General features: G+C 45.6%; 2 protein-coding genes across 4 annotated transcripts; both read left to right on the forward strand.

The window, feature by feature from the left end:
• Window positions 1-991: 991 nt before the first annotated feature.
• Window positions 992-25,975, forward strand: PXT1 (peroxisomal testis enriched protein 1). The gene is made up of 3 exons (XM_028120738.2): window positions 992-1,160; window positions 19,015-19,145; window positions 25,392-25,975. Exons 1-3 carry the CDS (start codon window positions 992-994, stop codon window positions 25,494-25,496), a joined length of 405 nt encoding a protein of 134 aa, XP_027976539.1. The 3' UTR covers window positions 25,497-25,975.
• A 2,543-nt stretch (window positions 25,976-28,518) lies between these two features.
• ETV7 (ETS variant transcription factor 7) lies at window positions 28,519-49,291 on the forward strand. Of its 3 annotated transcripts, XM_028120651.2 has the most exons (8): window positions 28,526-28,796; window positions 30,505-30,634; window positions 41,818-41,982; window positions 42,361-42,486; window positions 44,594-44,809; window positions 46,062-46,204; window positions 48,448-48,548; window positions 48,652-49,291. In XM_028120651.2, the coding sequence occupies exons 1-8, from the start codon at window positions 28,791-28,793 to the stop codon at window positions 48,767-48,769; spliced, it is 1,005 nt and encodes a 334-aa protein (XP_027976452.1). In that variant the 5' UTR covers window positions 28,526-28,790; the 3' UTR covers window positions 48,770-49,291. The 3 variants fall into 3 exon arrangements, with proteins under 3 accessions (XP_027976453.1, XP_027976452.1, XP_027976454.1); XM_028120652.2 differs by lacking the exon at window positions 44,594-44,809 and having other exon boundaries at window positions 28,519-28,796; XM_028120653.2 differs by lacking the exons at window positions 28,526-28,796; window positions 30,505-30,634 and adding an exon at window positions 32,365-32,784.
• The last annotated feature ends 21,920 nt before the right edge of the window (window positions 49,292-71,211 follow it).

The following is a 71,211-nucleotide window of genomic DNA, read 5'->3' on the forward strand; positions in this document are numbered from 1 at the left end:
GGCTAGTCCAAACTGAGATGTATTGTTAAGTGTAAAATACATACTGGATTTTGAAGACGTACATTAACAAGAATGTAAGATATTTCATTAATAATTTTTTATATTGATTACCTGTTGGAATATTTGGATTTCTTTTGGGATATGTTTGGGTAAATAAAACATCATTAAAATTAATTTTACATGTTTCTTTTTACTTGTTTAGTGTAGCTGCTAGAAACCTTAAAATTACATATGTGATTCACATATTTTTATTGGATAGCATTGATCTAAGGCTCCTGAAGTCCTCTCCTGTTACTTTCTTTAGTTGTTCTTTATTGTCTCTGACTTCTAACCATTCCTTCCCTTTCCATTAACTGCTTAGATTTAGAAGGTAAACTAGAAAGTGAAACTGTGGCCAACCTTTAAGTCAAGAGAATTAAGTGCATGGGTAAACAACGAAAGTCTTAGTTCAATTCTTCAATGTATTGGTTTGGTGCTGCAGTATTAGAAAAAAGGGGTGGGGGTGGGAGAATAGTCTTCATTAGAGTCTGTAGAGATGGACTATATGTATATGGAGAATTAAAGAGAGAATACAAAATCATATACACGCAAGGAAGTAGGACAAAAATTATTTCATACTCAACCGTCCCCATCTCTAGGTTTTTAATCCATTTTCTTTTGGCTATGCTAATTCTTTTGTGTTTTTCTATGCATACTTATTTAGACTGCTCTCTTAGTAGAATGCGGCTATTGAAAAGATGAAGAAAAACTGCCTGGAGATGAGGATGTGGGGTGGTGTTGCAGATCTAAAGACCAACAATATGGAAAGATGTTTATCTAAGTTGAAAAAGAACTTAATTACCCTGTTCCATTTTCCACTCAAAACCATAACCTTTAGATATATAGAATAAAGGCTTGCTTGTATTGTTAGAACACCAATATTCATCAAACATACTGAATATATACTGATGGGGAAATTCTCTGAAGATATATTTTTCAACAGGGAAAAAACATGAAGAAAAAACATGATACCATTGTTTGTGAACCTAAAGAACTTCTGAATCCCTCTCCCAAAGTAACAAATTGTTGCAAATCCCTGTGGGTGAAATACAGTTTTCAGAGGGAGTACATGACCCGACTTGTCAGCTCCCAGCCAGTTTCAGCCATGTCAAGGAACCCAGGTAAGATATTATTTGTGTTAAGCTAGGATAAATATTCTACTTAGCATGTATTTTTCTTGGTATCGAGGACATAAAATTGGGCCTTAAATAGATTATTTAAACATTAACTGTAGGAAGATAGTGGTAAATCTATTCATCAATGTTCTGAGGTGGTAAAAATCTAAAACTGACTTTGCCTCATAAATCTCTTAGTGTCTGTTAGCTCATGAAGATGGTCTCAGATTAACTAAAATAGATCAAATTTGTCTTTTAATACAGATTTGTCTTTGACTTGACCTGACAATGTCTACATTGTTAAGTAGAGAAAATTCAGTTTAGGTTCCTCTTTGATTTTGCCAATATGGGAAAGAACAAGAAGGAAATACAAACTTGAATTTTTGTTTTGCAAAAATTGCATGATTCCTAAATGCCCCTGAATGTTGGGGGAAAGTTTTTTTTTTTAAGATTTTATTTATTTATTTATTTGAGAGAGAGAATGAGAGAGAGAGAGCATGAAGGGGGGAGGGTCAGAGCGAGAAGCAGACTCCCTGCCGAGCAGGGAGCCCGACATGGGACTCGATCCCGGGACTCCAGGATCATGACCTGACCTTGCTTAACCAACAGAGCCACCCAGGCGTCCTGGAATGTTGGAAAATTAAAGCCTCGTGTTTTGAAGGGCATTAGGGTATTGGGGTTAAAGGAGTTAAATTTATGGGGGTTTAGACTTTTAGGTTAAGAATATGCTAGATACCTGAAAGGAATAATTAAAGCTAATCTCAGACTGTTCTCCAGTTTTAAAAGAATTACATGCCACTGAGAAAGTGGAAATTTCAGGCATCCTGACAGTCTCTCTTGCCACATATCAAATAAGATATCTGTTTTCCAGAAATAACTGAATTGACTAAAATACTGAATTTTGATCTGTGCAGGTGTCAACAATGATTTCTCAAAGCCTGAGACTTTTGTCACCTATGAATACCTCCTAGCACATATATTTTGTTTTTTAAGGAGTTTATTTATTTGAGAGAGAGAATGAGAGAGAGAGAGCACATGAGAGGAGGGAGGGTCCGAGGGAGCAGCAGACTCCCTGCCGAGCAGGTAGCCCGATGCGGGACCTGATCCTGGGACTCCAGGACCATGACCTGAGCTGAGATGTGATCCGTACACCATAAAGTTCAACCTTTTAAAGGGCAAAATCCAAAGGTTTTTAGCGTATTCATAAAGTCGTGCGATCGTTATCACTATTCTGGAACTTCTGTTTTATTGTAAACTTTTTCCAGTTTGTTTCCACACTCAGCTATTACCATTTGAGCCTCACAGAGTCCTCCTCAAGCACCTTCTGAGGTGCCCTGTGGGCGGTTGCCACATTTAAACCAAATTACAGTTTCACTTCAAAAGCAGAAGCAGGGTGAAGAATAAAGCTCCTACGTTTGAGTTATAGAGTAACAGCCAACAACCTAATTTACGCTTGTTTTCCCGCCTAGAACTCTGGTTTTACTCTGTCTGTAAAATCTTATTTGTGACGGGTATTTCAGTCTGGTGGGCCACCGGCGTGCGTTCAGGGACCGCCAAACAATTAGAAACAAGGGATCCGTCAGCGTGAGGTGGTAGCAGACACCGGCCTCCTACCGCCCTCCCATTCTTTCCCCGGCGCAGGAGGGAGCGGCGCGTTTCTCCCCTCATATTTTAGGGCATTTACAGGTGTGCAGACTGAAGGGGGCCGTGCGAGAGGGCCCTGGAGGTGTCAGGACGGCGTCCAGAACGCCAAGCCGCAGGGGTAACGGGAGGCGCCGAGCAGTGGATTGGGGTGCCGGGTCCCCCGAGCTAGGAGCGAGCCAGGCGCGTCACCGCCCGCGCGGGAGACCGCTTCGGGCCGCCGGGAGCGCCGGGCGCGCCCCTCCCGGGCCACAGCGGGCCCACGTGACCTCTGCCGCCAAAACCGCGGGGCGGAGCGCGCGCCTTCCCGCCGGAGGGCCGGCGGCTGCGGCACAGCGGCGTGCAGGGCCCGCGAAGGTCGCGGGAGGTCGCTCGGAGGACCTGCGGATGCTCTCTGGCTGGGAACCTTAAAGAAAAAAAGGAAGGGGGGCGGAAAAAAAGGTACGCCTGGGTGGCTCAGTCGATGAAGCGTCTGCTTTCAGCTCAGGTCATGCTCCCAGGGTCCTGGAATCGAGTCCCACATGGGGCTCCCCGCTCAGTGGGGAGCCTGCTTCTCCCTCTGCCCCTTCCCCTGCCTGTGTGTGCATGCTCTCTCTCTCTCTCTCTGACAAATAAATAAAATATTTTTAAAAAGAAGCCTTAAGTACTGCTCTACGTAAAACTCCTACTGAGGAAGCTGATTACTGAGAGGTCCCCTTGTTCCCTCTTTGGCTTTTGGACACAGATTGAAAATGGAAATCACCAGTCATTATTCAGTGACTCGCTGAAGCCAAAATGTGTCTCGGTTCCTTTGGGGAAATAGACACGTTTGAACGTATAACTCTGGAGAAAGAAAACAATTTTTGTAAGGGGAACTTGAAGCCGCCTTTTCTTAGAAAAGTTGAGGGGATGCGTAGGATTTTGGGAAGTCCAGAGAAACCATCCTGATACGTTGTTTAAGGGAAATTAGAAACTCCTGGGAAAACAAAACTTAGTAAGAGCAAAAAGAGGGCTTTTCCACTTCTAGAAATGTAATAATTACTGGTAGGAAAGGGCAGAATTCTGTATATGTGTGTGTGTGTATATGTATGCTTGTAGGTGTATATGTATGCTTGTAGGTGTATAAGTAGTTTAAATGGGGTATATTGATTGTAGAAGTAGAGAGTCCAGTTATTCAGCCTCTTTCTCCCTTTGAGAGTGCTTGGATGCTCATTTTTGCCTCTCTCTCTTTTCTTCTAAGTCTCATCAACTCTCCCCCTCTTCCTCTAGATGGACATATTTTTTACTCATTCAAAAAACAAAACAAAACAAAAACACAAGGGCCTACTAAATTCCAAACACTGTGCAAGATACTGGGGTGACAGTGGTGAGCAAAAACATTAACAGTCCCTTCTGACTGAAGCATACAGTCTGGTAAAGGAGGCAGATAGTAGTTGATTAAACATACTAATGTTAAACATAATGTGATAAGTGCTAAGAAGAGGTCCAGGTGCTATAATGGGGCTTTGACCTAGCAGGGAGGTTAGAGAAGACTTCCCTCAAGGTGTAACCCTGGACTGAGACCTGAAGGAGTTAATGACAGTGGGAGTTGCAGGCAGAGGGAGCCGATTTTTCAAGGGAGAGCTGATAGCCTCTCCTCTTCCAGTGACTGTCCATCTCACTCATTTCCACTATATATAAATTAATCTTGCCTCTAGTTATCAAAGACACTTCTTTTTTCTTTCAATTGTTAAGTTCTTAGGGAGTAACTCATAACTAATAATTATTGTTATCGACAATGTATGTACAATAGGTAAGTATGCAATACACACATCTAATATACATTATCATCTCTTGTTTTATATAATAAAAGCATGCAAAGATTTTTTTTTAAAGATTCCATTTATTTGAGAGAGAAAGCGAGAGACAGAGCACAAGCAGAGGGGGAGGAGCAGAGGGAGAGGAAGAAGCAGACTCCCGGATGAGCAGGGAGCCCACCATGGGGCTCAATTCCAGGACCCCGGGATCATGACCTGAGATGAAGGCAGGCGCTCAACTGACTGAGCCACCCAGGCGTCCCAAAACATTCAATGATTATAACAAAATTTAGAGTATGATGTATCTCAATAGAACTAAAAGCACTATAGGTATTCACAGTAGTGAGCGATCACATTATTTTGGAAGATTCAAAAAAGCCATATTGAGAAAGTAATTTTTGAGATGTGATTCAAAGGTAAAATTTGGTCAAACAGAGTAAGAAGGCTGGACAGAGAAGTCGAGATATATTCTAAGAGCCTTGAAAAGCACTCCAAAGAATTTATAGAAACTAAATAGAGATGTTTTATTTCACTTTTAAGGACTTTCCTGAGGTATTTTTTTCTTTTCCAACGTTTACTTTGGAAAATTTAAAATCTACAAAAAAGTTGCACAAATAAGACTATGGTTAGTTATATACCCTTTGCACGAATTTACCATTTTTTGGTGGGGGGGCACATTTGCTTTATCTTTTTATCTCTCTCTCTACATTCATATACACACATACTCACGAATGCAAGTACAGATGTTTTTCTTTGCTACAAAAGAAGTAAGATAAAGCTGTAGATCTACTAACTTCATCTCTAAATAATTCCATCTCTAAATAATTTGTCTCCTAAGAACAAAGATTTTTCTGTATAACCACAATACAATATGACACTCATGAGATATATTTTTTTTATTTTTATTTTTTAAAGATTTTATTTATTTATTTGACAGAGAAAGACACAGCGAAGGAGGGAACACAAGCAGGGGGAGTGGGAGAGGGAGAAGCAGGCTTCTCACGGAGCAGGGAGACCGATGCGGAGCCTGATGCGGGGCCCGATGCGGGGCCCGATGCGGGGCCCGATGCGGGGCCCGATGCGGGGCCCGATCCCAGGACCCTGGGATCATGACCTGAGCTGAAGGCAGACGCTTAACGACTGAGCCACCCAGGCGCCCCTCAAAACTTAACTTAAAAAGTATCTCATGAGTGGGGCGCCTGGGATCCAGCCCCGCATCGGGCTCCCTGCTCCGCGGGAAGCCTGCTTCTCCCTCTCCCACTCCCCCTGCTTGTGTTCCCTCTCTCGCTGTGTCTCTCTGTCAAATAAATAAATGAAATCTAAAAAAAAAAAATTAAATTTTGAGTATTTATGTTAATACATTAATAATAAATGAATTACTGATTTTAAATGGCTTGCAACAGTGACTGAGACATTAAGTGCTGTGTGTTTGCTTATAAAAACACATTTTCATGGGTAAACTAAAGAATATGAAAATTTTGGCATATGGTGAAAAGTCTTACATTTTTGTTCCCTGTCTCTTCAGTTCCCACTCTGAAGACTCATTATAGGCAACCATTGTTCTTGATTTTGGGGCATTCTTTATGTAAATAAGAACAATCGTGAATATAGATTTTTATACCCCCTCCCGTTTTAGAGAAAATGTAGCATACAAAGCACACTGTCCTTGTTTTTTCAGTTAACAATATGATTTGTAGATCTTTCTGCATTAATACTTGCAGAGTGTCATTCTTATTTACAATGGCATAATATTCCATTGTGTGATTATAACAATTTATTTAGATAGTTTACTCTTGATATACATTTAGGTTGTTTCCAATCATTTAATATTGAAACCAATGCTACAGCAAATGATCTTGTACATATTTGCATTTGTAAAATTTGATAGATACACTGCCCCCCACAGAGGTTGTACCAATGTCGCTCCCACCACTAACTGTGGGAGTTATCTTTAGGCTTTTGATAAGGTTCTATACCAAGAGGTAAAATATGTGAATGTGAATTATTGTTGATATTTTACAAGTTTAAATGAAAGATCTCTCTTCAAGAGAAACTAAAAGGGCTTTTCTTAGGTAAACTTATAGAATAGCCAACGTTTTTCATCGAACCCTAACCTTATTTTCTGTCCCATTCTCTCCACCCCCTTATGCAACTACATCTTTAAAATCATAACAATATCTGTTGGGGACCTTCTATGTGCAGGGCACTGAGCTAGGTCTCAGAGTTATGAAATAGATACAGTCCTCAAGGAATTCACCACTCAGTTGGTCAGACATGCACAAAATATAAATAGTTACTATGTTGAGTTCCAGAATGCAAAACACATCTCTCTCTGGCACACTTAATCCTTTGTTGCATCCTATCTCCATGTCCTTCCTTTTCTGCCCCTTTGCCTACACAATTGAGCTACCCAAGTCTTGTTGGCTTCTATATAGCTCCTCTTTTCTCCCATTGTGCATTACTGAAATGTATCCAATTTGTATTCCATCTTCCTAATGCAGATACTGGATTTTGTATTTCCCAGGTGACAGTTAATTGATCAAACTAATAGATGCAAATCATCATGCTTTTGATCGGCACAGGCAGGGGTGGCCCTAAAGCCATTTTGAAGTACATGACCTCCATTTGGAGAGTCTCCCTACTTGGTTGCCCTTTCTTCTCTCTGGGCACCTTGTCTCCTGGGTGAGCTCTCAGACCTCACTGGTACCCTCAAATAATCCTTGGTTAAGTGTCAACTAATCATTAGGGTGTTATTTCAAAATGGCCTGAGATGAGAATGTCATTAATGTGTGTAGGTTTCATGATACTCTTGAAAACAACAATAGAAACTGAAATGACAGGCAGAATGGTTGCAATTTTTATCAAAGGCCCATATATTTCACCTACTACGTAAGCCACCTTCTTAGGGGCTTACTCTTGGCTGAGGGGAGTTAATGCACCGAGACCCTGGCCCTGCCTGCCGCCTATCTTCTCCCTCCCCCTCTCTACCCTGTTGTAGGGTTTGGGAACTCTGGGGGCCGTTGCCCTCAGAACACTTTTTTTTTTTTTAAGATTTTATTTTATTGTAGAGAAAGAGAGAGGAGCACGAGTAGAGAGAGGGGAAGTGGGAGAAGGAGTAGGAGAGGGAGAGAATCAGACTCCTCGCTGAGCATGGAGCCCACCGTGGGGCTCCACCCCAGGACCCTGAGATCATGACCTGAGCTGAAATCGAGAGTTGGAGGCTCAACCGACTGAGCCACCCAGGCGCCCTCAGAGCTCTTTACTTTTGAACCCAGCCAGGCAGCCATGGCTCAGTGGCATCTGGCAGTAGGAAAGGGGGCCTGTGAAGTAGGGTGGGTACTCTCCAGTGCCCTTAGACACTCTTCCCTTTGTCTTTTCCCAGTCAGCTCACAGCTTGGCTGTCCCCTTGTGAAAGATTTTTTTTTTTCCCCAGCTGTATCACCCTGCATAGGTGATGCACTTTGTACTCAAGCAGAAGTGGGTCTCACTGGCTGCCCAAAGTATTTAAATGTGTGGCTTCAGGTAATGATGCTGTGTTTTCGTTGCATTAAAATTTTTTTTCCAAGCACTCATGTCCATGAGAAAAAAATCAACTAGTACTAGAGATGTTGTGGTCAAAAGGGCCTGAAGCAGTGCCTGGCACATAGAAGGCCTTCTACATTATTTGTTGAATGAATGAATGAATGAATGAATGAATGAATGAATGAATGAATAAACGAAGGCTAAATTAGTATCCAGCCTCTCCTTTCACCTCCATCCCCATACCACTGTCCCATTTCCAGAAGGGAAACTCTTTAACTGGCTATGGTTTCCAGTTGTGCCGTTTAGTGAGTCTCAATGCTGTATGCTAGGATCACCTGGGGAGTTTTAAAAAAACACCAATGTATAGTTTTATTCCCAGACCAACAAATTTTTTTGTTTTGTTTTAAAGTCTCTAAGTTGATCGTCATGTGCAGCCAGAGTTGAGAACCACTGTTCTGAATAATGTGTGTTTATTCTTCTATCTCTTGGTTTATCAAATTGGTGCCATCCATTGATTCTTTTTTTTCCCCCATTGATTCTTTAACATGGCAGATGAGGTTTAGCTCATTACTATACCCTCTCTTCTCACGGTTGATAGTTAAATTATTATTGTAAAACTTCTATTTGCTGTCTTTGGAAACTTCAGTAATTTAAACTCCTCTTTCTCATTTCATATATTTTCAGCACTATCACATGACTCCCCATTTTATAAGACGCAGACACTAACTTCCCTGTCCTTTGCTCACTCGGCCTTCCACACCCTGCTATTTGTCCCTTACACTTTTTTTTTTTTTTAATTTTTATATAGCCGGAGTTGTTAGCATTTACATTCTGGCCACCAGCCACAAGCAACTCTTCCATGCTTTGTCTATCAGCTGAGTCTAAAAGTTGGAAACCAGTAACCTCGGTTTACATTTTTATACCTATGTAAATATTGCCTAATACCAAGTTCAGTGGTAATAGCTAAGGTATATAATATAAGGCTTACTGTATACCTGGCACTTTATGAACATCAGTTTTTAATATTCATAATAATCTTAGAATCTTTTTTAACAAATGGGGAAACTGAGGCCCAGAGAAGCTAAGTATCTTGTCTAAGAACAGGACATTAGAAAATAACTGGGCCAAGCCCTGAAGCTTCCCCTATGGGAGGATAGGATAAAAATTTCTTTCTTTTTTTTTTTTTAAATATTTTATTTATTTATTTGAGAGAGAGAATGAGATAGAGAGAGTACATGAGAAGGGGGAGGGTCAGAGGGAGAAGCAGACTCCCTGCTCAGCAGGGAGCCCGATGCGGGACTCAATCCCGGGACTCCAGGATCATGACCTGAGCCGAAGGCAGTCGCTTAACCAACTGAGCCACCCAGGCGCCCCTAGGATAAAAATTTCTTTTCTTTAGGTTCAAGGTTAGGACACCTACCAGCTGGAAAGAGAATGCCCATCAAGGATATATACACATGTTTTCTTTCTCTTTTTTTGGGAGGGAGGGGTGATGGTTGTCTTTAGCTCCTATTATTATGCAACTCTGGTCAGCTTTCTTTTTTCCATTTCTGTTAGTGACTAATTTCAGCCACTTCAGGATCCCCCTCTTTCTCAGCAGATGGTGTAGTTTCCTGCTTCATGTACAAAATTGATGTCGTTGGGGTAAACACCCGAATCTCCTTCTCCCTTGCCTCAGACTTCTTTATCTGAACGTCACATCTTATGTCCTATTCTATCTCAAAGGAAGGGTACACCCCCACCCCTCACCTTTGATTCAAAGTTAATCTTTCCATGTGTTTTCGTTCTCATTGCTCCTAAACCTCTGGGACTTTGCCTCAACAATTTGCTCTTCTCTGTCTTCTATTTCCATTATTCCTGCTCTAATTCCTCTCCTCAACCTACAAAACCTGCTCAAGACTCTCAACCTAGAAAATTCCTTCGACACACCCCTTCCTCTTGCGACTGCCTGTTCTCTCTCCTTCCTTCATCAGGGCACCCCTTGGAAGAGTCGTCTATACTTCTTGAAGCTTCATCTAGTCTGGTGGCTCAAATTCACACTTCGCTGTCGTGCGAACTTCCTTTGAGCCTTCCTGCGTGACCAATTCTCTTTTGCTATACTTCAATCCTGGGTGATACCAGCAGTCCTTTTTAAAAAGGGCAGTTTGTCCTTGGTGAGAGACTTTGAGCCTTCCTGAGATTGATCAGTAGTCCTGCTAAATTGAGGCAAACTGTTTTGAAATTATTATTCAGCTCAGGTATTGTTAGCCATTGAACATTCAACTATAATATGTTTACTTGATGAAGAAAAGATGTCCTGTGAAATGACGCAATGACTGTTGATTTTGCACATGACAGATTTAAATGTTCAAAGTGGTTGAACTTAAAGCACTAGCTAATGGCTTCAAGCTCTCCTAAAAGAAGCTCCTTTCCTCAGCTAAAAGAAAAGGTCCCACTGAGTTTGAGGTGAGGCCTTGCTTTCTGGCAAAGGTGGTTTGTCTCTGCAAAGGGGAGGTATGTGTTTTCCAGTCTGGAAGCAGATGTGTCGGCAAGTCTTCACACTCATTTCTGTCCACCCCGTTGTGTCAACATCCAAAGGTAAAAGGTTGTGCAAGACTCTGGGATTTAGGGGTGGTGGCTCCCAGCAATAAAATCCGTATGTACTGGAATGATTTTTTTCCTCAAAGTGATAACCCATGAAACAAGGGACGAAAGCTGCAATTGCTTAAAATTTTGCCTAGTCATACAGGTAGAGTACCATGAAGGTGAACACAGAGAAAAACCCTGTTGAAAGGAACTAAAAAACAATTCCTTCATTTTCAACTTAAGCCACATTAAAATTTGCTGCACATTCAGACCATAAACTTCCTGTATGACCTTTTATTGTTTTCTGGACTTTCTCACTGCCTTTCCTTCTCTTCTGCCACATGATTTATAGTTTCCATTTCTTTGAGTTTCCCCCAATTTTCAGCCATACCAGCTCTTCTACTAAATCTCCCTTGCTCGGGGGACTGCCCTTCTAGAGCTGCTCTCTGGCTCCATCTAGTCTCTCTCTGGGCCTCTTGTCCCACTGTCATCCTGGAACTTTCCTTCCATGGGTTGGATTCGCCTTCTGCTAAATCTTACGTCTTTCTCTTTCTTGGTTTAGTCATACTCGGTGTTACTGGAATACTCCCTCGGGAGACCTCCTAAGGAATTCTGCATGGGAGAAAACTTCCCGAGCCCTTGCAGATCTGCAAATGTCTTCATTTGTCTGCCTCTCACGTATGAGTGAGAGTTCAGCTAGACGTAGAATTCTAGGTTGAAAATATCTTTCATAAAATTCTTGAGGGCAAAAATGGTTCCTTTATATTCTAGTATTCATTGTTGTTGGGAAGTCAGCGGCCAAACTAATCTGTGTTTCTCTTTGGAGATTTTTAGCATCTCTTACGCCTAGTGTTTTGAAATTTTAATATGTTCTGGAGGTGAGGTTTTTACTTCCCTATTTGTTGTTCTGAGAACTTGGTGGGGCTTTTGTGTGTGTGTGTGTGTGTGTGTGTGCGCGTGCGTGTGTGTGTGTGTGTGTGTGTGTTGGGGGGGTACTTTCTAATCTGAAGTTTGGTGTCCTTCAGCTTTGGGAAGCTCTCTTACACTGTTTGCTTTCAAATTTCCTCCCTCTTTCTCTTTTTCTGGCACTCCGATAAGTCAGATGCTCATCTTTCCATATTCGCCCTCTACATCACCTATCTCTTCTCTCATATATTTTTCACTTTCTGATTTTTTTTCTCCCGAGTGATTTCCTTTGACTTTATTTTTTCAGAACATCCATTGTATTTTGAATTTTGGCAATCATATTTTTAAAATCGGAAAGATTTTGTTCTAGGATTGTTCTTTCTTCATAGCGTTCTCTTTTGTTTCTTGAATGTGATATTTTCTTAAATCTCTCAAAATATATGCATTAAAATTGGCAAATATTCTCTTCCATTCCCTGAATTACATGTATTCTTCAGGATTAGTGTTTTGTTTTTTTTCTGGTATTTCTCTTGCATTCTCTTCTCAATTGCCTAGTGATCCTTTATTTTAAAGAAATATGGACTGGGTAGCTGGTGTGGGTTTTTTCTGCTGTTGTGTGAGTAGGACTGTTTTCTTAGGTGGTAAGAGTAACTAACACTTTTGTAGTGTCTATCCATGTTCGGGGCACTTGTGCAGGGTAAATATATGAACTCATTCAGTCATCTCAACAACCTCTCTATGAAGTAGTTACTATGATATTTCATTAGGCTTAATAATTACATCAACTGTAAAATACAACATAATTTTCTTACACTAAGAAGGTAAATGTTGAAATATGACATGCCATAGGTTATAAAATACATTCTGATTTTGGAGGCATTAAAAAATCTTAGGGTTGATGAAATAATACATTACTATTCTCATCTTATAATTGGAGAAACTGAGGCACAGAGAGATTAAATAACTTGTTCCAGGTTACATAGTGTTATCTGTAGTGGATTTTACATTTGAACCCAAGTTCTGGCTTCAGAATTTTACCACTATGCCTAACTGACTCCCCACTGAGTGGGGACTCAAATGGGGGCATAGGAGGGCTCTGAGTTGGGAGGACTTTAGGGAGATGAGCTAGGGAGCTCACTTTCTAGCCCCAGGTCCCCCAAATGCTACAACAAGGAGACCTTTAATTTGTGGCACCAACATTCATAAAGAAGCTTTAGCATTCTCCACAAGATTTGTTCTCTTCCATTAAAGAAGAGCGGTCTGAGGTTTTTTGCCTGAAGTTTGTGTGAGGTGTAGTGGCCTGGGGGTGTCAAGGGTACCATGTGGTGCAGTTGATCCCCATCAGACTTCCGGTCAGCGTGGGGTCTCCCTCTCCCAGCCCTGGGGTTTTAGTGGAGTAAATGGGCCTCCAAACCTCAGGAGCTCCTGTGGCGAGGTCTTGGCGCTTTCTCTGCCTGGCTCATTTGTCCATGTCTTGTCTCATCCGCCTTCTGCCTTCCAGGGACACCTATAGACCTCTCATCTGCTGTTGACCCAGTCTCCCATTCTTTTCCCTGTTGTGGTTTTATTCTTTTTTTATACATTCATTTTGGTGGTGTCTTGGGAGGGATTAGGGCCAATGGGAAGCCAACGCTTGTGTCCAGGCTTGAGCCAGAAGTCCCTAAATCTCAATTTTTAGTGAACAAAATCAAGATTATGAAAGCATGATCACCATAGGAGAAATTAAAATATTCACAGCAGAGAAACACTTATAAAACCTTAGAAGCATGTTTGCTGGAAAGTTTTCCTAAACGCAACTGAAGGGACAGGTGGTCAAAGTTTCTTATGTAAGATTCTCAACACACAGCAATATTTTTTAAAGTTCCAGTACATTGAAGCTTATTATATGCTTTGTGAAGGAATTATTCTTGCAAAAAGATTAACCACGTGATTGTCCCAAATTTCCCAGTAGGCCATTTAGACTATGATTTTATTTTCAGAACTCTGTGTGGATATACACATATAGACAGTCACACAACTTTTCAGCATAGAGCAAGATACTTTTTCCCTCTGGATATTAAAAATTCGATAGTTGGAAAATACAGAGTTTTACTTTTATGTTTAATTCATTTTGGTTATCTTGTCACAAGACTTTTTACTTCTCTAATATATGACTATTTTAGAGCTTTGATTTAATGATTTCTTTCCTGTAATCTTATAATATTTCTTATAATATGGTGGCATAGCTATTTTGCTGTGTAAATGTGTATAGGACAGGGATACCGATCTCTCTCTAGTCAGCAAATAATGCTGACTAAACAGGTTGAGTACAGAGAGCCTTGAAGCCATTTTGCATTCAACTTTAAAAAAAAAATATTTTATTTATTTATTTGAGAGAGAGAGAGAGTACACTCAGGAGTGTGTGAGCACAAGAGGGGGTGGTGGAGGGGGTGGAGAGGAGGGAGCAGCAGAGGGAGAGGGAGAAGCAGGCTTCCCGCTGAGCAGGGAGCCAGACAAGGGGCTCAGTCCCAGGACCCCGGATCATGACCTGAGCCGAAGGCAGATGCTTAACTGACTGAGCCACCCAGGTGTCTCTGCATTCAACTTTTAAGAGGAATAGGTAAATGACGAGAACCAAAACACAAGCCAGTAGTACCAGGAACCTAATTTTTATTTTATTTTATCATTTAAAAAATATTTTTATTTATTTATTTTTTTAAAAGATTTTATGTTTAAGTAATCTCTATACCCCGCATGGGGCTCCAACTCACAAACCCTGAGATCAAGAGTCACATGCCCCACCGACTGAGCCAGCCAGGTGCCCCAGGAACATAATTTTTTTTTTTTTAAGATTTTATTTATTTGACAGAGAGACAGACAGAGAGAGAGGGAACACAAGCAGGGGGAGTGGGAGAGGGAGAAGCAGGTTTCCCGTGGAGCAGGGAGCCCGATGTAGGGCTCAATCCCAGGGCCCTCGGATCATGACCTGAGCTGAAGGCAGACACTTAGAAACTGAGCCACCCAGGCGCCCCCCACTCCCCAGAAACCTAATTTTAAAATTTCACTTTCAAAGTCTGTCCTGAAGCCGGTTTATAGCCAACACAATTTCCTAAGCAGTTGTTCCTACATTTGACAGCTCTGGACAATGATAATTGATACGGACATTGATGATTATTCGTTTGGTTGCAGAGAAGAGAAACCTACTCCAGTCACCTCCAAAAACCTGTGGTTGCTAGTGAGGATGCTTATGAAACAGAACTGAACTTGGAGGGGTCAGGTTCTGAGGCAATTCTGGGGCCAGTCTTTTTTTTTTTTTTTTTTTTTTGAGTTTTGCTTTCCTAATAAGTGTCTGTTCGCTTAGTTCTTCTCTGTCAACCAGCTTCCTCCATCTCTCCTTTCAATGTTTCCTTCCCCTTCATAATTTTTGCTTGCAAATGGATTTGACTTACCCTAGGCCCATCATAATCATGTAGCATTCCTGGTCCCGCTGCCGATTTTTCTCTTAGTCTCCCGAACGTTGAACAGAGAGGAAGGGACCCTGTTCTTTTTCAGGGCGAGGTTCTGACTACCTGGCCAGCCAGTGGATTATATGTTCTTGGGTCAGTTACCCATCTCTGATCCAAACAGCTGTGGCCTGTGGTTGGGGTGGGGACATGGAAGAAGGAGCTTGATTTCTCAGGCAACATGGCAGATTCTTTTGGAAGGGGGTGTGGGCAAGTCAGACAATGATTGGCATCTTTAATGAAAGGACTCTAAGGTGGTGTGTTTCAGGATTCAGAGTCATTGTCATCAACACACACATACACACACACAGAGTCATATTCTGTATACCATCGTTAACCAAGTAACATTGCCCATTAGTATATTTTAGAAGGAGATTTCCTTTTCTTTTAAAAAGATTTTATTTATTTATTTGAGAGAGAGGGGAGAGAGAGTCTGAGTGAGCGAGCATGAGCGGAGGGAGGGATAGAGAGAGACAGAGAAGGAGAAGCAGACTCCCCACTGAGTGTAGAGCCTGATGCGGGGCCCGATCCCAGGACCCCGAGATCAGGACCTGAACGGAAGTCAGATGCTTAACCAATTGAGTCACCCAGGTGCCCCGAGAAAGAAATTTTCAGCGAGCATTGAAAAATGGTTAGGAAACACTGTTTCTCCTGATTCCCCCTTTACCACTCTGACTATTCCTTCTCAGTCATTTTTGTGGGCTTTTACTCCTTTGCTTACCTTGTTAACCATTAATCTTATCCATTAGCTATATAAACTCTGAAAGATCTCATCCACTCCTGCATTTTTATTGAATAAAGAAATTAAACTCTTAAATCTTTAAGTTCTGACATCTCTTGAGCTTCAGATACATGCCTTTTTTTTTTTTTTTTTTTGCTTCATCTATATCCCAGATGCCCGCTAAGATGTCCTACAGGTATTTCAAATTTATAAATGAATCTAAAATTACCATCTTCCTCTTTCAACCTGCCTCCTCTGCCTTCTATACCTATCCTCCCTTGACCCTCATCCTCTGTACAGGCTGATGGTGCCATCACCTTTCCAGTGTCCTGAGCTGGAAAAGTAAGAATTTCCTTTTCCCTCACTTTTCTCAGCTAGTCTATTGCCAAATTCCAGCCTATTCTGCTTCTTAAATATTTATAGAATCTGTTCTCATCACTCCACCCCTGTTAGATTACTTCAGGTTAGTACTAGTTCAGGCTCTGTATGCTGAGGTTTAAGAGCATGGGCTCTGCAACCAGGCAGACCTGGGTTTAAATCCTGCCTCTCACACTTACTAGCTTTCAAACCCTGGGGAAATTACGCAACCCCTCCAAACCACCAGTCCTCAAACCTGGCTGCCCATGGGAACTACCTGAGGAGCTTTAAATAAAATACTGATGCTTGGCTCAACTGATTTCACTGGAATGGAGTGAGGACTGAACAGTGTGAATTTTAAAAGCCTCCCCAAGGGATTCCAAGGTGGAGCCAAATTTGAAAGGTGCTGCCCTAACCCACAGCTCTCTCTCATCTGTAGCATGGGGTAATGACCGCATGGGGGTCATTGCAAGGGAGTAGTCAGTCAGTAAGACAATGCCCGTATGGTCTGGTGTGTGGTAAGCATGCTAGTTATTGTAAGGCAACTCCTATCATCTCTCCGCAGCACTTTGCGGTAGCCTTTTAATGCATTCCCTGCCTTAAGTCTTACCCATCTTCACTCCGATTCTGGAGGGAAAGAGCTAGGAGCAAATCTGATCCTGTCATTTCCTGCTTAAAACCCTTCGGTGGGTCCCCTGCTCTATTGGATAGAGTGGAAGGTCTTGTTTGCCACTCCTCCCCAGCTGGCCCCACCCCCATCTCTCCCTTCTGGCTAATTCTTCATCCTTCATTCTCCAAGACTGAACTCAGTTCTATCATTTTCTTTGGGACATCTGCCCTGACTCCTCTGTGTAGACCTTGCTCTTACTACATATAACAGGTTGAATTGTAGTTTGTGTCTCTCTCCTGCTAGACTTCGTGAGGACAGGGCTTAGTCTCTCAGTACAAAGCCTGAAAAATCAAAGTCCTCAAATTGTATTGAAACAAAATAGGTTCAATGCAAAATTTGGCGGATCTATGAAGCCATACTTATATCTACTTTAGCCCAAATTTATTTCCTCCTCCTCTGTATTCCTGAAGCACTTGGTAATTGTTTCATCCTTAACCAGTGGGTTGTAAGCAACTTAAGGACAGAAACCTTGTCTTTATTCTTTATAAACTCCCCAAAGCAGCCAGCACAGCAGTTTACTCATTGTATTGCTTAAAAACACTCATTGGTTGGGATGCCTGGGTGGCTCAGTCGGTTAAGCGTCTGCCTTCAGCTCAGGTCATGATCCCAGTGGCCTGGGATCCAGTACCGCATCAGGCTCCTTGCTCAGCAGGGAGCCTGCTTCTCCCTCTGCCAGCTTCTCCCTCTGCCTGCAGCTCCCCCTGCTTGTACCCTTGCTCACTCTCTGTCTCGCCCATGCTCTCTCTCTCTAACAAATAAATAAAATCTTTAAAAAAAACCCAACAGAACACTCATTGTTTGTTGGAAGCAAATAAGGTTTGGAGGAACTCATTCAAGGATCATGGATATAAGCATGAAATAGAAAACTCTATTTTACAAAACTATAAAGATATAGACCTGCCCTGTCCAGTACAATCACTACTAACTATGTTTGCTTCCTGAGCGCATGAAATGTGGCCCGTTGAGGAACTAAATTTTAAGTTTTATTTATTTACAATTTATTTAAGTTTAAAGACTGATGCTTGATTTCTTTTTTAAGATTTTTAAAATTTATTATCTTTTTTAATTTTTTGTTATGTTAATCACCATACATCATTAGTTTTCGATGTAGTGTTCCATGTTTCATTGTTTGTGCATAACACCCAGTGCTCCACGCAGAATGTGCCCTCTTTAATACCCATCACCAGGCTAACCCATCCCCCCACCCCCTCCCCTCCCTTCTAGAACCCCTAGTCCGTTTCTTAGAGTCCATCGTCTCTCATGGTTCGTCTCCCCCTCCGATTTACCCCCCTTCATTCTTCCCCTCCTGCTATCTTCTTCTTTTTTTTAAATTTATTTTTTAATAGAGAAAGAGACAGCGAGAGAGGGAACACAAGCAGGGAGAGTGGGAGAGGGAGAAGCAGGCTTCCCGCCGAGCAGGGAGCCTGATGTGGGACTCGATTCCAGGACCCTGGGATCATGACCTGAGCCGAAGGCAGACGCTTAACGACTGAGCCACCCAGGCGCCCTGATGCTTGATTTCACTGTTGGAAAATTTTTAAGTATGTTTGGAACAACTTGGATGTATGAATCTACCTTTTAAACTGTAAATTGTGGGCACCTGGGTGGCCCAGTTGGTTAAGCGACTGCCTTCGGCTCAGGTCATGATCCCGGAGTCCCGGGATCGAGTCGCGCGTCAGGCCCCCTGCTCGGCAGGGAGTCTGCTTCTCCCTCTGACCCTCCCCCGCCTCATGCTCTCTCTCTCTCAAATGAATAAATAAAATCTTTAAAAAAAATTAACTGTAAATTGCATGAAATCCAAATACAGATCAAGATTTTCCACTTGGAAAGCAAGATAGCACCTGGATTGAGATGTGCTGTAGGTATTTGTGCTGGATTTGAAAGACTTAAGTACGATAAAAAAGAACGTAAAACATATTGGTAATAATCTTATATTGATTATATGTTTAATGGTAATACTTTGGATATACCATCTTAAGTGAAATATATTACTTGATGTTACTACTAGATGTTACTACTAGAAAGTTTGAAATTAGAATGTAGTGTGAATTACATTTTTATTCAAAAGAGCTAATCTATTCCAATATAAGACTTTGCTTTTCTATAATCATTGATGATGAGATTTCATCCTTCTCATTGTCTAAGACAGTTTTTGGTGACTAATGGCAAGTGATTTATAGATAGTTAATAATCTCTTTCGAATTCTTTTCTGTCCATGTAGATCACGATCTGCCTTCTCAGCCCAAGGAGAGTAGCACTGGCCAGAACCATCACCAGGAGGAAATAATCCACAAGTTGGCCATGCAGTTGAGAAACATCGGGGACAGCATCGACTGTAGGATGGTTCGAGAGGTGAGTCTTCAGTTTCCCCAGCAACAGCCAGTCAGGTAGTGAGGAAGAGCAAACAGAGCAATGGCTGTCAAGTGGCTGGGACGCCCAGGAATTAGCAGAACACATGGATTAATAACGTCCAGATCATGAAACATTAGATCTGAAAATTGTGAACCTGAGTCAAAGCCGGTATTTGATCTCACACTTGCTACTCAAACTGTGGTCCATGGACAGCTAGACAGCAGCATCATTTGGCAGCTGGTCAAATGTGCAAAATCTCAGACCCCAGCCTCAGTGCTGGAATCAGAATCTATTTTTTTACATACACCCCAGGAGATCTACGTGCACATTAAAGTGTGAGAAACGTTGCTCCACACCCTCAAACTGGGGTGCATATTAGATTCAGCTGTGTGGTTTTAAGAACTACAGCTGCTTGGGCACCTACTTGAGAGATTCTGATTAATTGGCATGAGGTGTGGCCTGGGCATCAGGCACTTTAAAAGCTTCCCAGCTGAATCTAATGCTCAATCAGGGAGGAAAAACCTCTGCCTTAGTGGTGGTTTTCCTCCTTGAACCCTCCAGAGGTGATGATCTAAGCCCTACTCCTGCTGATTTCTTTGTTTCTCCTGATTGGGAGAGAAGGCAGTGGAGAGAGAATGATATGTGGGTTCCATGGTGGGGAGTGGGGACTGCCCTCAGAGCCCAACTTCTTCTTCTTCTTCTTTTCTTTAAAGATTTTATTTATTTATTTATTGAGGGAGAGAGAGATCGATCAGGAGCAGGGCAGAGGGAAAAGCAGGCTTCCCGCTGAGCAGGGAACCCGATGCAGGGCTCGATCCCAGGACCCCAGGATCATGACCTGAGCTGAAGGCAGAAGCTTAACAGACTAAGCCACCGAGGCGTCCCAGAGCCCAACTTCTTTCCCTCAAATGGACCTGTCCTGTGATGAATTCTTGGTCATCACTGCTGCTGCCATCATGCTGGCTTCAGGGGGTGCCATGTCCTCTTTTATGTTCTGGTCCAAAGGTGGACAATACTCAGCCTTTCCCTCAGATAAAACATTCCCTGAGCCAAAACACGAACGAAGGGTCAGAGAATAGGCTGCTGTGAAAATCAAATGAGATAATCCATGTAAATCACTTAGAACAGAGCCTGACCCACAGAAAATGATCACTAAATGTTATCTCAGCCAAAAAATTAATTTGTTTTCTGCCTTTGCCCTTTTCATAGTTGGAGCTGACGACCTCTTTGCTATGGATCATTTATCACCGCATACTCCTGTTAGTCACCATTTTCCTTCTAGGCTACAGTTTCTTCTGTAGGAAAGTTCTCACTGATGACTGTACTTTGTGAATTCTAGGGAGGTCCTTAGCTCAACATTCCTGCATCTTTATCTCCTAACTCTGAGTACTCTAATTTTTTTCCCTGAGGAGGAGAGAACAGAGGACAAATCACAACACCTGTTTTCTGTATTTGCCTCAACCCAGTCAAGAGGGCACTGCTCTACGCGTAACCTCCTATTCCGTTTTTCTCCCTCCCTCCCTCCCTCTCTCTCTCTCTCTTTCTTCCTTTCCGTTTGAAGCTGTAATTTACTTATGTCTTAAATTTATGCCTACAGCTTAATAAGTTGACACTGAACTCCCCCAGCTTTTTAAAAAATAAATAACTTTATGGAAGAATAAAATTCACATACTGTACAATTCACCTGTTGAGACTGTACAATGAATGGTTTTCAGAATATTCACAGAGCTGTACAACCATCATCAGAATCAACAGTAGAGCATTTTTTCGCCCCAGAAAGACACCCCAGACCCAATAGTGAATAGTCACTTCCGTTTCCTCCCACTTTTGCTCCCAGCCCCACCCAACTCCTTTCTGTCTCCATGGATTTGCCTGTTCTGAACATTTCATGTAAGTGGACTAATACAATATGCCACCTTCCCTGTCTGGCTTCTTTCATGTAGCATGTTTTTTTCAAGGTTCATCCATATTGTAACACCCATCAGTATTCTACTTGTTCTTTTTTTTTTTTTTAAAGATTTTATGTATTTATTTGAGAGAAAGAGAGAGAGATCAGGAGCAGGGCAGAGGGAGAAGCAGACTCCCCGCTGAGCAGGCAGCCTGATGCAGGGCTGGATCCCAGGACCCTGGGATCATGACCTGAGCCGAAGGCAGACGCTCAACCAACTGAGCCACCCAGGCGCCCTATACTATTTCTTTTTACTGCTGAATATTATTCAGTTGTATATATTATCTGTTCATCAGTTGATGGACATTTTGGTTGTTTCAACTTTTTGACTGTTGTGAATAGCGATGTCATGAACATTTGTGTAGAAGTTTTTGTGTTGACATATGTTTTCAGTTCTTCGTGGAGCATATCCAGGAATGGAATTGCTGAGTCACAGGGCAGCTTTATATTTAACTTTTTGAGGAACTTCCAGGCAGTTTTCCACAGTGGCTGCACCATTTTACATTGTGGCCCTGCAGCAGGATGTGAGGTGACAGATTCTCCACATCCTTGTCAACATTTGTTGTTAATTGTCTTTTTTATGACAGCCAGCCTGGTGGATGTGGAGTCTCATTGTGGTTTTGATCTGCACTCACCTGATGGTTAGTGTTGTGTATCTCCTTGTGTGCTTATTGCTCATTTGTGTATCTTTGGAGAAATGTCTATTCACATCCTTCGCCCATTTTAAAATTTGGTTATTTATCTTTTTATTATCGAGTTGTAGGAATTCTTCATACATTCTAGTTCTAAGTTCCTTACCAGATATCTTATCTGCACATTTTCTCCCATTTTCACTTTTTTGATGGTGTTCTTTGAAGCACAGAAGTGTTTTATTTTGATGAAGTTCAACTTACCTATTTTTTCTTTTGTTTCTACTGCTTTTGGGGTCGTATCTAAGAAACCATTGCCTAACCCAAAGTCATGAAGATTTACACCTATATGTTCTTCTAAGAGATTTATAGTTTTAGCTCTTCAATTTAGGTCTTCGATCCATTTGGAGTTAGTGTTTGTATATTGGTATGAGTTACAATTTCATCTTCATTCTTTTGCGTGTGGACAACGCAGTCGTCCCGGCACCATTTCTTCCCCTGTTAAATCGCCTTGGCATCCCGGTCAAAAATCAATTAGGCACAAATGTGAGGGTCCGCTTCTGGACTCTCCATTCTGTTCCACTGATCTATATGTCTATCCTTATGCCTGCCCCACCTTTCCCTGCAGCATTTTACAAAGCTGGCTTTGCCCTAGACTTTTAAAGATATCTTGTCCTGGACCACAAAATTGCCTTTTTGAACACCTTTAAATAGAGCACAGTACATTTAAAAAATACTTTTAAAAATTCCTCCAAAGTTTGGCTCTAAAATGTTCAAGGCTTTACTCTGCTGCTTGAAGACTTAAATCAAGCAACTTTAACAGAATTTCAAATCGGGAATGATACATTTCATATATAGTCATCATTTATTTACCTTTGTACTCTGTTTAATCAAGTGGTCGCATTGATACTCCAGATGTCTTCCTGTTTTTGGTGTATTTAAAGAAACGTTTATTCTTGCTTTTGGAACTCCCTAGCAAGCAGTTCCCTGAGCTATACTTTTGTCTACTGAATGGATTGTCCTTGAGCTGCCATATAGCTTGATTTCTTGTCCTTTTCACTTAAGCACATGTTCTTTGTTTTCAAATAGGCCTTGATTCTCACAATAGCATCTTCTATTTCGCTATTTAGGGGTTTTGAGGGATTTTCAAGGACCTGGTCTTTTTCTTTTTCATCTGGGGCATGTAATTTTCCTAGGTATAAAGTATGTTTTGTTTTTATTATATTTTTTAAAGATTTATTTATTTATTTATTTGGCAGGGGGAGGGGAGGGACAGGGAGAGAGGGAGAGAGAATCTCAAGCAGACTCCACCCTGAGTGCAGAGCCTAGTGTGGGGCCTGATTCTGCAACCCTGAGATCACGGTCTGAGCTGAAACCAAGAGTTGGATGCTTAACCAACTGTGCCACCCAGGCGCCCCTAAAGTATGTTTTAAAAATAGTCTTCCCGTCACTTTTAGGATCTTAAATATGTCTTTGGGATATTTTTCTCCATAGGACTCTCTCCTTCTGGGTTCTAGAAACTGTGCTCCCCCCAACGCCGTCCCTACAGGCCTAGGAGTGGCAACAGCTCAGACATTACCAGCCCAGGGAATTGCACCACCCCGTGTGTCCCCCACCTTTGTAGATAGTCTCTTTATTTAACTCTCCCTGATTTATCCTAATTTGAAGTGTGCCATCTGTTTCCTCTGGGACACTGACTGGTACAATAATGCATATGGAATTTCTTAGTTTGTTAGAAAGAGGGGAGGGAAGCTAACGTTTACTAAACAATTTCTTCCAGGTACTCTTTGAAAGACTCTTACGTGTTTCATTCAATTCTCTCAATAATTTTATGGATTAGTGGATTAGTATTTCAGGAGAAGGAGTTGAGGTTCAGAGAGATTAGGTAACTGAAGGTCACTCAGCAGTTAAGTGGCAAAACTGGAATTTACATAGATGTAAGAATGAGCATCAGATGAGCATTAGATGCTCATGAGCATCTGACTTGGTGCTTTATACATTTTCTCATCTACCTTCCTGGAAGGAAGTTCATTCAACTTTCCTAACTGATATCAACTTTGAAGGGAAATAATCCTTTAAAGATTCCCAGTTGCTGACAGGACAAAGCCTAAATTCTTTAGCTTGCTACTGTTGGTTTATCACTCATTTATTCATTCATTTATTCAACTAATACTTATTGAGCATCTACTGTGTGTCAGGATCTGTTTAAGTACTGGAGATATGGCAGAGATTAAAAGAGACAAAACTGGGGCGCCTGGGTGGCTCAGCGGTTAAGCGGCTGCCTTTGGCTTAGGTCATGATCCCAGGGTCCTGGGATCAAGTCCTGCATCCATCGGGTTCTGTGCTCAGCAGGGAGTCTGCTTCTCCCTTTTCCTCTGCCCCTCTCCCCGTGTGTGTGCGCGCGCGCGCGCTCTTTCTCTCAAATAAATAAATAAAATCTTTAAAAAAAATAAATAAAAGAGACAAAACTCCCGATCTCATGGAGTTGATATTCTAAAAGGGAGACAAACTATAAGCAAACAAAGTATATAGTTTATCAGACACTGATAAATATTGTGGAGAAAAATACAGCAAGGAAAGGAGTGAGGCGTGTTGGGGGATGTAGAGTTTTAAGTAGAGGAGGGAAGGCCTTACTGAGAGGGTGACTTTTGAGCAAAACCTTGACAGAGGTATGGGAGGGAGCACGGATATCGGGGGGGGGCACGAGCAGTGGGGGCAGATGGAGAGCAAAGACTCTGAGGCAGAAGCGGATCTGGCATATTTGAAGAAGAGCAAGGAGGCGGTGAGGCTGAGGCTGAGTAAGGGAAAAAGTAGTAAAAAAAACTGTCGCAGCAGTGGTGGGGGCAGATTAGGCGGGGCCCTGAGGTCCCCAGGAGGCCTGAGGCAGAGCCACTGGAGAGCTCTGAGCAGAGTAGGCACCGTTCACAGCCCCCCCACAGCTGCTGTGTTGAGAAGAGACCACAGGAGGAGGGGCAGGGACGGGGACACCCATTTGTATTGGACCCTCAGCCTTCTCCTGATGTTCGCAGATCAACAGTGGTGTTTCCTTACCGCTCCACAGACCTGCTGTGCTCTCTGTCACCTCCAACTTTACTCATATTCACCCCCCCACACACACTCAGCTAAGTCCTATCCTTTCTTCCAACTCCAAAGCAAACATCTTGCTTCTTTGAAAGGACTAAGGAAGTGCTCTGCAAAGCCAGAGGAAGAGGTTATCAGCCCTGAAAAGAAGCCCCAGTTTGCTGATGGTTAAGATAATGGGAAAACACCTCCAGGGGAAAACTTCCCAAGGCGTGCGGAGGATGCGACCATTACAAAACAGACCGAGATATTGTCCTGCTCATATGATTCATAAATCCAAGGAGTTTGTTTGTGGCATTCATTGAATTAATCTTTCTTTTCTTAAGATTTTATTTATTTGTCAGAGAGAGAGGGAGAGCACAAGCAGGGGAAGCAGCAGGCTGGGGAGAATCAGGCTCCCTGCTGAGCAGGGAGCCCGATGCGGGGCTCGATCCCAGGACCCTGGGATCATGACCTGAGCTGAAGGCAGACGCTTAACCAACTGAGCCACCCAGGCGCCCCTCACTGAATTAATCTTAATATTGAATTTCTATCTTTGGATTATTCTGTTGTTTTTTAAAACCTCTCTCTCGATCTTGTGTTAAACAGGATTTTCAACAGGAAGTCAGGGAGGCACTGGCTCATTTTGTCTTGCTTTTCTTTGGAGGAGTTCATGTGTTGCTGCGCTTTCTCTGGAATAACCGCTTGATATAAAAGGAATGCAAATGCCAACTTCTGCTTTCCTCCTGTCCTCCGAGAAACCCTGAATCCTACTGGAACAGATGGAAGAATACCCTTCTCCGTCTCCCTCTCTTTTTACCCATCAGTGTTGGTTCACGCCTGGTTTGTTGGAGAATGCCAGACTCACTGGCCTTTTGTCTGTGCAGAGCGACCAGCTATGAGACGTTTGAGATTGCTTGCTGGGAACGCCCAAGGAGGCCCTGCCACTTAGAAAACACCAGTGCTGTGGATGGTCCCAGTGCTCCTTATAAGGAAATCTTAAGCATTTTCTTCCATGAGTAAAACTGGACCTAATCCTCAAAGAAATGGGTGCTTCCTCCGGGCCCTTCCCAGGGTACCAGGCCCCCCAGCCAGCTGTTGGCCCCACCCTTGTTGCCTGTGTCCAGATCTGCAGTGCCCTGTTCTTTTACCTCTCTGTCTACCTCATCATCCCTCTTCCCCCTTTTTGAAGTATTACAAGTATTAAGAAAGTTTGTAGTTATAAACTATAAGTTCCATATATACATTCTGAGTTCTTTGTAGGAAGAGTGTTATTTAAAAATTAATAATTTAAAAAATGAAATAAATATTGTTATTTTTTGAGCATGAAATACCTGTGCATATTTCTTTTTTTTTTAAGATTTTATTTATTTATTTGAGAGGGAGAGTGGGGGTGGGGGGCAGAGGGGGACAAAAGAGGGACAAGCAGACTATTTGCTGAGCCTGGAGTGGACTTAGGGTTCGATCTCATGACCCTGAGATCATGACCTGAGCCAAAATCAAGAGCTGGATGCCTGACCAGATGGGCCATCCAGGCATCCCAACACCTGTGCATATTTCTTTTGTGAAGAAGGGATTCCACTTATTCCTGCTCATATGGGTTCAAAATTTTGTAGACTTTGATTATATTATGTAGCATTGCCTTTGTCCTTCCAAAGGGAAATGAATGTCCCCATTTTTTCAGTTTGTCTCAGGCAATGCCTATATTGTTCCTTCATTTTTTAGGTTTTGGCTTGCTGGCATGGAAAGGATGCTAAAACATCTTTCTTATTTATTTTTACTCTTTTGATAGGTATTAATCAAAACAATGTAAAAAGGTTTCCAGTGAAAACTCTTGCTCTTATTTTCTATCCTGAATCCCAGGTGTGTCTAGTAGCTTGTTACATATCCCTTCAGAGCTTCTTTGTACAAAAATATATATATATATTTACACACAAAAGATAGTATGTAGTACACATTGTTCTGTACCTTGATTTTTTTTGCTTTGCATGGTGATCAGGCTGTATTCTAGTTGTCTTACAAATGTTAACTTATTTATTCCTCATAGCAGCCTCATGAGACAGGTATTATTATTAGCTCTGTTTTACTGTTTTTTTTTTAAATTTTATTAATTCATTTGACAGAGAGAGAGAGAGAGAGCACAAGCAGGGGGAGCGGCAGAGGGAGAGGGAGAAGCAGACTCCCCACTGAGCAGGGAGTCCAACACAGGGCTCCATTCCAGGACCCTAGGATCATGACCTGAGCCAAAGGCAGATGCTTAACCGAGTGAACCACCCAGGCGCCCTGCTGTTTTACTGTTGAGGAAACTGCAGCAGTTAGTGGAGAGAGACAGTAGAGAGGTTAGCTAATTTATCTAGGGGCACAAAACCAGTACGTGACATAGCTGGAATTCCAAGCCAGCCGGGCTGTCCTCGGAGTCTAGATTCTTCTTCTTCTTCTTCTTTTTTTTTCCCTTTTAAAAAAGATTTATTTATTTACTTGAGGGGGGTGTGCAGAGGAGAGGGAGAGAGAATCTCAAGCAGGCTCTGCTCTGAGCATGGAGCCCAAAGCGGTGGATCTCATGACCCTGAGATCATGACCTGAGCGGAAACCAAGATTTGAACGCTTAACTGACTGAGCCACCCAGGCGCCCCCAGAGTCTAGGTTCTTAACTGCTATGCTGTACTGCCTCTTGGAGAGCTTGCCATCATCACAGAGAGCTCTGTCAGATTGTGCATGGTGTTCTGTTAAATGGATCTATCATGATTTATTTCATCACCCCCTTTTAATGGATGCCTGGATTGTTTCTAATCGGTCATTATCATAAGCCATGCTGAAATCAATAATGTGTATTGTTTTGGATATGTGCAGGTAGATTTATTGAATACATTTCTGGTAGTGGGATTGCTGGGTGAAGGGTATGTGCATTTGTAACTTTGCCAGATCTCGTCTTACTGCCTTCCATGGGGTTGCCCAGTGTTCTCTCTGTTCCCCTCAGCCTCTCCAGCAGATTATGTTAGTAAACTTTTGAATTTTTGCCAAAATAACAGGCAAAAAAAAAATGGTATCTCAAAAACTTTTATTTGCACATCTTTTATAATGAGTGAGTCTGAGCATCTTCTTCTATGTTCCCGGGCTATTCAACATTTTGTTTTATGTGGACTGACTATTCATGTCCTTTGCCCATTTTTCTATTGGGTTTCTGGCCCTGTTCTTACTAGTTTCTAGGAGCTCCTGATATATCAGCGCTAAGCCGTCTTTATAACAGCATCTGTAACTTCGGAGTTTCCGCAGAAGGCTTCCCTCCTTTTCTTCGTGCTGGTGTGTTGGCTTGCCTGGGGGAGCCAGAGACCTGGGAAAAGGTGCTCGCCAGGCTCCACAGGGTACTAGGGTCTAAGTCAGGAGGAGTAGCACAGCCGCTCTGATGGTGGGGCTCGGCTGGGATGGTGGGGCGTCCAAAGGGCCCAACCAACGGCAGGTCGGGTTGGTCAGGGCCAGGAAGGTCACTCATCCCTAAGGTCCCCTCCCATCCAAATGCGGAGACATACAGGGGTGACAGGAAGTTGTTCTGTTGCTGTCCTGAGCCCAAGGACCAGGGGTCCCCTCGGCTCCCCAGATCCCGCAGAATCTCACCTCCGCGTCCCTGGGAGCCAGGGCCAGGCTGCCCGAGGGGCCGTCCACTAGCGGGAGGCTGTGCGCAGGACCGACGCCTCCCGGCTGGCGAGCACAGAGCCCCCGCCGCTGCGCTCCCCAGAGCCCGCCGGGGCGGGAGTGGAAGTCGGATCCCGCTCTTTCGTTTTCGTTTCCCGGAAGGATAGCGATTACCGGAGCGCCCTGTGAGCCTGCTGGCCGGGGGTACCCGAGGGTACACTACCCGGCGCTTCTCGAAAGAGATTTTCTCCCACGCGACCTTCCAGTTTTGGGGGCCCAGTGAAGGGGTGAGGGAAGGAGGGCCTGAGAGCGCCCAGCAGCCGCGGCCAGTGGAGCGCTCACGACTGACGGCCGGTGGCTCTCTCACCTCCACCTGTAATGCAGGTAAGAGCCTGGCGGGGGAACGCCGCCGCGCGCGCACGCGGAGCCTCGGGGCCCCCCGCCCATCCCTTCTCCACCACCTCAGTGAACGTACCCATGTTATCAGAACTTTTACTTGCTGGAATCTCACTTTCCTACACATTCCCAAACCTCACCATCCATCCTTCACCGGTCCTTCCTCCTCACTCACCTCCAGCCTCACTGTCTCTCTTCCGACACCCCCCCACCCCGTCCCCCGTGTTATATACTGCTCCTCCTTACTCCTCCTCACCCCTACATCAACCAGTTGTGACGTCCCTGGAAGTTCCTGCGCAAACCAGACCCGAACCGCTGGCAAACGCCACCGGAGAGGGGCCCCCCCACTCCTTAGCAGTCCCTCTCCATTTGCCGTATTTCCCGAGAAGCCTCAGAACCGCCCCAGAGCAGGGCCCCCTTCCCACCTCCAAAGCCTTTCTCCACCTCCTCTCTCCAGAAGAAGATTCAGATCCAAATCCATATTTTATCAGACCTTCCCCTGGCTTTCATGCTGCAGCCCAGAGCTCTAACTCTCAGTAGATCCCAGGCTGGCATTTCCCAGGCAGTTAAAGCCCCGGAATTGGCCCGTCCTCAAGCTTGGAAGAGGGTAGAAGAGTCCACAAGGGGCTTCCTGCAAGTGTGAGATCTTAGACCCTTCTCCAGCTTGGCATGTCCTGCTCCCAGGCGGCAGCCTCTGAAGCTGGGTTACCTGGGAAATAGCACCAAGGGGCGGTGGTGTGGTGGGGGCCAGCAGTGAGAACTACCCCAAAAGGTGTTAAATCCTCCTCTGCCTTGACAGCTCCAGATCCACACACAGTCTTTCACTGCAGGCTGCCCTCCTCCGACATCAGGAGATGAATATAATCCTCTTGAAGATTCTAGTTTGAGAAAATGACTTGCTGGGACTGGTTTCACTTTTACTTTTCACAGGCTGGCACCTGTCACTGGGCATAAGCCCCAAGGTTACTCCTGTTTCTACAAAATCCTGTCACTTTTTTCACCTCCCCTTCCTGATGGATGAACCATATCACCTCTGGGGCTAGGCTGGTTGTAAAATTGTAAAGATAAAGGCTTCCCTTGGTGGGACCTTGGGATTCAGAAATGTTTCCTTCCTTTTTCTCCCTTGAAAACAGCATTTACTTGTTTATTTATTTTTGACTGAAAGTCTTTTTACCCTGGCCCCTCAGGTTCCTTCTGTCCTCTCACCAAGGTCCCAGTGAGTATTCCTAGGCTCTCAGATTTCCAGCTTACACCTCAAATCTTGGCAGGGGAGCCTTCTGGTGGGTTAGGCACACGCATGAAAAACTTGAATCAGAAAGATGAAATTTATCAAGTGTTCACTCTGTACAAAATGTCGAAGGTACCAAGCTGAAGACATACTCGGTTCCTACCTTTTTAAAAAAATTTTTTAAAGAAATTTCTTATTTGAGAGAGAGAGTATGAGCAGTGGGGAAAAGCAGAGGGAGATGGAGAAGCAGACTCTTTGCTGAGCAGGGAGCCCTACTTGGGGCTTGATCCCAGGACCCCAAGATCATGACCTGAGCCAAAGGCAGACACCCAACCAACTGAACCACCCAGGTGCCCCACACAGATGGATGGTCTTTCCCTTTGAGAAAAATTCTTAATATATTTAAGGATGACTGAGCCTTCACCAAGAAGTCTTGTCTTTGACTGCCCTGGTTTTTCCTCTTTCTAGGAGGGAGCATTGGCTAGCTCTTCTGTGAGGCCTGAGGCAGCCACACCACCCCCAGGCACCCAGGCCAGATGTGAAGCTAGAATGAACTTCCTGGATGAAGGGGGAATCTGCAAGCTGCCAGGAAGACTCCGTGAGTAGAGAGGAGGAGAAAGGCTGATGTTTTTATTTTTATTTTTAAAGATGTATTTATTTATTTGAGAGAGAGAGAGAGTGGTAGGGAGAGGCAGAGGGAGAGAGAATCTCAAGCAGATTCCTCACTGAGCATGGAACCCGACTCGGGGCTCGATCTTATGAGCCTGAGATCATGACCTGAGCTGAAACCAAGAGTCGACGCTTAACCAACTGAGCCACCCCAGGTGCCCCAGGCTGATGTTTTTAAAGGACATAAATGTGACACATAAACTTCTTACCTGAGGAATTGCCTTCCCTCCATCTGCTATTTCTTTGCTGGGTTTTCTTTAACTTTTCCTTGGTGAGGAAGTCAGAGGAAGGAAATGTGAATTCTCACTTGGGGGAATGCAGCTGCCATGGCCAAGGGTGAGGGCAGAGCGGGCAGTCTCCTCATTAGTAAGATGAGGGTTGGGATCAAATGAGCTATGGGGTCTGTTCCGGTCTAAAGACAAGGAGTTGGGGACACTCCTTCCAATGAGGAAGGCAGATGGAGTTAAATAGTGAACAACAACTGTATGTATGCAGAACTCTCTTTTAAATAATTATGTTTAATTGTTATTGTTACAAAAGTAGCATGTGCTTATCGTCAAAAATTGGGAAGTGGCAGGGAAGCATAAGAATATGTAGAATAATCAAATCCACCCAAAGACAGCTGTAGGAAACAGACTGGCCATATCTTTTTTATTTCATTTTCCAAAGTAATGCTCTTGCTGGAGGGAACTCATAACCAGAGAACAGGCTATAGATTCATGTATTTATGCCTATGTTTCTTTTTGAAAGATTTTATTTATTTTTGACAGAGAGAGAGAGTGTATAAGCAGGGGAAGAAGCAGGCAGAGGGAGAGGGAGAAGCAGGTTCCCCGCTGAGCAGGGAGCTTGATGCTTGATGTGGGGCTCAATCCCAGGACCCTGGGATCACAACCCGAGCGGAAGGCAGACGCTCAACCGTATGAGCCACCCAGGCGCCCTATGCCTATGTTTCAATTGCCAGAGCCGAGAGGTGGAAAAGCTAAGTGACATGCCCAAGAGCACATGGGTTCTCCATGCTAAGGTCCTGCTGATAATGTTCTAAGAGAGTTCTCAACATACTTCCTAAGTATGTCGGTCTTGCTGATAATGTTCTAAGAGAGTTCTCAACATACTTCCTAAGCCATAGGAATCATAGGATAGGTGGCAAGCTGACTGCCGGTGGGAGGTCTTAATCTGGGTGGGGTTCTTTGGACAGGTGTGGGCAGGTATGTATGACCTGAGTTGGGGAGCATCCAGGCTACTGCTTGCTCAGCTCACCCAGTGGCTAGAACACTGCTTAATTGATTTCACTTCCTTCTGATTTCCTGGCCTTGGCCTGCTTTTTTCAGCCACCAACAGGATTGAGCAGAATCTTGGGTGTGACTTCATAGGCCTTGGGAAGACCTGGTTGCCCCCAAATGCCTCTGCCTCTGCTGTCCATAGCCTGGCATTCTTTTAATGAGGAACAGAGCCTGTGGAAAGATGGGGACTCCTAGATACGAGAGAACCACAGAGTGTGAAGGATGTCCTCATGCCTCAGAGTCATGGTGGACGGAAGTAGCAATGTGATTTGGGGAGAGGAGCAAGGAGCTCTATAAAGAACCTCTGTTGCTTTGTTTTGTCCAAATGCCAAACCTGACTGGTAGCTTGGGGTACAGGGCTATTGCAAGGAGATATTTGGCAACAGTTACATGGAGGGTAGGATTTGGGCACTGTTCCCAACCCAAGCCATGGTGACGAGGAAAAATGGGACTTTGGGGACAGACCTGAAGACCCTGAGTGTTGCTGCTGAGAAGGACCCTTGATGTCATCTTATGGCAGCTGAGGACACTGATTCTCAGAGAGGGACAGGATTCTTTGCGGGTCCTACAAGGCCCTTTAGATTACCTCCTATGGCCTCCCCTATATTCAAAGACCACTCCCATAATTGGCACACCAAGTCCTAGAATGTCCATACTAGTAGAGACCCTAGATGTTGCCTTGAGTAACTCACTTCTATTCCAAATAAGGAAAGTGAGGGCCAGAAGACTGTGTTCTGCCCAAGGTCAAGTAACCTTCAGTCACCTCCCTGCCGCTGGGTGCCTAGCTCAAGGTTACCAGGTAAGAGATCTCGTACAGGAGGAGGAGTGGGGATTATGAAAATGCAGTCATCACCTTGGTAAATAGTTATGCAAGCCTTTTAATGTTTTGAAGCCCCCTTTGGTGGGGCCCCTCTGAGATGGTTACCAGGTCCTCCTGCACATTTCTAGCGACAAGAACTTCCTCTCCTCTTCAGCCAGCCCATTCCCTGGTTACTCAACTCAGGGTGCAGGGTCATGTGATCTATTTAAAACTGCTGAGGTACTAATCCTATTGCCTTTGGTTAGATTTCTCCAGAAACAGACCCTGAAATACTTCCCCACAGAGGAGAGAAGGAAATCTAATTTAAATTTAAATTGTAGGGGCACGTGGGTGGCTCAGTGGGTTGTGTCTGACTCTTGGTTTCAGCTCAAGTCATGATTGCAGGGCTGTGGGATCTGGCCCCATGTTGGGCTCTATGCTCAGTGCAGAGTCTGCTTGGGACTCTCTCTCCCTCTCCCTCTGCCCCTTCCCCGACTTGGAAGCAGGCCCCAAATAAATAAATAAATAAATAAATAAATAAAATCTTAAAAAAAAAGAACTTTGAACTGTAGCACTGTGGGCAACTGGAGCTCACTCCCAGTGGGGACCTCTGGGGGGCAGTGAGAGCACACCCTGAGTCCTCCCAACCCAGGCGTAGGGAAGCAGGTTCTTCATCTGTCCACTTCCCATCCATGATGGGGTTAGGCTGCTTCCATTGACTTCATCAAAAATTGAAAAGACCCCTCGGTCCTCTGGGGAGAAGCTGAGCCAAACCCAGCCAGGGCTTGGCTTGGCTTCACCCCCCTTTCCCATTCCTCTCCAGCTCCCCAAGTTGCCCTTTACATTGGCTAAGTCAGGTGCAGAGTCAGGTGCTTACATTCGGCATTTGGTGGCCTTCAGAGAGTAGAGGTGAGAGCCAAGGGCCATGGGCAGGGCCCCAGCAGTGTCTTCTATACTTCTCATCTTAGATTTAATGACTCATATTTACTTCTGAAAATATTCAGGTAACCCAGTTCTGGCCTTTAGTAAATATCTAACAGTCTTAAAAGATAGGATATACTAAATGACTCATTTTCCTGTCCACAACATCCCAAATAAGCAAATTGCTGACTCCTGATGAGGGGTTGATCTTTCAGATGGCTGGGATGATGTCATCCCTGTTTCTTGAAATTGGGTTTCCATTGCTGGGCATCTCTCTGACATTTATCCTCAGTTGCCCACTTCATTCCCTCCTTCACCTCTGGCTTCTATGCTAATCATCAGGGTGATTTGCCTCAGCAGGAAGGTGAACAAACAAAACAAATCTTGCTTAGCTTTTTGAGTTGGCCACAAGTGGAACACACCAACAATTTCCCTGTAGAGCTTATGCTTCTGTGTTTATTTGCCTGACAAAGATGTGCAGTAGAGCAGTCCAAAGTCCATTCTGAGGATAACTGTCCTGTTTAGCCCCAGGACATGGGCAGGGAGGGAGGGGCTGGATCCACGAGGCTCCAGCACGGTGCCCTGCACTCAGAAAAGGAGATTCACAATGATGCTTCCTGCTCTGGAAGTGGAGAGCGGAAGAGGATCCACGTTGTCCCTCCCCCCAGTCTCCATCCACGAGGGTTACCCAAGGCCTGGGTGAGGCAGGAGCTGTGAAGGCAGTACAGGCCCTGGGACCACTTGCAGGAGCCAGGCTGAGGTCCCAGGGGAGGGAGTCTGGGAGGAGATGATGCAACCTCCAGGGACAGCTCAGGGGATTTTGAGAAGAGGCAGTTTAGAGATGGTCCCCAGCACAGCCGCATTTGATGACAGAGACACTGAGACTCCACCTGAGAAAGTCATCTGTGCAGCTAATGGCCAGATGGGGCCTGACACCCCAGACTTAGTTCTTGGTCCTCACTCTCTGAAAATTCCTGGAGCTCATTCCCTGGCACAAAAAGCTCTGTGAACTTGCCACTGTTGGATGCAGAGGAACGGGTCTCTGCATTTTGAAAGTGACTTTCAAAGCTCCTAGGTGTGAATAAGCAAGCCATGGGAAGAGACCATAAAGCACCACCTGCAATTTTCAGATGTCGTGGGCAGAGGGATGACACATCTCTGCAACTCCCTGGCCTTGTAAAACAAGGGAAAAAGCCCTTGGGGGAATTCCAGCAGATGTTCGTGCGGCTGCTCAAGTTCACATCCTTCACATATAGAGAGTCCCCCGGGCACTTTATTTTCACGTATACAATTCTAACTGTGCGGCTTCCTGCTTTCCTAGACGAGGGCGGGTCAGGTGCACAGGAGTCTCCCGCGAGCCTTGTTGATATGCAGATTTGGATTCAGTAGCTTTAGGGTGGGGCACAGCCTCTAGTAAGCTGTAAGGGCCTCATTTTATGCAGCTATGTCCTAACAGTGCTTTTCAGAGTGTTTGGTCAAGACTCGCTAAGGAGTGAAACCAATTTCGTGGGTCAAAATAAGTATTTTTTAAAAATGAAATAGACGTTTCATGAATACTCTGGGCTCTTTATATATACGCGTGTGTGGGTCATGATACGGAATGCATTTTTTTTTTTTTTTTTACTGCGGGTTGAGGTCAGAATGATCTGAGAAACTCTGCCCTAGATTGACGCATATGAAAAGCAGTAAGTTAGATGGATGCAGATGCCAAGAGAGAGGTGGGGTGGGGTGGAGCGGTGAGGCTGGAGAATAGAAGTGAATGTTCTGGAGGTTTTGAGTGTTGACAGTAATGTTGTCACCTGCCAATGAAAGGGAATATGGCAAACAACAAACAGATGGGAGATTCCAAAACTCTGATTTGGAAACAAAGAGCCTCCTCCTTCCTGAAGTCGGGGCTAGACCGTGTGCATCTTTGTGCAGATTGAAAAGACCCCTCCTTTCAGAAGAATCCAAGCCAAAGCCAGCCAGGGCTGGGGTTGGCTTCATCTATACCCTCCCATTTCTTCCCCTTAATGGTGCTTTTGTGGAGCACACAACACACCTGTTTGCACTGGCCCTGCCCCGATGTCTGGAGACCGTCAAGCTGAGTGTGATTACCAAGAAAGGCAGCATCAGCCAAGACAAACAGTGGTATGATGGATTTGAGGACACTGGACCGACAGCGACCCTCAGTAAACCAAGGAAAAACTACAGTAATCATGGCAGAGAAACAAGCTGCTCCCTCTATTTTCAGGCAGGCTCCACCAATGAGGATGCTGATAGTCATAAAAAATACCATTTGTTGAGTTTTTACTCTTGACCAGGCATTGTGCTGGGCATATTGTATATACTGTGGTTAAATACATTTAAATAGGCCTGGAAAGTAGATTCTTTTTTTATCCCCACCCTACAGGTGTGAACAGTGGCGTCACAGTGGGGAGAACGATCTTGTCCATAGTCACCCACCAGTAAAACGGTGGGGCTGGGATTCAAACTCAGGTACCTCAGACCCTGCAGCTGTCACTTGCTCTGAGCAACAACCAGTGTGGGATGATGACAGCTCCCATTTTTTAGTGGACTGGCCAAACACTTTACAGTTTCCTGCATTCTTCCTGAGAACCCTGCCAGGAAGGTAGAAGCCAGCTGTCAGTTCTGATTTTGTTGCTCATGGTTGGTCCAGCTCTGTTGTTCTGGAGGTCACTCTATTATCTAGCAAACTGCAGGGGTGTGGTGAGGAGTAGCTGGGAAATAGCTTTGATGAGGTGGGAAGGAGCAGCTTGAAGGGGTCTTGAAATCAGGACAGCGGGGTTTTGACTTGCTGGGGTTGATAGTTGGGAGCCATGTCAGTTTCTTGAGCAAGAGAGTCAAAGAAATGCAGTGGGAAGAGAGACCTGGTTGGGGTGGGATTGGGAGCTGGTCAGGATGCCTAGAAGTCTTTCAGCTCCCTCATTTAGGCAATTTCTATTTATTGAGCGTCTGCTATGTGCTGGGCATTGCTGTAGGTGCTGGAGAGACAGCAGTGACTGGGACTGGCAAAGTCTGTGGTCATGGAGCTGACATTCTAGCGGGGGACAGTGACATAAGGAAGCAGGACGCCCGGTGATAAACACAGTGGAGGGTGATGTGGCCCAGGATGGGGAGGGGAGCCATCAAGTCCTGCCCTGCTCTGGGGTGGGTGAAAGGCACTGCTGACTCTTCAGGGAGATACACGAACCCTCCAATGGTGTCTTGGACTCACAGTCCCTCCAGCTTCCCCAGCTGGGGGCTCTGTCCAGATCTGTCCCAGAAGCCAGGAACCAGCCAAGCTGGAAATCCCCAGTGAGCATGTGTTTGGGGCGGGGAGAATAAGGTGATATCAGGCTGGAGTCTTGAGATACAAAGATGGTTGATATGAGGAACGGAAAATACGGTGGATCATAGCTGAGAGAGGGAGAAGCATGGGCTGGTTTGCAGGTAAAGCCCCTGAGGGGCGGTCAGACTGGTAAGGGGAGACTCAGGCTCATCCCAGTAACGAGGTCAGGAAGATGTCTTGGGTGGGGGGTAGTGGATGCCTTAGATGACACTCACCAGCAATTGCTGGCGTGTGCTGGGCCCGTGTCAAGCATTTTACTCTCATCACCTCGGCATAGAATCCTGATGACAGCCCCATGTCGGTGGTACTGTCCTCCGATGAGGACACTGAAACAGTCGTTTTGCCAGTTTCCAGCTGGCCTGGCACCATCATCGATCCTTTTTGTTCTATGTTTCTCCTCTTCTTTTATGGATGATTTACATACGGTCATGTGTACAGATCTTAAGTGTACCAATGTGTATGTGTGGATACACCTGTGCAGCCACCACTGAGATCAGGAACTAGACCATTTCCGGTGCCCCATGAATTTCCCTTATCCCTCTTCCCGGTCCATTCCCCTCCAAAAGGTGACCGCTGTTTGGAGTTCTTCCCCTAGATTAGCATCTGTTCTTGATTGCATTATTACTTCTGGCTTCTTTCCTTCAACAGAGTATCAGTGAGCTTTAAACCACGTGTCCTGACTAGCAGTGTCTAGTACTCTGTTTTCCATTGCATGGAAACATCACAAATTGATTGTCCCGTTCTCAAACTGATGGATAGTTAGAATGTTTCCAGTTCTTTTCTATTATGAACAGAGCCACTGTGGACATTCGCATACATGTCTTCTGGTGGATGCATTCCCACCATAGTAGGGGTGAGATGCTGGATTGCACAGTGTGTAGCCTGGGCTCCTAACCCCTGCACCATCCTGTCCCTCAAACAGCACAGCAGCCCCACCAGGCAGTGAAATGTTATCTCATTTCCCAGAGGGGGAAATTGAGGCTAAGAGAGGCTGAGTGGCTTGTAGGTGACTTGGCTAGCAAGGGGCTGAGCTGGGGACCCAGACCCTGGGGTTGGAGATTTGGCCCAGAGCTAGGTGGCTGATCCCCTGCTTGGAACTTGATCCTTCCCTGGGCGCTCAAATCCTTCTGGAAAGCCTTTTTTGCCCCTAGTCTTTGAAGACATGAGAAACAGGAAGGTCCCTTTTCTGTATTTGTTGGCCTTGAGGTGCTGGCAGCAAACGGATGAAAGGTGAGGGCAGGAGTGAATGAGAGGTAATGAAAGAAAAACCAAATCTCACTCCGGGGTGATGACAGGCTTCATGTTCAGGTTCTACTGTGTGACCTCAGAGTCTGTCACAGACAGCTTGGGAAGTCCCCTGCCCATGTCTCAGGACTTGGTAGCAGGACCACATCTGTGGTTGATACTGTCTGCCAAGTTCACGATTTCCCCCTCTTCACATAGTTTAGTGTTTCCCTGGGGGCCGGACAGCTGGAGGGGGTCGAATCCATCCCCACCCTCTGGCCAAACACAGGACCATGTACTCCTCTGACTCAGGAATCATAGTCTTGAATTTTCAGGCTGACAAACTCAAATATCATGAAATAGGCAATCCCACAAAAATGCAATGGCCAGTGGGTCCCCTGAGCCCCAGAAGCCCCGGCTGGTTGAGGAGCCCGCCCCTGATACTCCTGAATCTTGTTGTCGGGTGGCTTCCAGCTTCCACACTGCTCAGCTTTTGTGTCTCAGTCCCTTCTGTAAATCACTGGACTGATCTCCCACCGAGACTCTAAATTCCTATTTCCCCCAGCAAGGCATCCTTCTCCCTTCATCCTGCCAGGTGTGGGTGTTATCATTAAAATGCTATCTCATTCTTCTCTGATTGTGCCTGTCCCTGACTAGTGAGCTGTCGGGTCTTGCCACATGTTATTAGTGAATTTGTTCTGCTGCAGAGGTTCTCAACCGGAGGCGATTTTGTGACACGTGGCAACGTCTGCAGACATTTTGGGTTGTCACATCTCAGTGTGTGTGTGTGTGTTTGTGTGTGTGTGTGTGTGTGTGTGTGTGTGTGTGTGTGTGTGTGTGTTTGCTGCTGACATCTAGTGGGCAGGGGCCAGGGATGCTGCTGAATATTCCACAAAATTCAGGACAGCCCCCATAGCAAGGAATGATCAGGTGCAAAGTGTCAGTAGTGCCTTGGCTGAGAAATCCTGCTCCACTGTGAATTACTGGTAAGATTTTTTTTGAAAAAAAAGATCAATTTATAGACATTAGCCCTTTATCTCTCATCTGCGTTGTAATATTTCCCTTTATTCTGCCCTCTTTTAGTTTCGTTTATGGTATCTTTTACCACACATACAAAACTCAATGTAATCAAGTGCATCTTCTACTTATGTAACAGCCTCTGAGTTTCCTGTCATGATTGAGGTTTGAGGTTCCCCCCACCCTTGTTTAATGCATGTGGGTTTCCTATTTCCACTTTTTAAAAATATTTTATTTTTAAATAACCTCTATGCCCAAACATGGGGTTCAAACTCACAACCTGGAGATCGAGAGTTGCATGTTCTTCCGAGTGAGCCAGCCAGGCACCCCCCTATTTCCACTTCATTTTTCTAAAGATGTTATTTATTTATTTGACACAGAGAGACACAGCGAGAGCAGGAACACAAGCAAGGGGAGTGGGAGAGGGAGAAGCAGGCTCCCCGCTGAGTAGGGAGCCCGACACGGGGCTTGATCCCAGGATCCTGGGATCATGACCTGAGGGGGAGGCAGATGCTTAACTGACTGAGCCACCCAGGTGCCCCCCCCACTTCTTTTGAAGTTTCTATTGTTTTATTCATTAAGTCTTAATCCCATTGGGAACTGATCTTTGTAAATGGTGACAGGTAAAGGTCCAGATATATTTTTTCCCAGGTGGAGAGCCAGTTGTGGTTTTAGCATAGCTTAAATTCACAATCCTTTCCCACTGAATTAAAACCCCACTTCTAACATGTATTAAATTTACACACACACACACACACACACACACACACTTCCGGGCTCCATCTTTTCCCCTGATACTTGTCAGTCTCAGTAATGGTGTCAGATCTTAATCACATGGCTTTGTGGTATGTAGTACCACAAAGGCCAGTTGCTACTTCTGTTCTTTTCTTCCCCCTTAAATAATTTTTCAGCCAGTTTCAGAAATTTCTTCTTCTTTATTGTTCATTCTTAGGTCCCCAAATAAAGTTAAGGGGATCCTCTCCTTCCTCCTAAGCTGGGATGTGTTGCCCTGCTTTCTGCCTTTGTAGCTCAGGGCCCTTTCCCTCTGTGTAGAGAGCAGGATTGTCATAAGATAGTCATTGGTTACCTCCCTCCTGCCAGCCTAACTCTGTGCTGTGTCCCCAGCAGGGGCACAGTGCCTGGCATATGGCCCATGCTCATTAGGTATTGGTTGAATCGATGAACAAGTGGATGATGCACTTTTTCTTTTTTTTTTTAAACATGAAAACGAGTTTTATCTCTTGTGCTGATTTGGGACCAAGGCAGTCACAGGGTGGTTTAGTCTTTGTCACTCCCAAGGTGTGGCCTTGGACAGGTATCTCCCCTGCCTCAGTTTTGCTACCTGTCACACCAGCCCTGATGAGCCCTGAGCTCCTCCCACTGTCACGTGGCCAGGATCCTGATAGGGCTGAAACGCTCTTGGGAGGAGAAGCACCACACAAAGCAAAGCAGCAGGCTGCCATCATGGTGGGCCAGTGCTGGGGGCCCCAATACTTTTAGGGGACCACAAAAATGTTCTGATTTCTTTTAAAAATCAAGAGAAAAAAATGAACTTTTAGGCAGAAGAAAACGTTTTAATATATAACAATATACTTGTCTTTCTACCAATGCATCCATAAAATAAAATTTTAAATATATTTTAGGGGAGGAAGGGGCCTAGGAAGGCAAGAGTACCAGGGCCCACAAAAGTCATAAAGTGGCCCTGTTAAACACAACCCAGATGAGGGAGGTAAATAATTGGCATTAGGAGCGTAATAGGCCCAGGCAGAGTAGACATGTGAGGAAGAGGAATAAAAGAAAGCAACTTCTTGTCTGGGTATTGCCAGAGACAAGAACACACAAGCTGGAAATGGGTGTAGGAGGCTTCTTTGTCCCCTGGGGTGTTCCCTGAGCAAACCCAGACCTGAGCTGGCACAACAGAGTGGAAGAGGGTGGCAGCCAGACAGACCTGGATTCTGGGCCTGGCTGTACCTCGTGCTACCTGTGTGACCCCGGGCTAGTCACTTAGCTTCTGGGAGCCTCAGCTTCCTCACTGGGAAAACAGTAACAATAACACGCCTTCTTCACAGGACACCATCACTCAACACAGGTCTTTGGAGCGCCTCCTCTGGTTCAGGCGCTGTCCTCGGTGCTGAATACATACACCGCTGTGTCCTAGCACAACCAGCCCAGTGCCAGGCACATAATAGTTCCTCAGTAAATATCTGTTGAGTTAAGAACTGGGAAAGAGACTGGGGTGAGGGGGTACCAAAAATAAAATAAGTGAACACATACATAATGCATAGATAATGATAAACATAAACGTATAACTATGAAGTGCAATGACAAGGAAAGTGAGGTGCCAGGAAGGAAAAGAACAGGACATGGTGACAAGCGGGGAGATAGGACAGGAGAGCATCTGCTCAGATGTAGCATTCTGGGTGGGCTTCTCGGAGGAGGTGACATTCCAGAGAGGGCCTGAAGTGGATGAGTGATTGTTAAGGGGAGAGCTCCTGCCCTTGCCCTGTGCTCTCTCCCAGTCCCTGTCCCTGTGGTTGCAGGCATCCAGCCGGCACTCTGGAGCAGGGAGGACGTGTTGCACTGGCTGCGCTGGGCTGAGCAGGAGTACTCTCTGCAGCGCACTGGGGAGCATGGGTTTGAGATGAATGGCCGAGCCCTCTGTATTCTCACCAAGGATGACTTCCGGCTTCGTGCACCTGGTTCAGGTCAGGGGAACTCACTGGATTCCCTCTAAAACGTTCTGACGGAAACCCAGGTAGGCCCAGGGAGGGAGATGGTGGGAGATGGATGCATTGGTTGGAGGAGCATGCTCACTTCTCACCATGGCAGACGTCCCCTTTTCCATAAATGTTTGCCTGGTGGTTCCTCGCAAGAGCAGGCCTGCAGCAAAGGAATCTGGCTCTTGTTTGCAGAGCCCGGAGCTCTGTCCTGCTGTCACTTGGCCCTCCCCTTCCCTGTGGCTCTTGTCTCCCCTACCTATTTCCACTCTGCTGCCTCTCATCTCATCAGCATGAAGCTTGTGACTGACCCCAGCCCTCACCCCAGAGGCAGGTGACCGACCTGCTCCCTGCCTCCACCCCTAGGTGATGTCCTGTATGAGCTGCTTCAGTACATCAAGACCCAGAGGCAAGCCTTAGTGTGTGGACCCTTTTCTGGAGGGGCCTTCAGGCAGAAGATGCCCACTCAGCACTGCTCCTGCCTCCTGGAAGGTGAGGAGGCTCTTCTCAGACCTCTGGGACCCTCCCCCAAGTTGGCCTCTTTGGGAGGGCAGGGCTTCCTCCAGGCAACCTAAGGGAAGAGGCAGCTGTGTGGGCTGAACTCCCAGCTCCCCTCTGCCCTGCCTCCTCAGTCCTCACCCCAGCCCTTGTGACTCTCTCGGCAGCCCTCCACCTTCCAACTCCTCATTTCTCTGCTCTCCTCTCCAGCAAAGAATTTCCTCTCCTCCTGGTCTCCCTGTGGAAACTGTTCTTGTCAGGGACTCTAGAAGCCTGAACGTGGGGATGTCCACATCCACTGTCAGTCCTTATTCACTGTCACCTCTCATGGCCTACAACCTAGTGGGTCATCCCCCTCCCCTCAAACTCTTCCCTTGGCTTCCAGAACACTCCATGGTCACTCCTTCTCAGTTTCCTGGCTTCTTTTCTCCCTTACTTCTCAATGTTGGGGTACCCCATGGCCCAGGGGGCCTCTTCTCTATCTGCACTCAGACCTAGGGTGCTAAATACCATCTAGTACTGATGATCCCTACATATGCCCAGACCTCTGTGAATTCTAGACTTTCACACCCCACACTGCCTACGCTACACCTCCCCTGGGATGTCTAATGGGCATCTCAACCCTAAAAGCTCCTAAAGCAAACACCTGATTCCTGCCCCACCTTCCTCCCCATAACCCTGCTCCTCTTCCAGGCTTCCTCATCTCAGCAAACTGCAACTTCATCCTCTCAGTTGCTCTGGCCAAAATGTTGGCCAGATGTCTGGCCAAAATGTCACCTTTGATTGCTTTCTTTCTCTCCTGCTCAAATCCCAACCGTCAACAAGCCCTGTTGGCTCTACCCTCAAAATCTATCCAGAACCTATCCACTTCACACACCTCCACTGCTGCCCATTGCCCAGCCCCCATTACCTCTGGAGAATCTCCTCATTGGTGTCCTTGTTTTCACTCTTGACTTCCTATGATCTATTTGCAATAGCGTAGCCAGAGAGCTTCATAAGTCAGATCATGTCACTTCTCTGCTCAAAATCTTCCTATGGCTCCCACTGCACTCAGAGTCAAAGCCACAGTCCTTATAATGACCTCCTGCCACCTGCTGAACTCTCCCACCCCTTTCCCCCTTGCTCATGCTGCTCTAGCCACACTGGCCTCCCTGTTCATTGAACAAGCCAGAGACACTCCTGCCTCAGGGTTTCTGCCCTTGCTGTTCCCTCTGCCTGGCATTCCGTCCTCTAGATACCCACATAGCTCACTCCTCTACTTCCTTTAGATGTCTGTTAGATGTTAACACTTCAGTGAGACCTTCTTTTACCATCACGTACCCCTGTCTTTCCCAGGATTCCCTGTCTGCCTTATAGTGCTTTATTCCGTCCCCCCTCATATTGTGTACTGTTTCTATTTCCTTTTTTATTTTTTTTAAAGATTTTTTAATTTATTTATTTGACACAGAGAGAGATAGCAAGAGCAGGAGCACAAGCAGGGGGAGTGGGAGAGGGAGAAGCAGGCTTCCCTCTGAGCAGAGAGCCCGATGTGAGGCTTGATCCCAGGACCCTGGGGTCCTGACCTGAGCCAAAGGCAGACGCTCAACGAATGAGCCATCCAGGCGCCCCTATTTCCTTTTTTATTTTAATCATCTCTCTCCCTTTCCAAACCCCGGACTTCTTCCACGACTACAATATCAGGTCCATGAGGGCAGGGGCTGTTTTTTAGTTCAGTGATATGTCCCCAAGATTTTTAGAACAATGCCTGGCTCACAGAAGGTTCTCAATAATTATTTACTTGGTGGATGGAGAGGGCATAGGACTGAAATACAAGACACCTGGATTCTGGTCCTGGTTCTGTCACCCCTTAGCTTTGCAAACAATTCTACAGATGAAGGAATGGGTTTAAGAGATTGAGTTACTGTCTGGGAGCTGGGGTTAGCACCTGGTCTGTCTGGCCCTCACCCATGCCCTCTATGCCTCCCTGACCTTCCAGCTGGGGACTGGATGGAGGAAGAGCATTACGAGTGCTGCCCCAAGGGGCTCCCAGGCATGCCATTGAGTGGTCTGGGCTGGGGGAGGCTCTGAGTCCAAAGAATCAGTGGTGCTTATCTGCTTGCAGAGGGGACTGGGCCCCCTCAGTTGGCCCCCCGAAGGGATCTCCTGCAGCAACCATCACACCTGGGGCTTGCCAGCTCCTTGAGTCCCCTGGCCAAGGGGCCCCTTGGCAGGGAGGCGTCCCTCAACGTATCTCACTGTGTGGAGCTGGGCTGCAGGGCTGAGGGAGCCTGCTCCTTCCCCACCATGCCGCAGGCCCCCATTGATGGCAGGATCGCTGGTGAGTAGGAGGCTGTATGCCCCTGGCCCAGAGGGAGGTGTGCTGAGGCCAAGTCCCAGAGGGTGGTCGGTGGCAGGGAGGAGGGTTGTTTTGAGCTGGGGAATGAGAGAGTCTGTGCTGGGCTGTTAGGGGGGATAGGGTGACTGTCCCATGTGCCAGCCACAATCTGGCCACAGCAGGCAGGGCTGCCCAGGGGCGCCAAGCCTGCCCTGTCTCCAGGGCAGGGACAGTGAAGCCGGTCACAGTCAGACAGTGAGATTGAAATGGCGTATTCCTCTCCTTTAAATTTTTATTTATTTATTTCTAAATGGTTGGGTCCTTACTATGTGCCAGGCATGATTCTGAGAACTTTGTTTAATCCCATATCAGCTATTAGAGGTCAGTATTAGTCCCATTCTATGGGAAGGAAAATGAGGCACGGAGAGGTTAAGTGACTCCCCCAGGATCAATCACATAGCAGTAAGTGACAGAGCTGGGGTGTGAACCCAGGCCGTCCGGGTGCCTGGGAAGCACTAAAACATAAGTATCAGGTCTTTTTAATAATAATGCTTACTATTCTTTGAGCACTTATTCTGTACCAGGCACTATGCCGAGGGTTCTTGGGTCTATTATCTTAATCCTCATGTCACCGCCTATAAGGAAACTGTGGCTCAGAAGAGGTTAGGTAATCTGCCTGAAATGACCCTGCCGGGTGGACCAGAGAGGGGGCCTAAAGCTCTCGCTCCCAAGCCCCCTCTGCCACTTGTGCTCCCTGATGGCACATTTGATTTTCTCATGCCTCTCGCGAGGGGGCTCGACAGGATGGATTTAACAATCCCAATTCAATGGAGAACCAGGAAAAGGGCAGAGAGGGATCTGGAGGCAGGTTCAGGCCATTGGCCACCCTCCAGCACCCCCACCGCCTGCCCTTGCCACCTGCCCCCACGTGAAGGGCGTTGGCTTTGACGTCCGCCGAGCTGGGCTAGACTCCTTGGTCTGCGTGTCACTTAGGAGCGCAGTGACTGGGACCTGTCCATACCTCTCTGAGCCCATTTCTTCATCTCTGTGTGGATAAAGGTAACCACTTCCCAGAGCTGGGGTGAATAAATGAGACCATGAGCCCCCACATGTGGCTGTTCCTGTTGATCCGTCATCTTGACCATCCCACTGCATGCCTGGGCCCCAGCTTAGAGAGCCCCAGAGCACCTTCCTAATGCCTATCCTCACGACCCCAGGAAAGCCCCCTGTCTGCACCCCTTGTGTTCAATTGCAGACTGCCGGTTGCTGTGGGATTACGTGTATCAGCTGCTCTCTGACGCCAGGTACGAGCCCTACATCAGGTGGGAAGACAAGAATGCCAAGATCTTCAGAGTTGTGGATCCAAACGGGCTTGCCAGACTCTGGGGAAACCATAAGGTAAACCGAAGCCAGCAGGCAGGATGGCCTCCACACATCCAGAAGAGGACAGAGCAGGGGTTCAGAGTGGACCCGCCAGCACTAGGGGATGGTCCTCAACTGACGGGGGGTGGGGGTGGGGGTTCACCAGCAGCTCCAGAAGTGTTGGGATCATTTTATTCTGGGAGATCCTGAGGGCTCTCAGGTTACTTCTTGAGGATGGGAATTGTCCCTGAAACTCAGGAGTCTTGCCTTCTACACACTCAAACCCACCTTTGCTTAGTGCTTGAGACTCTCAGAGTATCTTTACTTGAATTGCACCACATATGCTGTGGGGCGGTTAGGCCAGATGAGGAGGCCAGTTTCCTGGGGGGAGCTGGGGTATAAACCCAGGTCTCAGGCCCTGCGGGAGCATCTCGTGTTAGTCCCAATGTGAGGAATGCCCATACCTAAAGGGACGTTTGCCAGAGGATTTTAGGTGGTTTACTCCAAGTTCTATTAATTATTTATTTTAGTAAGAATTAGGATTAAAAGTTTTAACTACGATGTCAATCTCTTGATTTCCAGTGGTGATATAAAGCAAGTGTCCTTGTCTATAAATAAATTCATTTAACTAAAAAAGGAGTCTAAAAAAAAGGAGTCTTAAAGAAAACCAAACTATTAACAATCATGGTAATCTGTAATAGACAGCATTTCCTAACACGGCATGGCATTTGATCAGCAGGCACCTCTCTGAGGGCTTTCCCTGTATTAACTCATCTGATCCTCAGGACACCTGGTGACGTGGACAGCAGAGGGGAAGCAGAAGCCCGTAGTGGTTTATCCAAGAGTCTGCAGCCAGTACATGGCAGAGCATGGACTTGGACACAGAGTGGGTGGCTCAGGGGCTCCCTTCTATTTCAAAGACTGATTGATTGACTGATTTGCTGGCAGGGGGGTGGGCAGAGGGAGAAGAAGAGAAGCACACTCCCTGCTAAGCAAGGAGCCCCACGTGGGGCTTGATCTCATGATGCTGAGATCACGACGACCCAGGCGGAAACCAAGAGTTGGGCGCTCAACCCGACTGCGCCACCCAGACGCCCCGCGGTGCTCCACCCTTGTTGCCTCTCAGTGGTGCTGGCAGTTGGAAGGATACAGAGGCCTCGAGGCTGGGTGTGTTTACTTGGTCTAATCCCCATATAGTACAGGGAGGGAAACCGAGGCCCAGAGAGCAGCAATTCCATTTAATGAGCTTGTGCTACATGCCAAGCACTGTGCGAAGTGCTCCCATGGGATAACTAATTTAGTCCTCCCGACACACCTGCGAGAGGGACGTTCTTATCCTCATTTGGGAGCCGGGGAAACAGCTGCAGAGAGGCAGACAAACTTATCCGAGGTCCCGCAGCTGCCAAATGGTGGAGCCGGGGCTTAAGGTGACACTAAAGCCCAGCCTCTTTGCCCTTACTCTGCACTGCCAACCCCTCAGAGAGAGGAAAAAATAAAACGACTTGGCTCAAGTCACTCAGCTCATGGTGAGCTGCTCCTACCACTGTGTTCCCCTTCCCATGCTGTCTCTCTGTGTTTCCAACGAAATATATATGTATTTGTTACTACTTGTGACATTTGCTGTTTAAAAGCAATGCATGAAGGGCGCCTGGGTGGCTCAGCCGGTGAAGCGTCTGCCTTCGGCTCAGGGGATCGAGTCCCGTGTCAGGCTCCCTGCTCAGCATGGAGTGTGCTTGTCCCTCTGCCCCTCCCTTCCACTTGTGCTCACTCTCTCTCAAATAAATAAATAAGATCTTTTAAAAATATATAAATAAATAAAAGCAACAGGTGATTTACTCTTGCCCTGTGGTTCTCAGCCCGGTAGGTAGTGCTCATTATTTCTCCTCCAACCTTCCCCTGGCTTTCTCCTTCCAAACTCAAGACAGCGCTCATAAATGCTCACAGAACTCTGGGCTGAGGGGCTTAAAAGAAACCAGCCAGTTCAACCTGCTCCTTTTTTTTTCTTTTTTAAAGGAAATGGGGAGGTGGAGGATGGGAGGCAAGGAGACAGAGACAGACACTTTTTTCTTGAGAGAGAGAGTGAGAGAGAGCAGGGGGAGGGGCAGAGGGAGAGGGGGAGAGAGAGAATCTCAAGCAGACTCCCCACTGAGTGCAGAGCCTGACATGGGGCTTGATCTCCCAGCCCTGAGATCATGACCTGAGCTAAAATCAAGAGTCGATGCTTAACCGACTGAGGTTAAGGGAGGGAGAGGGTCCTATGGGACTGCTTTGCCTTCTAGAACCGGGTGAACATGACCTATGAGAAGATGTCTCGTGCCTTGCGTCACTACTATAAGCTGAACATCATTAGGAAAGAACCCGGGCAGAAACTCCTGTTCAGGTGAGTAGCTTAGGCGCCAAGGTGAAAAGGGGAAACAGAGGGGTTGGGTGGGCTGGAAGCAGCCGGGGCAGGGGCTGATTTGCACCTGGGGCCTGAATTCCAGATTTCTGAAGATACCTGGGAAGGTGAGCCAGGACGGGGACAGCCGCCTGGAGCAGCCGGAGAGCCGGGAGCAGCACAGGATGGATTTCAAGGAGGAGATGCTGGAAGTCTCTCCGTGAGGGGCAGGAGGATTCTGGGCACCAAGGACTGATGGGACAGAAACGGAGTCTCCCTTGAAGGCAGCTAGCTGCCTGGTGGTCTCCACCTTCCTCACGGAGCAGCAGGGATCCCCAGCGGGTTTTGCACTCATGGGATCATAACCATTGTCTCAGACCTCAAAGCTGCCTGGGCACCTGGGAGGCTGAGAACGGGGAGGCCTCACATTCTGGACACTGTGGGGGGCATCGTTCTTGGGTAGGGTAGCACTGGGGCTCAGTGGGGCATGGGAAATGAACCCTCTCTCTGCCCTACCCCTTGCTACCTGCCCAGCTTGGGAGCGGTAGCCGGGGGCTGAGAGAGCATCCAGCCCAGCTCCTTCAACTTACAGAAGAAGGTAGCTGAGGCCCCTCACCGAGCCTTAGCTCTTTCCTAAAAGGGACATGCTCCTGAAAACCAGCCCTCTGGGGGCTGATGCTGGCATATGAGAAAGGAGTACCCTTTGTCGGTCTTAGTAGTAACAATATAACAATGCTGACATTTAAGTGCTCACTTGTCCTAAGGGTCCTACACATATTTTAATCTCATTCCATTAACACGTCAAACCCCCGAGGTTTAAAGATGGGGAAACAGGGGCAAGGCTTGCAGAGCTGGGATGTCTCTCCAGAACGCAGTGCTGTTCCTTGGCTGGTTGGTTGGTTTTAGTGACTCTTCATGGATGGGGCACTTCTCAAGCCAAGGCCATGGCCCTGCCTCTCTGCCCTCGGCATCTCTGCTGAATGGTTCACCTCACTTGGCCCAAACTTCTTTCCTGTTTTCAGTCCTTTGTTGATGTTGTGACAATGACTCAGTGGGGATCGCCACTGGCCCCTGCACGTGGCCTCCTGTGCTCCCGGACCCGCACCTGCCACGTGACCTTGGGCGGGTTGTTGTCCCTTCTCGGAAGCCTCAGGCTTCTCACCCGTAAAATGCAGATGCTATTCCTGACCTGACCTCACAGGATTGCCAGAAATCTCTGTAAGACAACATTGGTGACATGCTTAGCGTGTGCCTGCTCTGTAGGAAGCACTTAGTCAGTGTTCGCCAAGAACACTCTGCAAACCCAACTGCCCGAAAGCGTGAAAGTGCGCCTGGGCTATTGGTTCAGTTTCTCTTCTCCCTGATGCCCCAGGAGTGGCTGGGGCTTCGCGAGGGGGTCAGAACCTCTGCCCTGTGACCCTTCCAGTAAGGTTTGGGGGAGAAAGGGAAGGGGGTGTTTTCACTTCATTGGAAACAGAACTTCTTGGATTCACATCTTCTTTCTGGGCAGGAAGAAACCTCTGCCGCTCACCCCCGGGGCATGTCAGGAAAATCCCCGACTGGTGGAGCCTGAGCTGGCTCTGAGTCACTGTGCAGAAGCTGATAAGGATTCCTGGACTTGGGCACTCAGAGCTGTGACCACTCCTAAGCAGTGCTTCTGTCCTGACTGAGTCCCACCTGGGCCCTGGACAGTTCCACGCCAGAGTGGCCGGGCAGGTGACCTTGGCGTAAAGGCTCAGTACGAAAATCCTTGGTCCCTTTCCTCTTCCTTGAAACTGTTCCATCTCCTTGACTTTGATCCAGAATGGACCCGTGCTCCCAGCTTTTCTCAGCATCTCTAACCCAGAACTCCACAACTGGAATGGGAAAGACTGTCAAAATCCACTCATCCAGTCTCTTCTCTTATTGATAAGGCCACTGAGGCCAGAGATGAGGAGGGACTGGCTCAAGACAAACAGCCCAGCTCAGCCTGGTGGACTCCTCATGCTGCCTCCTAAGTCACTTCTTCCAGGTACGACATTGGCATTGGCCTGGCATTCATTACTGGTTGTCAATAGCTGTGCATCCCAGGGAATATGTCTTCACCCGGGGTGATGAATCTCACCCAGCGCTGGGGCCACTGGGGCCTGGGCTTGGGCAGAGTCTACCACACCAGAGCCCGGATGCCCGGCCTCCCCACTCAGCCCTGGGGGAAGTCCACCCTTTCTCATCTCCCCAGGCACATTAGGCTCGGGTCTGGGATGTACACCTGGGTGCCAGGAATAAAAGGATTCATCCAGCCCTTCCCTCCACCAGCGTTAATGGAACACTTGTTGTCTACGTGGCACCAGGTGAAGCTCTGGGTTTACAACCATTTTTGACAGATTCCTGAAAAGTGGTGGGTCACTGAAAACATGTCAAAATGGGCTTCCTCACAGATCATTTTTAAAAAGCAGGATGTATATATTCTCATGATATGCAAAAGTAGCCAGCCATGTCTGTCTCTTATTTTTTTTTTTGCCAGAAGTCAACAGTAAATTAGTAATTTATTTAAAAAACTGAGTGTGTCCCTTTTCTTTCTTTCTTTTTTACAAAAAGAAAAAAATAAAAAAAATAAAAAACTGAGTGTGTTAACAAGTTCATTAATGAAATAAATGACACAAGTCATGGTCTCCACCCAGTGGAGCCTCTTACAACATTTGCCCGGGAGCACGGGCTCCCTGATTCTCTGTCCCTGCCGGGGTTGTGGATTCTTGCCAACAGTCTTCTTCCCTTGCAGGAAAGTTCCACGTCTCCCTGGCTTTACCGCCGATGTGATTGACATACAACACCGTGTAACTTTGAGGTGACAACATCTAACACTTCCTTCAATTCTGGTGGCCCTGCCACTTCTCGGGCTCTTACGGGAAGCCTGGGCTGATGCTGGTGACCTATTGTCTCTCTCGTGGAGGAGCCTAGTGGTGATCACCGTTCTTGGCTTCTTCCTCTGTTCCCTCCCCATGATGTCAATCCGCATTTTCTACTCAAGTGTTTACTCCGAAGTTTTATAGAGATGCACAGAAAACACATACAGTTACAGAGCAAGGGCTTAATACCTCCAGACTCTCCAGCGTCAGGCGGTACATGCGAAGGTGCTCCTGGCTCAGAAGGAGTCTGGGGAATGGCCCGTCCCCTCCTCTGCTGGCTTGGCCACTTGGTGGGACTTCTGAACTAAGCTGCCACTGGGTACGGCTCTAAGATTTGGGTGGGGAGTTTAAAGGATGTGGTTCTGAAATCAGAATGTGCCTATGTAAAAAAGATTTTAATCATGAACTTGATTTTTTAAAATTCCCAAATCCTTGTAAGTGAATTGCTGATGTGGGGAGGGGTGGGGGTGGCATCCGAAGGAGGGTGCAGCCCTGCCTTTGGGCAGTCCTCAGGGAGGGGTGCGATGAGAGGCATGCCCACTGGAGACCGTCGGGGACAGCGTGGCGCTGGGGAATTCTGCTTGGGAGGTTCCTGAGAGAGTGCCCCTAGGAAGGATCATAGAGGCTTCTGCTCTGTTTTCCCCTTTTTTTTGGAGGGCCTGGAGGGGTGGCGGGGCTGTGGGCTTCCGGATCACGGTGAGTTGAGGGTAGGTCAGGGGCTGACTGCAGAGGCCCATCCCTGGGGGAGGGCGACGGGGTCCCTGAGTTATGTGCTTGGGTCAGCCTTGCTCCCAAGGTGGGAAAATAGAGCAGGACTGGGGCGGACACCCTCCTGAGGGTGAGGAGAGAGCTTTTGGGAACAGGGACGGGCCGTCCTGTGTCTGACCCATGATGACCTACAGGAGGAAACTCCCAACAGCACCAACCACACATACCCCACTTCATGGGGCAGCTGAAGGGGGAGGGAAACACATTATTTAGAGCCAGTCCACAGGGAGCCCTCAAGGGTTCCCTCAGCAGACCACCACACCGCGCCCCCTGCAGGGGTTTCCTGCTCCACTTCCCAGGGGCCTGGCTGGCCTCTAACGCCCAGGACTAGGCCTGGGATAAACTGTTCATTAAAACCGTGCCCTTTCCGGGGCGCCTGGGTGGCTCAGTAGTCAAGCGTCTGCCTTCGGCTCAGGTCATGGTCCCAGGGTCCTGGGATCGAGCCCCGCATCGGGCTCCCTGCTCAGTGGAGAGCCTGCTTCTCCCTCTCCCACTCCCCCTGCTTGGGTTCCCTCTCTCGCTGTCAAATAAATAAATAAAATGTTAAAAAAACAAACAAACAAAAACCGTGCCTTCTCAGAACTGAAGTGAAACCGAAAGGAGGAGTGGTGAGAGGAACGGCTGGGCCAGGGCTTGGCGGGGCCGGGGGCACATTTCCCTCGGGGGCAACTGAGGGGGCAACTGAGCCCGGGGGCTTCACCACCCACAACAGAAGGAAGGCTGGGCTGGGAGCCAGAGCCCATTTCAGTGCTTTAGGGGGCTGAGCGTAATCCAGCACTTACCACGGACGGCGCTGCACTGGCCCACTGAGCTTCCAAAAAGTCTACGCTTTTGCTCCGTTGCATGAACGCCATGTGGCCCTGCTGACGGGCGACACCTTCTACGGGCAGTTGTAAAGGTCTTTGATGATAATAAAAGATGCGATTGGGTAATAAACATAATGAAAACATGCACTTTGGTACACAGACTCTTTCAGGATATGATGTCCACGGGGCAAAACACGTGGAGAGAGGTTTTTTTTTTTATTGTTGCTTTTGTGTGGGGGTGGTTTCAGGGAGGCTCATGCGGAACTGAACTGGGAAGTTCAGTTTTGTTTTTTTTTTTTTACTTCCAGGAAAAGACAATTCAAGGTCACTCCCAAATGCAAAGACAAGCCGAATGAAGAAATGAGGCTCCTCCTGCCAGGTGGCTTCTCAGTTTGTCGTCCCAGGAATCTGGAACGAAGTTTAGGAGGGCTGCGTCCCCTCCAATCCCAGGGACAGGCCTTAGCAAGCCCTGAGTCCCGTTAATAAATCCTCCCCGTAACAGTGGCCTCTCTGGAGCCTGCTGGTGCCTGGCCGGGCGCAGAGGCCACGCCGAGCTCTCACAAACTAATGCAGGTCCTTGTGAAAATGTTAGGGCATCTATTCTGTCTTCACTGCCCAGGATTCTGGGGACAGTCGGGCTGTGGGCTTCTCCCCTTGAAAGGCCTGCAGTTTAAAGACATGTCCACCAGGTGGCGCAAAGCCTCCTTTTCGTGCGGCTGTTGGAGCCCACTGTCTGTGGACAGTGTCTGTTCTGCGTGGGGGCGAGTCGGCCTTCTCTTACTAGGATGTGAATACAAATCTCCAACCCAGGACTACCCGGTAAGTAGACATCCAGCCCCTGCTTAAACACCTCCGGGGACGGGGAGCTCACCACTTCTGGGGAGAGGGTAAGTAGCCGAATGGGGGTTGGGGGGAGGGGTGAAATTGAGGGTACCAAAAAAGCCACCTGTTCCGTGATAACGTCACCCTTCCTTTCCCAACGCTCAGGCCGCTGGCTTTTTGTTAGGAATAATTTATTATCTCCATCTCTTATCACCTTATCCCTGAGTGGTTTATCAAGTTTCTGAACAGCGGCTCAGACAAGATCTTTCACAGTCTGGGACACAGGCCAGGGGCATGTCTCCCTGCCCACCCCATCCCCATCCCCGGACCTGGATTAGGAATCCGAAGAACTGAGACTACCTGAGTTCCCTCGTGGCTTTATTGAAGTCAGCCTTCTGGGCCTCAGTTTCCATATCTGTAAAGTGACTAGCAGCATCCTTTACCCTGCCTGCCACATTAAGTTGTTGAGAAATTGCCGATGAAATGATGCATTTGTTTATTTAACAGATATTTATTGAGCACCTACTATAAAGTAGGCACTGTTCTAGAAACTAGGGAAGATTTAAGTAAACAAGATGTAGTGCATCTGATGTCAGGTGGTGTGGTAAGTGCCATGAGGGAAGATACAATGGAGTCAAAAGTGACACGGCGGGGTGGGGGTTAGGATTCTAAATTGAGCTGTCAGAGATGTGACAAGCATGTGAAAGCAGGAGCGAGTCGTCTTCACTGACAGCCATTTCCCCCTGTAGTCTCTCTGTGCCCCTTCTCTGTGGCCTATAGTTCCCACCATGAAAGTGAGACAGACACTGTTTCTGAGTATTGAGATAGACAGTTGTTAGTTTCTGTTACATGCAATCAGACGCAATCCTAGTAGATATGAATGAATCAGGCGGAAAGGCTGGGAGGAGAAGACCAAACTGACCCAGAGCTACTCCTCTCTAGTCCCCTCTTTTCCCCATGGGGGAACCACAAACTAAGGTCAATGAGATCATAAATTCTCCTGAACAGGCTTCAACTCACCAGCTCAGGACCATCTACACATCTCAACTCAAGAAAGCACTGTGTGTTTTTCAAAGTTCTCTGCCTGGAAAGCCCCAGAGTTCTAAATGTGGCTCTTGAAATCCCAGCAATTCTTACCAGGAGATTTCCCTTCAGTCACAGACTCCGGCTAGTGACATGCTCAGGAATGAAGGGTGATCTGGAATGAAGGGTGCCTGTCAGATTATCAGGGAGCAGATGTCTGGGGGTGGCTGCCCCTGGTGAGCAAATCTCCAGAGAGATCCTGAAGCAGCTGACAAAGTACTTTTCTCCCAACCATCCCTTATGAGGATCACGATCAGACTCTTGTTTCAGGGACGGGACAACTTAAGACCAGAGATATCAAGGGGAGCCCGAGGGTCTGGGAACCTGGCTTTCATTCAGGGCCCTTTCCAAGCTTTGGAACAGACCATCCCAACTCCAGCCTCACACAAACTCTAAAGTGATTTGCAATGAAGTTATGTTTTCCTGGCTGAAGTGTCAATAATTCAGCAAATTGGGTCTCGATCAGCCATAAAAAGAGAAAAGGACATTTGACAAAGCAGAAGATCTGAACTAGAGCCAGTAGCAGAAGGTCCCCGAAGAAAGAGCAGAAATGAAAGCTTGGCAGCTCAGCCTCATCTTTATTTTCAGCCAGATGAACTGCCTTTCTGATAATGCAAGTTCATTCATTTGACTTTGTAGTGAGCTGGACATGCCCAGATCAAAATCCACTTCATAGGTTAGATGGGGCAGGGGAGGAGACATCCATCATTTCTGCCCACATTCCATTGCCAAAACTCAGGCAGGCGGCATATAGATGTGTTCCTTAGCTCCTTCCGAATGCCTTTCCACCCTTATTCATTCCCATTCTCCAGCCTTCCTTATCGTGCTCTGCAGCCAGGAGGCTGACCCGTATGGACGGCACCAATGGCTCCTTTGTCCTCTGCTTGTAGTTGGGTTGGGTCAAGGAAGCCACTGGAAGGAAAAATGGAGAGTGTGGTCTAGGTCTGTGCTTCTCCCGGTCCTTCCTTGACTGGGGACTTTCCCCCAGTCCCAAGCAGGTCCATAGGTTGGCTGTGTTTTTCTACTAAAGGCCATATTTCTGTCACTGCCCTCTCCATATGGTCACTCCCTCCAAGTTTTGTTCCTGTTCCTTCCACTTGTCCTTTCAGACTGAGGGCTGGTAACCACTGCCCATTGGCAGCCCCAGGAAACCGCACCAACATTTGCTGTTTTCCCTATACCTTGTGTGTATCCTTGTAAATGGTCTCGTTATTTAACTTTCCACAATTGTCTGGTGCAGGTGGAAGGGACTCTTTGGTGGACAGTTGTCTCTGCCCCATCCACTCCGACCTCTATGCTTCTTGGCTTTTCTGCATGGGCTAATAGAGGGTGATGCCTCTTTCCTGCACCCCAGTTCCTCATCTGTAGAATGAGTGGGCTGAGCAGGAAATCTATTCAACTGACATTTGGTAGGCCCTCCAGCTGCAAATGGTATCTCACTTGTCCCGAGCTACCTGGCTCCTTGCCTATGAACTCAAATGCAGGTTTCTCTTTTGGGCTCCCAAATAAAAGTAATCTCATAATGTATCACCTGCCACGTATCTTCTCCTAACTTCCTCTTGTAGAGTCAACTGTGCCTCTCCCCAAGCCCCATCAAATTCACCTCTTGAAGCCCTAAGCCCCAGTACCTCAGAATGTGACTATATTTGGAGATAGAGCCTTTAAAGAGGTAATTAAAGTAAAATGAGGCTATTAAGGTGGGCCCTAATCCAATCTGACCGGTGTCTTTCCAAGAAGAGGAGATTAGGACACACAGAGAGACACCAGGAATGTGTGCACACAGGGGAGAGATCCTGTGAGGACACAGTGAGAAGGCAGCCATCTGTAAGTCTGTGGTACTTGGTGATGGCAGATCTTAGAAAACTAATACATGTCCCACCTTGGGTTCTAGCCCTTGAAGGCTTCTCTGTGTTATGGCTCAATACTTTGATAACTTAACCTGTGATGATGATTCAGTGGAGGTCAGGGAGTCCCTCAAATTTCCCTCAATAACACATCTCTACTTGAAGCATGACTCTTCATAAGACAATGCCCCAAAGAGATTGGCAATGAGATAATGCAGGTGTTAGCCTAGCACCCTTCTTGTCATCCTCCTGGTAATAACTGATTTTGCTTCTGGGAACAGCTTCTCTTCTGCTCCATCACAGTCTCCTGCCCCTGACAATGGGGAAAGGCCTGCAACCCAAGCAGGGCCATTGAGAGAAGCTCATTCCCCTGACGACAGTGATTGTTCCAGAGAAGGCATGTGACCCAGGACAGGCCAATCAGAGTCCTTCCCTGGCATTTTTCTGATTGGAGCTGGCAGGGAGGTTACCCCCAAGCTGATGGTGATCACGCCCTCCGCCATGATGGTATGACAGAGAAGCAGGAAGGTGAGGGGAAGTCCTGACTGGGCCTGCTGTCCATTTACAGTCCTTGGGAGCTCTGAGCTGTCCTGATCCCTGAAGATCTTCCTTCAGTTCTTTGACAACCCCGATAGCTTCCTAACAAATCTCCTTTCACTTAAGTTGGTTTGACTTGGGGTTTCTGTCTTATACAATTAAGAATGCTCTGACTCTATTTTGAGGAGGTACAGTCCTTGCCAAAACATGTTTGGCACTCTTCAAGTTTGCTCCCAGGCCTGCCACTTCTCTCTCTCCTAGAAGGTAGTTCCCTATCACCAGAGGTTTTCAAGCAGAGAGGGGGTGTCCTTTGTTTGGGTTGAATCAGAGGGAATTGCTGCTTTGGAGCTCAGGAGGTTTAACTGGGTGGCATCAAATATTCTTAGTAAAAGTCACTGATTCCATTGTGTACAGTTTCCTCCTACCAGGGATTAGAGAGGCCCACTGTTTGAACACAGCTCTACTTTTCTCTCAGACTCGTACATTGAGAGTCTATGAGCATCAATGTAATATACTCTATTAATAAAAATGGAAGAAAAAGCCCATATCATCATCTCAACAGACACAGAAGAATCATCTGGCAAAACCCAACACTCTTTCATGATAAACATACTCATATCTTGGAATAGAATTGAACCTCTCCAACCTGATAAAGGTCATTTATGAAAACCTTGCTCCTATATCACACTTAATGGTAAAAGATTAGATGCTTTCCCCCTAATGTCAGGAGATTCTAGCCAGGGAAATTAGGCAAGAAAAAGAAATAAAAGACATTCACACTGGAAAGGGAGAAGTAAAACTGTGTCTGTTCATAGATGATATGATATTGTATACTGAAAAGGCCCAGGGGAAAAAATCTATTAGAATGAATAAGTGAGTCGAACAAGGTTGTAGGATACAAGACCAATCTATAAATCTATATGATATAAGACCAATCTATAAAAGTCAGCTCTATTTCTATACATTAACAATGAACAGTCTGAAAATGAAATTTAAAAACAATTCTATTTACAGTAGCATCAGAAAGAATAAAATGCTTAGGAATATATTCACAAAACTACAAATCATTGCTGAAAGAAATTAAAGAGGCTCTAAACACACGGGCAGACATTCCATGTTCATGGATCAGAAGACTTACCGTTGTTAAGATGGCAGTACTCCTCTAATTGACCTGTAGATCCAGTGCAATCCCTCTGAAAATTCCAACTTTTTTTTTACAGAAATGGATAAGCTGATACTAATATTTATATAGAACTGCAAGTGACCCTGAATAGCCAAAATGATAGCCAAAGTATCTTGAAAAGAAAAACAAAGTTGGGGGACCCATGCTTCCCAATTTCAAAACTTACTACAAAGTTACAGTAACCAGACAGTGTGGTACTGGCATAAGATAGACATGTAGATCGGTGAAATGAGATTGAGAATCCTGAGAGAAATCCACACATCAATGACAAATGACTGTTGATAAGGGTGCCAAGACTATCTAGTGGGGAAAGAATAGGTTCCTCAACAAATGGCACTGAGACAACTGGGTATCCACATGCAAAAAAATGAGGCTGTAACCTCATCTCACACCAATGTACAAAATTTAACACCAAATTCAACTCAATACAAAAATTAACTCAAAATGAATCAAAGACATACATATAAAACCTTTGGAAGAAAACATAGGCATAAATCTTCATGACTTGGATTAGGTAACAGTTTCTTTTTTTTTGTTTTAAGATTTTACTTATCTATTGTCAGAGAGAGAGAGAGAGTGCACAAGCAGAGGGAGCTGCAGGCAGAGGGAGAAGCAGGCTCCCTGCTGAGCAAGGAGCGCGATGTGGGATTCCATCCCAGGACCTTGGGGATCATGACCTGAGCAGAAGATAGATTCTTAACTGACTGAGCCACCCAGGCATCCCTAGGTAACAATTTCTTAAATGAGACCCAAAAGCACAGCAAGAAAAGAAAAAGAAATAGATAAAATGGACTTTATCAAAATAAGAAGACAGCACAGAAAATGGGAGAAAATATTTCCAAATTATATATCTGACAAGGGATTTATACCCAGGAAATATGAAGAACTCTACAAACCAATAGTAAAAAGACAAATAACCCAACCAAAAATGGGCAAAAAGACAATGAGCAATCACCAAAAAAGATATATGAATGGCCAATAAGCACATGAGAAGATGTTCAACATCATTCATCATTAGGGAAACACAGACCAAACCACAATGAGATACTATCTCACGCCTACTAGGATGGTCATAATAGACAAGATGGACGGTAACAAGCGTGTGGAGAAACTGGAACCCTCATACATTGCTGGTGGGAATGTGAAATGGCAAGGCTGCTATGGAGACCAGTTTCACCATTTCTCAAAAAGATAACATAGATTTACTATATGATCCAGCAATTCCATTCCTAAGTACATACACAAGAGAATTGAAAATATAGGTCCACATAAAAATTCATACACAAATGTTCATTGCAGCATGATTCATAATAGCCAGAAAGCTAAACCAACCCAAGTGTCCATCAACTGATGAACGGATAAAAAATACGTGGTATTATCTACACAATGGAATATTATTTGGCCGTAAGAAGGAATAAAGGTCGGATTGTATCATCCCACTTACATGCAATGTCTGGCGAGGCAAATCAATAGAGACAAACAGTAGATGAGTGGTTTCCAGGGCCTAGAGGGATGAGGAAGTGGGAATGACTGCTAATGGGAATGGGATTTCTTGTCAGTGTTGAAAATGTTCTGGAATCAGGTAGTGGCGATCGATGCCCAACTCTGGATATATTACAAACTATGGCATGTGAATTAGATCTCAATAATGGTGTGATTAAAGAAAAAAATGCTTATGAGCAAATAGACCTCGGTGTGGAGTGGCAGCTTCCCCAAAGACAACAGCAGGTCAGAAGTACTTTCCTAGGTCCCTAAGAGTGGAACACGGCAGAAGGATTAATATCCAGGCTTTGAATCCCCGTGGCTGTGGCCTTAAACACCCCTTCCACCTATTAAGGGGAAGAGATCCCTGGAAGGAAACTTTGGCCTCGGATGAAAGGTGGAAAGAAGATGCCTGGCTGAAAGAAGTAGACAAATAGATTTTAGGTTGTAGCTAGGACTAGAGGGACATGGAAGACCCTCTCCAGGAACGGGGGGCAGGAGGGTGATCGGAGAGGGAAGAGTACAGATACTCTGCCTCCCAGTACTATCGCCAAGTGGGTTAGTGCTAGGAAGCCAATCGAGTATTTTGTCACATTCTAGTGCTGCAACTTTCCAAACCCTTCCTCTTGTGAAGGGGCAAGGAGTTGCTTGTGGATACCCAGTTGTCTCAATGCAGCCTCACTATAGATACTAGGCATGAACACCAAAATCAGCCCAGGCTCCCTTGATTCTGCAAACAAATGAACAGCAATAGCTGGCCTGTTAGGACTACATCTTCAGTGGGGCTGAATGTTTTCTTCTCATCAATATTTGATTCTTGTGCAATAACAGATGATTTTTATTTTGTTCTTTGGCCTTTTTTGTACTTTTCAAATGTTCTACAGGGATAAGGTTTTGTTGTTGTTGTTTTTTTTGTTTTGTTTTGTTTTACTAAAATGCTATTAGGAAACTCATAATAAGCTTGACTTATGACAGCATTGCCTTTGTCCATGCTTTTCCTTCTTGGATCTTGCCTGGCTCCGTCAAGATTAGTATCTGTGAGCTGTATCAGTCAGGGTTCAGCTGGGGGAAAGAGAAACTACACCAGCTGATTGTAGCAGGAACCGAATCAGGGGCTTACCAAGTTGGGGGGAAGGGTTGGAGGAGTGGGTTCTGAGTTGTGGCCCCCAGGAATGATCTGGAACACCGCCATGAGACCTATGATCTGGACATCAAGGGCCACCCTTGTTCCACGAAGGGGTGTCCGCAATGCTGGAATGCTGTTGAAAAATACAGTTTCTCTTGACCTTGCTTGTCCCCACAGGAAGACACCCCATCTCACCTGCTCCTTCCAAATCTTGGGTCCCAGCCTCTAATGGTCAGATCCTCATTCATGTCCAAAAATCTAGGGGCAAAGGAGGGTGAGAATTGTACTTTTCAGTTTTTTAGCCTGTGAGGTAAAGGATGGGACTCTGGCAGGAGGCTGGGATGCACATGAATGGGGTCAATCCATCCAGACCAGCCTCCGTATATCAAGATTTTGACATTTCTTTTGGCTCTAAACTTACCTGAGTTGAACAACTGATGATACCCACCCCCCTTCTCTCTCTGTCTCTGTCTCTCTCTTTCTCTCTCCGGCTGTGTAAAATTTATCTTTGCAGTGTGAAATGACTTTTTCCTGTGTGTGGAGTCTATACATTTACCTCTGAAGCCCTTGAAACCAGGAGAAGCAGTTTCCTGCGATGAGTCCTTGCATCTGACTTCAAGTGCTCTGGGTTTGGCCGCTGCTGAAATGAAATCCACTTTTTCTACAGGAAGTGCGAAACTCCTGTGCGTTACAGGAAGTAAGAGCTTCCACATATTCTCTTGAGAATAATGAACACTTCCCGGAGGAAACAATATAACTTAATAAAGTCAGTTTTTTTCAATAAAGAACCAACTGCTTAAGAACACATTCAGAGGGAAGAAGCATTTGAGATGATTCACTTCACGAATAATTAAAAGCAAATCAAAAACAAGAGTGGCTCATCAGATCAATAACAGGGAACAGGCTCGAGTATCTACTTGGGTCCGGTACTTTCGCTGTGAGTGACTTTGCCGTAGACATCGTTGCTGCAAACCTTTTTTGTCACGTAACTAATGGGCCATAAGGCAATTTTGCCGTACAAGATAAAATAACTGGTTGACGTTTGGTTTCATTTCTCCATTGACAAAGTTCCCATTTTTATGTTATATAAATCTTCGCTAGCCCTCATAATGGTCTAGCCAGTGTTGAATAGAGGTGGTGATCTTAAAATAGTGGGTGATGACAACTATGTATATCTATTTTTTTTAAAGATTTTATTTATTTATTTGACAGGTTGAGACACAGTGAGGGGGGGTGGGAGAGGGAGAAGCAGGCTTCTCGAGGAGCTGGGAGCCTGATGCGGGGCTCGATCCCAGGACTCTGGGATCACGACCCGAGCTGAAGGCAGACGCTTAACGACTGAGTCACCCAGGCACCCCTATGTATATCTATTTGATAGAGAGTTTGGTGACAAAGCTTACTGGCAGTGTGACATCGCCTGTCGAGCAGACCGCATACTATACTATGCCAGAAAATGTTATCTATCAGTTACAGAGATAACAAAGCTCAGTTATAAATGCTTTACAGCATTGGCATTTCTTCCACATTTCCCATAGAACTTGGAAATGTCTGTCAGCAGACAGGTGACAATATGCCAAGAGCGAACAACGGTGTGGAAGGCTTTCACAATGCAATCTGAAGCTCACTGACAAATATGCATCCTACTATTTGGAAACGGATATCTCCCTTAATGAAAAGAAATTTTATTCTGTTAGGTTTGAATTTATTTTAATTTTATTTATTTATTTGAGAGACAGAGAGTGAGCGGGGAGAGGAGCAGAGGGGAAGGGAGAGGGACAAGCAGACTCTGCACTGAGGGTAGGACCCCGACCTTGAGATCACCACCTGAGCCGAAACCAAGAGTCAGATGCTTCACTGACTGAGCCACCCAGGTGACCCTGAAAAGCAATTTTAATGTAAAAAAAAAAAAAGTGTGATGCAGAATGAGGAGATGAATCAACAGGCAAATAATAATAAAAAATGCATACTGTAGTCCCCCCTTATCTGGAATTTCGCCTTCCGGAGTTTCGGTTCCCCCTGGCTGGTTTCATTTACCCTAGTTGGTCAACACTGGCAAAGGCGGATGATTCTCCTCCTACATCATCACGTCATCACAAGAGGAAAGGTGAGCGCAGCACGGTAAGATATTTTGAAAGAAAGGGATAGAGAGACTGCATTTACATAACTTTTATTACAATATATTGTTATGTTTTATTATTAACCTTTGTTGTTAATCTCTTACTGTGCCTAATTTATAAATTAGACTTCATCATAGGCATGCACATACAGGAAAAAACATAGCATACATAGGGGGGCGCCTGGGTGGCTCAGTTGGTTAAGCGACTGCCCTCGGCTCGGGTCATGATCCTGGAGTCCTGGGATCGAGTCCTGCATCGGGCTCCCTGCTCAGCGGGCAGCCTGCCTCTCCCCCTGACCCTCCTCCCCGCCATGCTCTCCGTCCCTCATTCTCCCTCTCACAAATAAATAAAAAATCTTTAAAAAAACTAAAAAAAACCCAGCATATCTAGAGGTCGGTATGGTTTCAGGCAGCCACTGGGGGTCTTGTCCCACCTGGACAAGGGGGAACTACCGTATTACCATGAACGAAAGACTTTAAAGACATGTGCTTAGGTACAATCCACAAAATAAAATCAATTATTTGTGCAGTGTTGCCATTAATCCACACTCGACATCTTGAACAAATTCAAATGTTTTGTATTTCCCAATATTTTTAATTCCATTGTTCATTTTTCATGTTTCCTTACGTGCTTTTTAATGAATGTTCCTCTTTCGTTTTTCGTGATTTTGGTTTTTACGACAAATTGCCTTATGGCAATTCTATTAATTTTTCACATTTCATTATTTTTAAAAAATGTCCCTTTTTATTTTGCATTATTTTATCTTTTATGGCGCAAATGCCTTCAGTCAATAGTTATACAGTGAAAGACTCTTGCGGTAGAGCTGTCTATGGCAAAGATGTTTGTGGCTGAAGCTACCTGGACCTGCATCCGCTCTGAGTGTCGGTGCAGGGAACAGCCTCTCTCAGCAACCGCAACTGGCGAGGTAAAAAGGTGCAAAGTTTGGGAAGGAAATTCGGCAGGTCCTACCAAAAAACTGAATATTGGGACCTCTGGGTGGCTCAGTCGGTTAAGGGTCTGCCTTTGGCTCATATCATGATCCCAGGGTCCCGGGATTGAGTTCCGCATGGAGCTCCCTGCTCAGCGGGAAGCTTGCTTCTCCTTCTGCCCCTGCCGCTCCCTCTGCTTGTTCTCTCTCTCTCTCTGATAAAGAAATAAATCAAATCTTAAAACCCCAAAGAACAAACACACACACACACACACAACTGAATATCTCCCTGGTTTTAAGCCATTTATCAGCCATTCTGTTTCTGAGAAAACAGCTTTCAGAAATGTTCTCATATACGAACAAAAATATATTTATAGAAATCATCTTTGAAACATGGGGTTACAATTACAAAAATTTGGGAAAAGCCCAAATGACTAGCCATAGGGTTTGGATCAATAAATCCAATGGAATACTATTTTGTTCTGCAGGATACTTGATATAAATTCTATCAAGGAGTCAGACTGAAAGCACGACTTCCTCTAAGAAGTCCCGAGGATTTTACTTACCTCTCAGGGTTCCCCAGTGAGGAAGGAAAGGTTGAACTTGGATGTCTTAATTGTCAAACACCTTGGGTTTAAAAGAGGGAGGCTTGTTACCTTGGAGAGGGAAACAGTGACCTAGCTGCTGACAGACAGACCGCTGATTTCGGTCCATCTCCACATCCCTGCCTGTGTAGGTTGGGGTGGGAGGGGGGGCAGGTAAATTCCACTCCAGCTTTTGAAAGTTTCAAGGAGAAAGGTCATCAGCTGAAGGCTGAGAAGCCAGTATGGGTAAAATGCAATATTCTTCTAAATATTCTAAAATGCATGGGGAATACAGGGACATTGCTGAACTCCCCTCCTTCAATATTCATATTGACTGTCTCTTGGAGTTTTGAACCCTTGCACTCACTCGTTTAAAAAAAAAAGAAATCCTTTGGGGCTTGGAAGGAAGAAGGGAGTCTCCCCTGCTCTTTGGCCCCAACCTCCCTTAAGGTACTGTTTATTGTGGAATCCCACCACCAGAGGAACATAAATAAGAAAGGTGAGTCATGGAACAGTATATACTGAATGGTCCCATCTGTGAATATAAGAATAACAATATGTAATGTTATGCTATTTTCCATATTAAAAAAAAAAAAAGATCCCAGAAAGGCTTATTCAAAACAATGGCTATGTCCAAGTGTGGGGGTGTTATGTGGCCTCTGGTGTTTTAAGTCACACACAGACATGTATTATTCTCGAAGGAAGCTGCTCTGTTTCCAGCCAAGTTGCCCACAGGCTTGCCAGCCTGTCGGTAGGCTCTTGTTTGGATAAGATAAGACCTTCAAAGTCTGTCCTGGACTGCTTATTTTCCTGTTCCCTGGTGGGAGCAGAGAGATCTTACTTATCAATGGAGGGACAGTCACCGGCTAGTGCAAAGGCCCGCCTCTTCCTCGAAAGACGCCTCCTTCCAACTTGGGCCTAGTACCCAAGATCCTAATAGCTGATCACATTCCCCAGGGAATCCCAGAGTTGTCAGAAAGGCTTGGCCCTCAAGTATCACCTTGTGGGTGACATCTGCAGGTGAAAAGCTGGGCCTCCCTTGGACTTACCGGGAAGGTCAGAGCTGCTGAAGAAACTTCTGTCACCAAGAGCAGAAAGACCTGTGAGTAATGCTTTGCCTTGGCTTCAGTATCTTTGGTATTGGTCTTACATTTTTTATTTCAACATCAATATTTTCTCTTGTAATTAATTTTATTTGGTTATTTTTCAGGGCCATGAAGGGACTGCTTTAGAAGTGGTGGGATTTGGCAGTGTCATCTGCCCGGGATGCACACTTCTGCTGGACCACTCAAGGTGCTTCTTGTTCTAGCAGGAAGGGGAATATTCCAGTGGGTTCCTGCCTCTGAGGGGGAGATTGTTGGGCAGCTGAACCCTGAGCCTGGATGAGAGTTAGTCAGGTGGGGGCGCCAGAACCTGGAGACCCAGACTGCTGAGCAGCTGGGTGTGAAAGAGAGCGTGCCACAAACTTCGGGGCTCGGCACCGCAGAAATGCTTTCTTTCATAAGAGGCCAACGATCCAGAATCCAGGTTTCAGTAGGATTGGTTCTCTCTGGAGGCTCCAAGGGACATTGGTTCCACGCCTTTCTCCCAGTTTCTGGTGGTTGCCAGCAGCCCTTGGCATTCCTGGGTCTGTAGATGCCTCACTCCAATCTCTGCCTCTGTCTTACACAGGTCTCCTCCCTCTGCGTGCCTCCATTAGTCTCAAATCTCTCTGTCTTTCTGAGGACATCTGCCATGGGATATTGGGTCCACTCTAAATCCGGGATGATCTTATCTTGAGGTCTTTAACTTAATTATATCTGTAAAGACTTTTTTCTGAATAAGGTTACATCCCCATGTTTCAAAGGGTTAGGACTTGGTCATATCCTCTTGGGGGTCATTATTCAACCCACTACCAAGAGGGTCCCAGCAAGAGCGAAGACATTACTGCTCTCATTGCCCTTTGGGCTACCACAGTTGGTCATGGCATGTTGCAAATCTCTCTCTGTCTAATAATTTGCATGATCTCATATTTGCAAAAGTTTCCAGCTCCTGGAGCCTAAATTGCAGCCTTTCAGCCAGTTCAGATCTGTCTGGAAGATGGGCATAATGGGGCCCTTTTGCAGAAGACACTGGAGTGCTCAATGGAAGGGGAAATAGAGGGGCACTTTGGGTCAGGTGATCAGTTCCTGAGGAGCAAGGGTCTTCTTGAAACTCCTCCTCTCTGCTTGTTGTCACTCCCTGGCCTTGTGTTGGTGGGCACCCCCCTCCCCCATCCCCGCAACCCTCCAAGATAGGAAGGCTTGATTTGGGTTTGTTCAGTGTTTGGAGAGCTAGAGCCACTGCGTGGCATTCTGTTTGGGAGCTGTATCATGACAGAGAAGGTCTGGCCCGCAGCTTGAGTTTCTTGGTGAAACTGAGAGACCCAAGGTGACGTGTCTGAGGCCCTGTGTGGACAGGAAGGAAGCTTCCATGCGGCGCAGGAACTTGGAAGTTGTCACTGAGTAAGATACTCCAGGAATCCTCCCCTCACACCCTCTTTACCAAAGGGGGTAGCCATTTTTTTTTAGGATTTTATTTATTTACTTGAGAGAGAGAGAGAGAGTAAGCACGAGTCGGGGGCAGAGGCTGAGCGCAGAGCCTGATGCAGGGCTCCATCTCAGGACCCTGAGATCATGACCTGAGCTGAAACCAAGAGTGGGATGCCCAACTGACTGAGCTACCCAGGCGCCCCTGGGGGGTAGCCATTTCTATAATTTGCCTGGTGGGGAACCAAGCCAGGGAAACACTGTTAACTAATTTTCAAAAATGGAGTATATAAATAATACATATGTACTATAGAAAATTGGGAACATTTGGCAAAAATAAATAAATAAATAAATGAATAAGTAAATATCACCTATAATTCCATTCCAAATGAAAGTCATTTAAAGTATTTAGGTGATTATATTTCCATTTTTAAAAATGCATGTGTATGCTTGAAGATCATTTAGATTCTTCTGCATGTGCAATTTTATATCCTGAGTTTTCTACTTAATGTGCCATAACATATACAAATGAAAATAAACTTTGTATACAGTACAAAGTGTAGTGCATATTGACAGTGACGTTAAACATGTATTTTGTGTTTACTGATTAGCTTTAAATTTGCATTTATTTTTGCATTCCTTTATAAAATAAAGAGAGTAACCCTTTGCCTGTACTATTTGTTGCAAATAATTATTCCTAGTTTGGTTGTTCGCCTTTTAACCTTTGATAGTGTTTTTGATTTGCAGAAGTTTATGATTTTGACTAAGTCAAATCTATCATTTTTTCCTTACATGACTCTTCTCATTATGTTTTTTTTAATGTAAGTACTAGGCCCAACGTGGAACTTGAACTCACCACCCTGAGATCAAGAGTCGCATACTCTACTGACTGAAACAGCCAGGTGCCCCTCATTATGGGTTTTATTCTTACAAAGCCCTTCACCCAAATTAAGTTATGTACTTATTTTTTTAGCTTTTTAAAGTAGTGTTATTTTTACATATAATGCTTTAATGCATCTGCAAGTTATTTTATACTACAGTATAAAGTGTGGATCTAAACAGGTCCTCCCCACCTTCTAGCTAATGTCTTTAATACCATTTGCTGTATAACCCACCTCTTCTTGTTGGTTTGTGAGCTTTCTTTCTCATACACAAAATTCACATATTGTTTGGAATGATTTTAGAGCTATTTTTTCTGATTGATTGTTCATTGATTCTTGTTGACACAGCCTTCTTTTACTTCTTTAGCTTTATAATACATTTCATATCTGGTGGAGAAAATGTCCCTTCTTTATCTCAATTATTATTTTTTTAAAGATTTTATTTATTTATTCATGAAAGACAGAGAGAGAGAGAGAGAGAGAGAGAGGCAGAGGGAGAAGCAGGCTCCCAAGGAGCAGGGAGCCTGACGTGGGACTCGATCCCAGGACCCCGGGATCATGACCTGAGCCGAAAGCAGACGCTCAACCATCTGAACCACCCAGGCACCCAATCTCAATTATTTTTATCTTCCAAAAATATTATGTAACCTTAACTGTCAATTTTTCTAGGAAAATATAGCCAGAGAAAATTTGCCAGTTTTTATATTCAAATTCTGTCAAATTCTTTTGAATTTTAATCGAAACTATGATGAACTATGAATTACCAGCAGACAATTAGTTTTTTTTTAATATAAGCTTTCCCTTCAAGAATGTGGATGTTTCTGTATTTTCTCAAATCTTTTATACTGCTTGTAGACCTTATACATTTCTTCTTCAGGACAGAGTATTCTCTCTTTTTTAAGATTTTATTTATTTATTTGAGAAAGAGAGAGAAACCATGAGCAGGGAGGAGGGGCAGAGGGAGAGGGAGAAGCAGATTCCCCACTGAGCAAGGAGCCTGATGTGGGGCTTGATTCCAGGATCCTGGGATCATGACCTGAGCCACAGGTGGACGCTTAACCGACTGAGCCACACAGGTGCCCCAGACAGAGTATTCTCAAATCGCTTTATGGCTGCCAAATTTCCTGCCATCACATCTTCTACCTGGTTATAAAGAAATAAAGTAAATAGTAAATAGAAAATATTGTAAATAACAATAAATAGAAAAACTGGACCTTTTTGTGGTATTTATTTTTCATGCAGGCTTTTTTGTATTATTAATTCTAAAAATTTTCAACTGATCCCAATTTTCTGGCTTTGTAATTATATTTCTACCATAATAATATTGCCTATCTAGATTTATATCATGAAAGGATTTCAATCTAAAATGGAATCAAAGGATACAAAGTGGAGAATCTCACACATGTATCCTCAGAAAAATAGAACTTAAGAACCAAGAGACTGATTTCCATCAAATGCCTGACTTACAGAGACAAGACTTATCTCCTGATCAATGAATATCTGCCAAGAATCTTTCCCTATCCTCAAGCCAATGAACCCATTGTTTGGACTCTGGCTGGACTTCCCCACTATGTGCTCCTCGACTGTAAAGACAGCCCACCCCAAACCCTTAGCAGACTCCCCTGTAGCTTTCTAAAGCATGTGTTTCTTGCATTGCAGTTCTTCTGCTATTCCTAAATAAACTCAAATTTCTAATAATTTGAGCTTGCCTCAGTTTACCCCCTTATTTTTGACATTCAATGGTGTCAGAAGTGAGATCAGAAAGAGACAACGCACCTTACCCTCCACAGGGAAGAGGAGCCTCAGAATCAAACAAGTCGCCTGAACTGAGCCCCTTGAGCTCAATGCTTTCATGAGTGACATTCTGTTTCCGGTTTTATGAGTTTCCTGTTGAATTTCAAGCTCCCTCCTTTTGGTTGAGCTTTCTGACTTTTTCTGGGATTTGGATAAGGACAGATTGTCCTTCTGGTGAGTACTCTTTTGGTTTCTGAATTTAGAATGCACTTGGTTTCTGAATTTAGAATGTGCTTGGTTTATGAATTAGAATGTGCTTGGTTTAGATTTAACTTGTGAATTTTCCTGAAAGCAAGACTAAAACCAAAGCCGATGGCATAGGTTGAGCACCTGGATGCTGCTAGAGCACTTGCCACCTTTCTAAGAGAGACAACCATCTCTGAAGCACAAGACTACTGTGTAAAGATAAGGTGATCACGGACGAGGGAGTTTCATATTAGGTCACCCGCCACCAGCAAGAAAATTCTGTGCAACAAGGGAGACCTGGTCACAGGTCAGATAAATAGGGCAGAAGCTGTCTGTCAGGAAGAACGAATATCCTGAGAAAGGCACGCTGTTAAACAAAACTGACATCTCAACCCCAAGCATGTCCCCTTGGCTATCTAAGAATTTTTTTTTTTTTGCTCTCAGGAACACTCCAAAAATGGGATCTTAGTCATCTAAATGCTTTAAGGATGGCCCTCTCCTTGGCAACTGTGGTTGGTTTTATGTTAAAGAAATTATGGTCTCTCCTCATGTGCATGGACCAATCTTACTGAAGACAACCTAGAACAATGACCATTATGAAAGATCATTTATTTAAAAAATGCACTCGGAAGCAAGGATAACCAAATCAAACAAACAGAATGGGACACCTATTTTAATTGGTATGTAGAAGCTTCCAAAAGGCTTCAAATTTCCAAAATAGTTTCATTGAAATATTCACTGCAAAAGGCTAATGAAGAATTAAAGGCATAAAAGTCCGGCAAACAAAAGACCATGAGGCTGATGTCACTCCTACTGCCCCCACTACCCTCCTCTACGTAAGGACTCATTCTACTAGTCCTCTGCCTGATTGGTCTTTCCATTCTGAAGAGACTACATGACTGTAAACAAGAGTCCACTGTTGGTGGTCTTATAGATGCCCCCATGTCTATCCTCAAAGGAGAGTCCCCTCCCAGGGTTGACAGGATCTGAGGAATTTTCTGGTAAACTGCTACCCCAGTGATTTCCTTGAATAATCAAGGGAAATCTAAAACTAATGGAAAATCTTGGCAATTTCTGGTAGATACCAGAGTTACACTTTGTGCTTTAAACCCTACCTGATTTGGATCCTGCAG

Source organism: Eumetopias jubatus, unplaced genomic scaffold (assembly GCF_037043125.1).
Source record: "Eumetopias jubatus isolate StellerSeaLion01/CBP00866 unplaced genomic scaffold, mEumJub1_p1.0 scaffold_6, whole genome shotgun sequence".
NCBI lineage: Eukaryota > Metazoa > Chordata > Mammalia > Carnivora > Otariidae > Eumetopias > Eumetopias jubatus.

Coding starts and splice junctions, on each gene's coding strand:
- ETV7 (XM_028120651.2), top strand. Junction 41,983..42,360: donor GCTTCGTGCACCTGGTTCAG/GTCAGGGGAACT, acceptor CTCCACCCCTAG/GTGATGTCCTGTATGAGCTG. Junction 42,487..44,593: donor CTGCTCCTGCCTCCTGGAAG/GTGAGGAGGCTC, acceptor ATCTGCTTGCAG/AGGGGACTGGGCCCCCTCAG.
- PXT1 (XM_028120738.2), top strand. CDS start 992: ATGAAGAAAAAACATGATACCATTGTTTGTGAACCTAAAGAACTTCTG. Junction 1,161..19,014: donor AGCCATGTCAAGGAACCCAG/GTAAGATATTAT, acceptor CTGTCCATGTAG/ATCACGATCTGCCTTCTCAG. Junction 19,146..25,391: donor ACTGTAGGATGGTTCGAGAG/GTGAGTCTTCAG, acceptor TGTGTTAAACAG/GATTTTCAACAGGAAGTCAG.